The sequence below is a fragment of the Leiobunum rupestre genome, chromosome 3 (genome assembly GCF_980474605.1).
Source record: "Leiobunum rupestre chromosome 3, qqLeiRupe1.1.hap1, whole genome shotgun sequence".
In the NCBI taxonomy this organism is placed as follows: domain Eukaryota; kingdom Metazoa; phylum Arthropoda; class Arachnida; order Opiliones; family Sclerosomatidae; genus Leiobunum; species Leiobunum rupestre.
The window spans coordinates 36,808,203-36,865,223 of NC_143386.1; the positions used below are offsets into that span (position 1 = coordinate 36,808,203).

General features: G+C 33.6%; 1 protein-coding gene across 2 annotated transcripts; it reads right to left on the bottom strand.

Moving 5' to 3' along the window:
• Nucleotides 1–6,067: 6,067 nt before the first annotated feature.
• LOC149951623 (U2 snRNP-associated SURP motif-containing protein) lies at nucleotides 6,068–33,008 on the bottom strand. Of its 2 annotated transcripts, XR_016479864.1 has the most exons (25): nucleotides 32,841–33,008; nucleotides 31,493–31,579; nucleotides 31,222–31,336; nucleotides 29,393–29,514; nucleotides 23,220–23,287; nucleotides 23,010–23,152; nucleotides 22,825–22,913; nucleotides 21,288–21,453; nucleotides 19,639–19,862; nucleotides 16,838–16,881; nucleotides 12,914–13,018; nucleotides 12,506–12,572; nucleotides 11,680–11,867; nucleotides 11,456–11,618; nucleotides 11,183–11,262; nucleotides 11,020–11,107; nucleotides 10,433–10,534; nucleotides 10,162–10,312; nucleotides 9,913–10,017; nucleotides 9,772–9,850; nucleotides 9,180–9,336; nucleotides 8,227–8,337; nucleotides 7,833–8,146; nucleotides 6,947–7,021; nucleotides 6,722–6,862 (listed from the first exon to the last, which is right to left on the bottom strand). XR_016479864.1 is itself a non-coding variant. In XM_090168110.1 (24 exons), exons 1-24 carry the CDS (start codon nucleotides 32,850–32,852, stop codon nucleotides 6,745–6,747), a joined length of 2,898 nt encoding a protein of 965 aa, XP_090024236.1. In that variant the 5' UTR covers nucleotides 32,853–33,004; the 3' UTR covers nucleotides 6,068–6,744. The 2 variants fall into 2 exon arrangements, 1 of the variants encoding a protein (XP_090024236.1); XM_090168110.1 differs by lacking the exon at nucleotides 6,947–7,021 and having other exon boundaries at nucleotides 6,068–6,862; nucleotides 32,841–33,004.
• Between the last annotated feature and the right edge of the window lie 24,013 nt (nucleotides 33,009–57,021).

The window sequence follows — 57,021 nt, forward strand, 5'->3', positions numbered from 1 at the left end:
TTCAGAGCGTAGTTTTAGTACACTTAATAGACTCAAATCATTTTTAAGAACAACAATGTCTGAAAATCGATTAACAAATTTAGCCTTGCTCTCTATAAATAGAGATTTATCTAATAGGTTAAGAGACAATCCTTTGTTGGTTGTTGACGAGTTTAGTAAAAAAAAGAGAAGAGTGCAATTTATACTTTGAGTTAAATTTTCAAATTTTTAAATATGTAGAAGCTATAAGAGACATATTGGAGGGCAAGCCACAGCTGCCACCAAATTATAAGGGGTAACTAAAATGGTAAGGGCCACAAAATATTTAGCAAACCCGTGAAAAAACCTTAGCGCCGCTACTGGTTTTATGTGGTAAGCTGTAGCTTCATTCGTTGGTGGAAGAGATTTAATCTTCGGTGGGTCTTTCCTCCTACTAAAAATTAGGAATCGTAACGTGGTCATCTCAGTCCATTAGCTTCCACCGTACAAACTTACCATGAAAGCTTTACCCGCTTTTGTGTAATTTTATTCCGAGGCCATCTCGTTGTGCATTGGGTAAAGATCTAGTTTCGACCTAAAAAAAAGATTTTAAGGCACCAACCTTCCCTTTTCAAAAACGGGTAAGAAATGGAATCGCACCCGGTCAAAGCCTGGAAGAGCAAAATAGAGCCTCTTATATCTCGCAATTTTGAAACGGTCTTCTTTATATCAATAATTCGCCCGTTAAACATCTTCGTCGACACTGTGAAGCTTATTTTGTATTTCCAAACCAAATAAATGAACAGAAGGAAAATACCGGTATCCTCCGATTTAACTTGAAAATGAGTTCCTCGTTCGTTGTTGAGTTTAAGAAGATAGCTTATAATTGTGACTTCGGCCTCTTCGTGTTGGAATAAACATTGTCCCTTCCAATAAGGCAAACTTTAGTTTCGTTGTAAGAATTAAAGATGGCTCTAATTAACTAGCTGAACTTCTTCCATGGTATTACCCCGCTGAGAGAAACGGAGGTCCTACGAAGCTCTCTCAGTCTCCGTTACTCCAACTATCGTTCGCGCTGGTTCGAAGCTCACTTGGCGGGGTGAACTCACCCCCTATACGTGAAACGGACTTCGTAGTGCGAATTGGGTCTTGGATCGAAGCGTACGATGGTGGGAAAACGGTTGATGTGATTTACTTATCTCCAAAGCATTTACTCTGTCACACACATTCGTCTTTTGAGGAAGCTTTCTAATTACTTCATTCGTAACAACAGTCTACGCTGGATTGCTTCGTTCCTTAAAGACCGTAGTCAACGCGTTGGTGTCGATAAGGTACTAAGTGGTCATTTTCCAGTTGTTAGCGGGGTTCTGACCTCCGTCTTTACGCGGATAACAAGCTTTTAAACGTCATCGAACCATATAACGATGTTCTTTTCCTCCAAGAGGATCTTCGTACCCTTGAGAACTGGTCAGTCAATAATGGTCTTAAATTTAATGAATATAAATCGGTGCTGTTATCTATTAGCCGTTGTCAATACGATACTAACTCTTTCTACACCGTACTATCTATTCAATGCGAACGTAATGAAAAGTTACGGAGTATAGAGACCTTGGCATTATTATGTCATCTAACTTGAAATTTCATAAATGTAGTCATATTGTTAAACACTGTTCGCGTCCAAATGTTTAACAAACTTTACTCCGTACTAATTTTTCGGGTGTTCCTGCTGATATCATTACCCGGCTATATGTATAACCTTTACGTTCGCCCTTGATTCGAATATGCTAGTTAGGTGAGGAAACCCCATCCGAAATTGGATACGATTCGGTTAGATGGTGTTCAGGCTCGAGCTTCAAAAATTATTTTTCCAATTGCGAAATATCCCCAAAGCGGATAGACTGGCCACTCTTAATTGGCCTTCTTGGGCCAACCGCTGTTCCTTTCTCGACTTGATTAATCTATATAAGATCCTGAAAAACCCCAACCAGGCCATTTTTCAGTAGGCTACCTTTGACCAGGAAGATTACCCTTGGTCAATGCAAAACGGATGTTAAAAAGTTATCGTTCTTTTGTCGCACTGCAGACTTTCGAAACTCGATACCTGACTGGTGCCACTAGTGTATCCCAATTTAAAAGTCTCCTTAAGAACAACATATGTCTGTATGATTGATCATTTTAAACCCGGGATTTGTTGGCGACAATTCGTTAATAAGCCTTGGTTCAAATAAGAATTACGTTTTGGCGCGTGACACTACTTCTACATTATGAAGTAATAAATATAGAGGCCAACTTCGCTTAAAACGTGTTAAATTATTCTAGAACTTCAGCGATAACAAATCCATTTTGTAATATGTTTATTTTCAGATCGAATGTGGTTCCATTTCTTTCCTATGCGAGTTCCAGTCAATGAATTTGACAATAGGTTTTACGTCGTACATTCGAAGTAGTTTGCCTCCCATAATCTGCATAGTGGCAATTATGTCTTAAACATTTCAAGTGTGTTACAATTATCTGGTTATATTTATTTCGTGTCCTGAGTGGAAGAAAAGGTTATTCGAATGGCCTTTAATATGCATCTATGAAAAATGTTTCCCTTTCCAGTAAGCGAAATAATCTAAGCAGGACTGTAACTAATAGGTAGAAGCCATTTTTTAACTAAGCCTTCCTTCCCACCCACAGAACCTATTTAGTCAGGTCGGAAAATGTAAAATTTTGACGAAATCCTGAGTTTTGTGATAAAAGCATGAAAATTTGTATACTTACATTTGTTCATATTCTCAATCGATTTAAGACGGGAGGCCATCCGTAACTATTACGTAACGGCCGTTAAAAGCGATTAAAACGCGCCGTAAAGTGCAATCGGCCTACTCTAATGACCCCCCGAAAAAGCGCCTGTTCACGTGACTCATTCGTATGAGAAGTGGAGGAGTTTGTTTAAGGGGCATCCGTAAAATCAATTTCTTACATTTTCTCCATTTGATCGGTTTTTAGTATAAAACACGTAAAGTTAAACGTAAATTTATAATACTATTTTTCAAATCGGAAATAAAACAAAATTGCAAAGAAGAATATATATTCTTAAATTATCGAACCTTTATACATTATTTATCGAGGTTAGAAATTTCTCAAATATAACACTTATTACTTAATTTACGTTACATATTTGAATTCCAGATTTGTATATATGCTACATATAAATCAAAAAAATATCTTTAGTGTGCTCGATTTGCTCTGACCGGGCTTTTTTTTATCAAAAACTATTTGAGATATAATTTTGGAATTTGCAGGGTATGCTTTGAATTGTAAATTACAGAAAACTCGAATTAGTTTTCAGGTTTTATTTTTATTTATTTTTGACCGCTAGGTGCTAGGGAACAATTTTCAGCAAGGAAGTTGTAGAGCATACTTGAAAATCTACAAATAACGTTTGTTCGAGCACAAACGTAAAATTTTTCACATAGATAATGAGGTCAGCAAAAACACAAGTTCGCCAAAGCAGGCCTAAGGGTTCTTTTACAAAGCTTAGTTAAATTAATTGTTTTTGAAAACAACATGTCAATAAACGATAAGTTAACCATTTATTTGGTACAAACAAGTGAGAGAAAAATAAACAAGTACTTTCCAATCAAACTAAGAAAAAAATTTAAATCGAAGAAATGAAAGGGTTACGAAATTACAGGTATGGTTCGATAGTTCCTCCGACTACCGCGATACATGTTTCTGCGCGATGAAACATACTTTGGAATACACGCGGGATCGTGTCGAGAGTGACCAATCAAAAAGCACCGATTGCAAAGCTAACGTAATTCGTCCAGGCTCGTAACAGGCGTCGCATAGACATGATCTTTGATGAAACCCCACAAGAAGAAGTCCATCGATGTGAGGGGGTCAGGCGACCTTGGAGGCCATTGGACTGGTCCGTTTCGTCCTAACCATCGTTGTTGAAATTCGAGGTTGATGTGGAGGCGCACCGTCATGTTGGTACCGGAGTCGTCCGTAGTTGGCAAAAGGAATGTCATCTAATGCGCCCGCGACTTCATTCTGTAACAAAGCTAATTAACTCTGCCCATTTAGACGGTTTGGCAGAAAACAATGGGCCGATGGAATGTTGCCCAATAAGGATGGAAGTTGTGCTCGTGAAGGATACTCCAAATGCGGATTCTGGGCAAACACAACTTGACGTTTGCACTTCAAGTGCTTGCTTGAAGATGTGCCGCGAAGTACGCTAAAAGTAGCTCTTCTTCGTCGATGTTTGACGACCAGCTCCTCGGTATCTTGGATTGACATCTCCATGGTTATAGAAATATCGAACAGCTCCGAGAACAAAGTTGTGACTGGGAAATCTGTCAGGATACCGCATACTGAAAAGTTGACATACCGACGAGCGCGTTGGTCAGCGGAATAGACAGGCATTGTTGAACCTTGCATACTTGCAAGATTCAGAATGAGCTGCATTTTGGGTTATTATGGTTTAAATACTATAACTAAATTTAACCTTTGTACAAATCAACTAAGAAAAATAATGTTTTGTAAATATAGTAGATCTTTCTCTCACTTATTTGTTGACATATTATTCTCAAAAACCATTCAACTAAGTTTTGTAAAAGAACCTTTTGTCCTGCTATGGCGAACTTGTTTTTTGCTGACCTCATTATCAAAGTGAAAAATTGTTCGTTCGTGATTGAACAAACGTTATTTGCAGGTTTTCAAGTATGCTCTACAACTTTCTTGTTGAAAATTGTTCCCTAGCACCTAGCGGTCAAAAATAAATAAAAATAAAACCTGAAAACGTATTCGAGTTTTCTGCAATTTACAATTCAAAGCATACCCTGCAAATTCCAAAATTATATCTCAAATAGTTTTTGATAAAAAAAAGCCTGGTCAGAGCAAATCGAACACCCTAAAGATATTTTTTTAGATTAATATGTAGCATATACAAATACCTGGAATTCAAATATGTAACGTAAATTAAGTAATAACTGTTATATTTGAGAAATTTCTAACCTCGATGAATAATGTATAAAGTTTCGATAATTTAAGAATATATATTCTTCTTTGCAATTTTGTTTTATTTCCGATTTGGAAAATAGTATTTTAAATTTACGTTTAACTTTACTTGTTTTATACTAAAAACCTACCAAATGGAGAAAATGTAAGAAATTGCTTTTACGGGTGCCCCGTTAAACAAACTCCTCCACTTCTCATACGAATGAGTCACGTGAACAGGCGCTTTTTCGGGCGGGGGGGGTCATTAGAGTAGGCTGATCGCTTTTAACGGCCGTTACGCAATAGTTACGGTGGCCTCCCATCTTAAATCATTTGAGCATATAAAAAGATGTATGGATACATTTTCATGCTTTTATCACAAAACGCACGATTTTTTCAACATGCGAACTGACTAAATGTTTTACATACAGGTGCAGGGGCCAACCAACAAAATAATTTTTTAACTATTATCAGGAATCCATACTTCTACTTGGAATGCTTATCCTGCCGTATCGCGCATGGTAAGATCACTCTGACGCCTTTGGCCCCGCCTACGGGAGTAAATATCCCCTTTGCGCGCGCTCCCCTCTCACGTTGTTGTTTGTTAAGTTAACATAGTGACGTCAAAAAAACCGTCAGCCACATCGAGACGAAAATCTGCCGCGATAAGCATTCCAAGTAAAGGTATGGATTCCTGCTGTTGTACATGGTTTGCATCCCTACGCAATCAATGACGTAGAAATAATATGTAAGGCCGCCATTTTGCTGGTGTAGATTTCTAAGTTAAACGTAAGCGGTAACAGTTTCAATCGTCTGTTTGCCGATTTTAATTATTTTCAAATGATTAAGAATTTAGTTGAAGTTGCTAACTGCCTTGTGAGGGTAGCCACAAAATTTTCAGATTCAAATTTCCTTACTATTCCCTGTTTTCATGACCATTTTAAGAGATTTTCCCTGACTTTTTGAGGCCAAAATTTTTATTTTATACTTTACTTTTATCAGAAGTTAATAAATATGAAAATGATTTATATTTCGGTAAAAAGGTTATTGCAATGTTAAAAAAATTTGCGAAACTTTCAAGGAAATAAATGAAAATAATAGAATTTGTCATAGATATAATAGTAAAATAACCTACAAAAAGTGTCAAGATAAAATTTAATTCCCAGACTTTTTAGGCCCATTTCCAAAACTTAGCCAACTTTATTTCGTGGATATTCCAGTCGTCATTTGCTATTTTATTTAAATAACATGGGTTCAAAATCTAATCTGGTTTTTTAGGGCCGATAACGATATTAATTTAAAAAATTTAAAGCATAAATCTAATTTTTGTACGTTTTGTCACTTTGATGAGATTACCAACAAAATGGCTACTTATTTAGTAGCTTCGCGCGAAATGGTTTGAATATTTGTTATCCATTTCTGGTTTCCATGGAGACCATAGGCCACCCTCCCTTAGGTGGAAACTATGTATTGTTCATATAAATCAGAGTTTTTGGGGATTTCCAAATCATTCTGTCTTGGTAATTACTCCAAGGAAAAATTGTTGTGCCTAAACACTATGCAGTGTGGGCAATATTGCCTTTCCTTCTCACAATTCTTCACATGGGCATAAATATTCAAAACTGAATTTACAGTATACAGGTAAATCTTTAATTTTAAGATGGTGCCTTAAAATTAAAATTACAGACTATGTCTAATTAAGTTCATTGGAAAGTTTGTACAGATTTTTTAGAAGTCCATGAAGTTGATGGATGGATATGGTGGTGATGAAATAACAAGAGTTCATATATATTTAAAAACCTAATGCCTCTTCTTCTTATGTTTTCTAGTTGGACTATTTGAGGATAGCCTGTGTTTATGGCTTGGGGACCTAGAATGGGAATGAATGGAGGACCTTTTGGGGCTTCGGCTCCTGGACCTGAAAATAGTAACAAAAATATTTTTAAATTACAAACATGGACTAAACAACAATGCCTAACATTTACTTTAACGAGAAACTTACAAGCTTAATCAGTTACCCCATGGATTTAAATTCATATACAAATAAACAATCAAATATAACGTCCAGTTTCAATATCTTGAACAATAAACAAAAAATTTACTAAAAGTTATAAGTTATTATTTTCAAACTATAAATTCAAAAACGTTTTCTAGTTATCTTTCACTGCTAGGGAAAAAATGCCTAAACCTGAATTGAAATAAAATGTTTTAACATCCAATTTTCAGCTTTATATGCAGAAATAATAATTTCACTTCCTTCTTGTAATACTAAACCACACTTAAAACTTTTTTAAATAATTAAGTTGGAAGATTTTTCAATCACTCTACAGAACTGATTTTTAGAGCCCCAAGATGATAGAATTTAAAACTTTGCACTTTTCATGTATTAATGGGAATTAGTGATAAATTTTTCAAAAAATTTTGTGATTAAGTTCTCAAGCTAGTGAGTGTTTCGAATTTAGGTGGCAAAATATGTTTTTTTTTTCAAAATACCCGGGTACTATAAAACATGAATTTGAGCAAAATTAGAGACATGACTTTCCAAGTAGACAGTGCGAGAAACCAAGAAATGTTTTGGGAAGGTTATAGGAAACAGGGCTGTAGCTAGAAAAAATTGCGCCCAGGGCAAGTGAAAATTTGGTGCCCTAATAGGTTTAAAACGCTTTAGAGAAAAATGATGTTTTTCTGCCCCTAGACCCAAACGCGCCTCTGCTTAGCTACGGCCCTGATAGGAAATAGTAATTTTAAAATTTTATCCCATATCCCATTCTGGAAACCAGTTAGCTGAAATTAGTCCCAATTCTTTTTATAATACTTAAATTTCTGTTATATCAAAATTTAAGCTAGCCCTGGTTTATTTATTTAAAATCAAACAAAGTCTTATTAACCTTCTTGATTTTCTTGGAGAACGAGCATGATTAGATGACTTCCGATGGGGACTTCTGGAACCTGGTCTCTTTCGATGTTCCCCTAATGTGCTACTTAAAAACCGAGGACTACTGGTACTTTTCTTCTTCTCATCTAATCTCTGATGATAAGAACCATTGCTACTCTCTCTCTCACCACCTAATCTTCCTTGTATGCTTGAAGGGCTTGGACTGCGACTAAAGCTTTGATCAGAAGTTGGAGACTGAGATCTACTCTCTGAACGAGAGGCATTCTCCATTTCTTTTCTGTGTTCTTCCTCAAGTTTTTCACGCTCCTTATTGGAATAAATTTTTTATTGACGCATTTTGTTAAAGAAAAATTACTTTTCTAAATAATTACAATTAATTAACATACTTTTCTTATAAGTTTCTGTCGATACTGCTCCACTTGATCTGAAATACTTCCTTTGGACTTTCCAGCCCTCTTCCCAGATTCTAATTCATCTTGAAACTTCATAACTTTTAACTAAACATTGAGGAGTAACTCAGAATCACTGTAATACTACTACAATCATCATAATTCAGTTTAAAGACTACAAAACAATAAAAACTATCATAGTTACACATGCTTATATAAGACTAAAATAAGTGTGCATCACTTTGCAAGAACTTTGTCTTAACAAAATTTACTACTTTTACCCTTAAATAATACATCTCAACTTCAATAACAGAATAGCCTGCCAGATGATATGGTCACGCAAAAATTTTACCCTGTTTTTAAAAATTTGTTACGGACCTACCTAGCTGAGTAAACCAAGTGTCTCCCTATCTGTATTAGTGTATTTCGTAGTATTTTTATTTTTGTCTTTGTATTCTAGTAATTTTTGTATCTCTCTTTTGTAGTGTAATTATATTATTGTTGGTTTTGTTTCTACTCCCTGTATTCTGATGCTTGGGCATAAGCCCCTGAGGCTTTCCAAGTAAATAAATAACCTTTCCAGCAACGACACATTTTATGAGGTTAAAAATGAAATTAAGATTTCCCATACAAAATTGATCTTTCGAACTTTTTTGCATTGTTTAATGTTCTATCACTTTACCTGACTTGATCAGAGCTAATAAACTATTTATTTGGTTAAAAGGTGTTTATCACTCTTTTCATGTATTGTTCTAACAGTGTGTTTCTCTAAAATTTTCAAGATTGAGCTTCAAAAAAAAGATCTAATAGCTAGGGATAGACTTGTTGAAAAATTATAAGCAAGGTGTGGTCTACCCCCATAAAGTCTTTAAACTCAATTAAAAATGATTTTTTCAGATACTATAACAGTGTTACGTGCAATTCTCGATGGATCAGTTCCAGAAACCTACCTCAATTTCCCTTAATCTAGCTCTTCTCTCTTCAGAAACATCATGCTTAAGACTTTCAAGGAAAGCAGCTGCTGCATCTGAACTGTCTCTGTCTCTCCTTTCTTCAGATGACATACGATGATAATGATGCCTAGATTTATACCTTCCATCTATTGGTCTGAAAATGAGTTAAGAAACTTAAATATTATTCTTTTCGAACATTATAAAACTAAAGAACTAGAGTATAAATAAATTATAGGGTCAATGTTTTAAAAAATTTTACTATAATTCAGTTTCTAAAATCAAACCAAAATGTTTCAGTTTAGAGTTAAGTATTTGGTTTATTGGTTTAAAACATTAAATCCTGCTGAAAGATATAATCTAGATAAACCTTATTTCAACATGTAAAAGTTATTAAATTTTTATTTGCAAAACGGTGTAGAAGGTTTTTATCTAGGTGTCGTGCACTATGCATAGAACAGTTAAATTTGAAGATTTTAAGTTTAAAATAAAGGATTTAATAGAAAGAATGAATTTTAGTAGTAAGAATAGTGACAACTTTTCAGTAATCTGAAAATATTATTTTTACTAATAAAAATTAAAGTACACTCACCTGCCATCTAAATCTCTTTGGTTACTTGGGTGATCAGGATCTTGATGTTCTAGTAATTCCCACTTAGAAGTAGTAATTGCTAATTTAAAAAAATTACCATTAGGAAAAATAAATTATCGTAGAAAAAATAGGGCATATTACCTTGAGCTTCAACTGTTTCAGGATCAATTGCTTCCCACTTAGAAGGAATGAATTTCATTTTTGGTGAGTTTTCATCCATAGGCATTCCATCTATGTCATCAGATACTGCAATATTACAATTTCCATTCAGTATCATGATAACTTATTTAATAAAATTATCTATCATATAGAGTCAATAAGAAAACATTTCATAGAGGGAGTAGAATATCCCAATATTCAACATTAAATTTATTTTCAGCTACTACGTACATGGAACACCGTCTATATCATCTGAATCATGTGGTAAAGGAAAGCCATCTATATCAACATCACCACCAAGCGGAACACCATCAATATCTTCTGAGTATGGTACTATTTCTGGTAATGGTAGGGATCTTTCATCTATTAACTCCTCATTTTTCTAGAAAAATAAATATTCGTAAATGGTTTTAATACTTGTATAAAAAATTAAAAAATAATTATTTCTATGGTTCAAGAGTTGATGGTCATTCATCAGATTAATAACAATGGCAAAACTTACATTAGGAACAAGGCCCAAGAAAATATTTTGGAGTTTAATGAGGAACTCATTTGGATAAATGGCCCACTCTTCCCATGCTCTGAATACACTCATAACCCTTTGCTAAAAAAAATAAGTCATTAAGTCAGTGCTCAAACTTCCCGAAATGTTTTCATCAATACATAATTTATATAAGACTTTTACCCTAGTTTGTACATATGATTTCACTTACAAAAATAATAGTTCATCAGATCAGTAATATTTAAGAAACAACATCTATCAAATAAGGTTTTTGGCGTGTTTGAATTTTCAATTTGAAATCTACAAAGTAGCCCTCATAAAAATACTAAATGATGTTTAAGTGAATGGAATAAGATATTTAGACCTAATGGGCAATATCGTGGCTGTCAGAGATATCATTCTCACTTACAACTTTTTTGACAATGAATTAGTGCCAGGCTTAACCCCAATACAAAGAAATTATTTAAGAGACAGAGAATATACATGTTGACCCAAGACAACAATTTGGGAAAATTATAACTGATCCAATAACTATGATTCCGTAACAAAAATCGGTAATTAACACCTTATAAACATGTAAAAATTACTTTAAAATGTTCAGCTTTAAGTCTTCCTTCTATGTTCTTAAAACAGTCATGAACATCTTTAAAAACGGCAGGAAGTTTAGACTGAAGCCTGAATGAAATAAAAGCATTACTAACATATCTAACGCTAATATATAAAGTTAAGAATATAAGAGTAAATATTTACCCTTTTCGATAAAATGAAGCATTGGCAACCTTAACACTGCAATTATGCAAAACGTCTGATACTAAAAATAATCTTGCAATCTAAAAATGTGGAGAAGACGAATATTTGCACTTTAACCACTTTTTGTTTAGAGAAAAAAATTTGAATGCTTCAAAAATATATTAAAGAAAGATACTATAGGCCTAATTTGAATATATTCCGTTAAAAAGGGTTAAGAACAATATTGTAATAAGTTTGATTGCATTTTTTAAACAGTAAGTGGAATGAACGCACCTTTTTATGCAAAGCTGTTTGAAGTATGGAAAGTGATTCAGCTATACAGTCAATGATTTCTTCAGCTGCTTCTGCATGCTCTATACAATAAATCATAGCTTCGGCTATTTTAGGTTTTTCGGGAGTCAAGTTACGTAAAAGATCTTCAAGCCTATCTCTTTGTCTGAAAGAATAATGTGTGCTAAATCAATTTTTCCGTCGAATGAAATTTAAATGAAACTTACGCATCACTTAAAGATCCTTTTTTGGGATCTTCAAGTTTAATAGGTAGTGGTGGAGGTGGCGGTGTAGACCTTTCTATGAGCTCTTCTGGCATCCCTTGCAGATAAGGATTTATAGGTGGTGGTTTCCAAATGGAACCATTTTTAAACATTTGAAAAGGTTCTGTACGCCATTTGCTAGGATGATCTCCCTATTAACAAAAAAAACATGAAAACTTTACATAAATTTATTTTTTATAGCGTTATGTTATTTACTATAATTTTTGCTTCAGATTTTTTTCAGCGACATGTCAAATTTATTGCGAAACATGTCTATGAATTTAGTTTCCTTCACACACCACAAAATTACGAACTTAAATTATAGGCCACCCTATTGTATATGTACGATGATGATAGACCAGAGACAATGTCATTCTACTACCCATTCCATGATAGATTTGATAGTGAAATATTTTAAATCTTTAATTATTGTGAACACATTTATCATGCGTTTTACCAGAAGTTTATAGTATATTTCTTAGAGGTACAAGTTTCATCTTTACCTCCTGAAAACTAATGTATATATAAACTTCTGGTTTTATTAATGTTTATAAAAATATGGTTGGAGCATTTTTTTAAATCTAAAGACTTGCTAAGTTTCTGTAGTAGTTAGCTAATAAAAGCTCTAGTCAAGGTATACTTTAATTATATTAAATATTTAAGATTATGATAAATTAACTACTGCAATTATGTATTTCATTGCTCAATACCTTATAAACTTAAAATAGCAAATTAGCCTAGCAAATATACGAGCAATTATATCCTAAAAAATTGTTTAATGGACACTTACTTGCAAAACAGAAAAAAGCCTCCATCGATAATAAACATGAGCTGGGCTTTGATTATCAAATAGAAATCTACAGTAAAAGGAGTAGGATAATGTTACAGAAAAGTAAAAATTAAAAATTAAAAACTGATAAAATGGAATCTATCCACAAATTAAGAAAATAAAAAGGAAAGGTGAAAAATTTATTAATATCACATAATTCCATTTAATATCAGTTTATCTACTGTTGCCATATCTTCATCATTGCACATAACGGATAAAATTTAACTTAAGAAAAACTTTTGAAAATTTGCTATCTTATTAAAGCAAATATAAGCTGTATTAAGAACCAAGTACATTAAATATTAAAATGCATTTTATCAGCTCTGGGCTAAAATGAAAATGAGGCTTAATGGTAAAGAAATATTCTACCTGAACATAGGATTGTTAATTTCACTATTCATAATCATTGCTTCAAACATGGGCCCCTCTCGAACGACAAATTCAATCATACGATGGATCAGACAAAGTAGACTCCTGAAAACAAGGTTCTAGTTATGGCAACAAAAACCCTACTCAAACTCAATCAAGAGCTACTTGTTTTAATTTCAGTGTAACCACAAAATATAACCATACACTGCTAAAAATTAATAATGGGTAGAATTATTTTAATTATTATATTTACCGCAAAATATTCACAATATTTGGAATAATTTGGTGGTAAATTTCATTACGGAGATAATAGAACCTTAATTTACTTTCGTAAATTTTATCAATTATTTCAAACTTAAAGAGCCACAAAGCTTTTGGTTTTTTTACTGTTGAAGCAAACTTGACTTTCATTCACTGCATTGAACTTCGTTAGTCTTAGTATGAAAAGGGGAGCCGTTTTACTGTATTTTAGTACGAATATCCTAACTTTGAAATGTGGAGCTACCTTACGGTATTTAAGTCAGGATTAAATTTATGAATTCATTATCATATTACAGGTTATATAAATAATCCAGCTGAAAACTGACAATTAAATGAAAGTGTATTTGTAATGAACATTTCCACTATTTGCCCAGGGTTAAACCTGCACATTGATCTGCCTTCAAGATATTAGAACTTCTGGTCATAGTGAGGAGGATTACTTCCCCCTTTCCAATATCAATATTGATTACTTCAGTAACTTTTTAAAGTGACATCTTAAATATATTTTACAATATTAAATTTAAAAAAAATCTTTCATGAAATTATAGCTTTCATTTTAAAAATGGGGTTCTAGTAAAACCTGAAAAGAAACATTAAATAAATTTTTTCCTCATAGCATACCATTTTAAAGAAATTAAATTGATAAACAAAATTTTGAATTTATAAACTTCTCTTGGCAATTAATAATTTTTGACCCGTAAACGAGTTTTATTTCTTCTTGCTTAAATCAAAACTATCATTTGGACATACTCCTAATTTAACCACAAAACACTTTCTACGCAAAATTTAATTTTAAGTAAGGACATATAGTATCAATAATTATTTGATGTAAACAAAAACTTTACTAGACAATGAAAACAAAACCTTTAACTAAAAATTATTTAGTTCGTAATTTTCTTCTAGTATCAATAGCACGAACATACTAAATACTATACAAATATTTATCCCCAAAATGGGCTTAAGCTATAGAATGATCTACTGTATAGTTATTTACATTTAATGCTTTATATATTTAGACTTAATTCTATGAGCGGAAGCGTAAATAACGTAATTGAATATTTTTATACTGATCAAGATCAGTTGATAATAGTTTGATGCCAAGTGCTTCCATAATAAGAATTTTAGTTACAGCTGCTCTTCATTATAGTAGAATCATTGTCTGGTTAATTTTATGGCTTTAAATATTATAAAAAGGGGCCTAATTTGAATGTTCTGATTCAATATCAGAGGATATAGGTCGTATGCCATGAATTAAAGCTGGTACTTATCAGGCAACAATTGTTAATTTATTTAAAGGGATTATGAAAAGACTATAGTACTTATACTCTACTGATTTCTAATAATTTGTTATCAATTAAACTCAAATTTTAGTTAAAAATTTAAAGCCATGGTCATTTAAGATAATTCCTAGCTACCTATCTCCAATTTGGCCATCTTGGGGATGCTAAGAGCAGCCTTAGGATAGGCCCTAACTAACGAGGGGGAGATGCATTTGCTGCCCACTTGAAATATATCACTTGCACTTACAAGGAGATGACCCGAGGTGTTACACACTGATTTCGTTCAAACTCGAGGGATTGGTAGACCTTCATGTAACTTGAAAAATCCTACAGGGAATTTATTCAATGGGTAACGGTTTTGCCATGGCAACGAAAAATGTTTTTGACAACATAAAATTGAAATTTTTCCTATTTAAGCCATATCGGTTCATTTTCACCCATATGGTTCAAATTGATCAAAATGTGATCATTTTTTTTTATAATTTTGGTATTTTAAAATTTTTAAATTTTTTTAAAATCTTTCTTGGAATCGGTCCAAATCCCATGTTATTTTCAATGGGAAAATTGCCATTTTAAGTTGTCAAAAACATTTTTCGTTGCCATGGCAAAACCGTTGCCCATTGAATAAATTCCCTTTAGGATTTTTCAAGTTACATGAAGGTCTACCAATCCCCCGAGTTTGAACAAAATCGGTGTGTAACACCTCGGGTCCTCTCCTTGTTAGTGTCCCTAATGGTAAAAATCACATAGCATGAAGCAATATTAAATTATTAAGGCCATGAATAAAGTCTAAATAAAATTTATAGTAATTATAGTAATAACTGAGTTAAGGCAACATAATTCTCCAACGGATAAAATTACTCCCAGTTCATAAACTGAATATTTGCCAATTTAAAACATGCCTTAGGAATTTCGAGTATTTTACACCCTAGAGACCTGCACAATCCAAGTGATAATTATAAAGTCGTATGAATCTACATTTTTGCTCAATATATAGGTTATGTTTGTAAACATAAAACAAGTCGCCTTTTCATTCTCATGCGAGATTTTGCAGGTTAACCAGGAAAAAAATTCCTTAAATGTAGTTCTTTAAGAGTTATAGTGTGCTCATGTGGAATCTTTCAAGGCATTTAACGAAAGTAACTCATTGTTTTACAAAAATGATGGCTCAATTAGTTTGTTAAATTTATGAGACGGCATGTTAGAGTCTCGTTCAATTTAAATTGATGCAAGTCAACTTATTGAACCAACTGGACTTGACAACTTAACAATAGTTGGACAGTCATTTAATTTGATTTTCGATAAGGGGATGTTTGTAAGAATTTGTTGCTTTCACAAGGCAAATCAATCTTAAAATAAAAAAAAGTTGACGAAGGGAAAAAAATCCTTTCCCAAAATGATGACAGCGTTAAGTGGTTCCAACAATCAAACTATTCTCTTACTACTTAATATTCCTTTCTGATTAACATTTTGAATTTTTCTTCAAATTTCACTACTTACAAAAATTGATTTTGAATTTTCCAACGGTTTATAAAATGAAGAAAATATTTGAATAGATGAAATTCAAAAACCCTGTGCTGTGCACAAAATCTTAAAATGATGTGACTAAGCTTAGGAAAATAGCAAAGACTACAGCCAATAAGGAAAACATGCAAACTTATGAATAAAAAACCAAAGAGGCTTATCATCTTCAATAATCTTCTTTCCAAACTGCTCAACTAGCTGTTTTAGAAAACTCCACGTAAATGTTGCCAGAAATCTTCAATGTGCCTTGGACTTTTTGGGAGAGGGTGTTTGATCATAGCCAACACAGCCATATGATTTAAAATAACTTTTCTGACAAAAATTTTACTAAAATTTCATAATAACCAGCTGGTTGCTCTCATTCTTTAAAATTAAAATGCATCTGTCAAGTTGATAATTCCAAAATGAACTCAAGAAATAAATGAAATATGTGTTGGATTGTTGAATTAAGAATCTCAACTAAAAGCAGATCACTAAGCTTTGTGAATATTTCATTAATTAACAAAGCTAAATAATTGGCTGTACATGATGGTAGAAGTGAATATATTTTAATGATTTTTATAACATTTAAATTCAATGAACGTTTAACTGATTAAGAAAAAAATAACTGATAATAAAAATTCCATACATTACCCAAGTAATTAGTACATCGCTTAAGCATTTTTAAATGTAAAACATAAAGTTTGGAAAGGATGGAAGAAGAGACAATAAGATATTATACTATATTACTATGAGTAAAGATAGAATCCCTTTCCCAAAAAAAAAGTTTGACCAACCAGCTGAAGAACAATTTACCTTAATACTGTTAACCAAATTCTAGCAGTATTTATGAAGAAAACAAAAAAAGTTAAGGCAGTACCTTTCTGTTGGGATAACCACTTTGACAACTGCATTGGCTAAAATCTGCAGGATTGTGATGGACACCAGAGAATGAACAAGATGCACACACGTCATTAAAATTTTACTTTAACTTACTTAAAAATTAAATAATACAAGTTTCTAATGAATCATGTATTATTGTTGATAAGCTTAGGCATAAAAACAAACAAAACATTCTTTATAATTCATCTTATCCACTTTGAATTAAATTTACCAAATATTGGTGCAGTAGAATTACTTGATCATATGATGAATAAAATCATATTAAGTTCATTAAGAATGTAGTACATAACTTTCAATTCAACAAAATTTAATACCCTTTTGACACAATCTTTTTGAGGCAAACAAGTTCCTAATACCATATGTAACATAATTACTCATAAGTATGCCACTAGTTCTATTTCTTTAACGGTTTGTTTCACAGATATTGCGTCATCCGTACCCTACGTAATATTTGACGTCATGGAATCTCAAATGCCGATTATGCCGTCGTTCAATTTGCTCTACTTCTGATAAATCATTTTTGTTTTCCCCCTTTTGGACATGAAAAGACTAGGGTTTTGCCAGATTTTCCTCATAGAACTTCACTGGCTCAAGGAAACTCCGGCCAAACCCTCGTCTTTTCATACTCAACAGGGGGAAAACACTCGTATAGGAATCTAAAGAACGGTTTATTATTCTTAGGCACGAAGAAACAATACAATACCTATTTAAGTTTTTCACGGATCTACGGAAACAATATTATCTATTTATCTTTTAATGTTTAAATGTAACCATCATAAAATAAGGTTATGTGGGCCTCTCCCTCCCAGAACACTGGTGTACTGCTATTAGAACACTTTTACAGGGGCCAGTAGGTTAAAAATAGGCCACACCAAACTCTCTAAAAGCTGCGACTTTGATCACTTCTAGCGGTTGAACGGTAGATGCTGGAATGTTGAGTCCCATTGAAACATTGATCAGTATCACTTAGAGAATATCATATCCAAATTTGGTGAGAATTAGCCAAGAACACTTCCCCACGTTAAATGTGCGGGGTTCTTTGCATTGGCAAATAAAAGAAGCAGGTTTATTGCAAAAATAATTGAAATTCAGGTTGAGCTTTTCTGGGGCATCTACAAGGTTGGAGTCTTGCAGATTCTTTTGAGCCTATGACTAACTCCTCTAGGCTTGGTATGGGTTTTAAAAACGCTGGTGGATTATCCCACTTCGACGACTTGTTCCATTTTCGGAAAGTGATCTCTGAACCGAACCATATTGGTCATTTTCCAAAACCTTTTATTTTTGTAAACTACTCATTATTTAACTTCATCCACACAAACCGAGCGAGTTTATAAATTTCAATAAAGTTACATGGGGCTGACTAAAATTCCAAAGCAAAAATTACTTCTCAATTTAGAGGTTTTCGATTGGCTTAAATAAATATGTTAGTAGCCAATAGTGTGACTCCCAAAATTACTAGGATGAATAAAAAGGTTAAAATCTAACGTAATCCACCTTTTTACTGGTAGTGAAGATTTTTGAATGGAATAAAAGTACAGTGGCATACTTATGAGAAATTATGTTACATATGCTAATACAGTAATACTATTTTAAAACAACTTTATAGTACCTCAAAAATTGTGTGCTTGGTGTTATTATAGACTACGTAATTAATAGCACTATCATATTAACTTTAATTTATTTATACGTCTACCAACTATTGAAATTCAAACCCTGTTTTGCTAAGTATTCTTAGCAAGCAATGCAACGATAAATTTAATTTCTTTAAATTATATACAGATGTTATTTTTTTAACTTGTTCTTTAATTTATAGCCAATAACTGGGAAGTTGATGATGTGGAGCAGGTAATGCTTCAAAGAACAGTTACTGTAGAATAAATTACTATACTTGAGCATATAAGACCAATGACTATGAAGTCCAACCCATAGAATAAAATGAACAAATTTCCAGGGCCTTACTGCTTTTGTAATTTAAATTAGGGTAGTATACTACATATTGAAATATGGGAATTGGGTAATGAATGAAAACATTTTCATTTTAGCTGTCATAGTAGATGAGCTTGAAAACCATTTGGTGTGTCTTGACACAACAAATTAACCAACTGAATTCCATACTTTTAAGGATTTATTTTAGAGGAATAGGTCTACTGGGAACTAACAGATAAAGAGTTTTAGTGGACCACTTTATTATACTGCTTATAGCTTATTCATTCGGCTTCATTTCAGTAAACTATAAATTAAATTTTATTCCAGTACCTCTATCTGGTGCAGGAATTTGATCCAGAATTAACTAGTTATGGTAATCGTTTCTTACCAAGTTCATTGAAAAGTATTATTCCTAAATTTTGATGTTGAGCATGTAATTTTGCACAATGCCCTTAGAATAAACTGAATATTTGTCAATTTTTTTAAAGACTTAAGTTTGTTTATAACCTTTTCTTAAATGAAATTCATGGAAGTGGTTTTGATATCTGCTACGGTAAAGAAGATTTAATGAGCAGATGCTTTCTAAGTACTTTTTTTAAGAAAACTAAAATTTGCAAATAAAAGGTACCATTTAATGATAGACGTTTTAATTAAGATAGATATGGGGTGCTTAATGATTTAAGTTTCTTTATAATTAATTTCCTTTCTTAGATGCATACAAGTTAGAGGTAAATCATATGATAGTTCAAAATGACTAAGTAAAATCTAAAAACTTAATGTAAAATGAGGAAGCAGAAAAGATTTACAAGAATGTTTTGTTATTTGCAAGTAGGCTTTGTCACCAAATTTTACCTTGTCAAATTCTTCTTTTGCAGGCCCACTGGTAGGTAATGGCTGCCCAGGTGGCGGTAGTTTCTCCCTATCTTTTTTGACGGGTTGAGCATTGAATGGCAAACCAGAAGGCGGTGGAGGCAACGTCAATTCTACCATGGCTGGTGGAATGTAAACTGGGTGTGGCGGAATGGGTATTGCTTTACCCCATCCTAACTTCATTTCAAAGGACATTATATCTTTGCCTGATATAACAATTATGGTGCCATCATGAATAAGCATTCAAATATTAAAAATGTATCAGTAATTAAACATCCACATATCAATATAAGAAATATTTCAAATATATAAAATCTAAACAATTGTCATAGACAAAAATTATGTTCCATAAGTGTATCAGTTACAATATTATGTAATAATAACAGTGTGGAATCAATTCTATGAATAAAAGAGTCACTTTGCTCTGTAGTGGTTGTAGTTATTCATATTATTTAACAAGTTTAATGTGTCTATAACAAAATTAATGAATGACTAGCTATTAAAATATTCCCAATAAAGGTTACTAGAATGTGTTGCAGAAAATTTTTATTTTCTTGCAGCTCTAGATTAAAAACCGTGATAGGGGAGCTACATTAAAACAAGAAAGCCACATTAATTAACAGGGCCTATAACCCAACCCTGACTATACAAAACAGATAGTGACATATAGCTCGTAGAAAACTTTGAAAGGGAAGAGAAATTCTGATGCGTACACACCAATTTATCCATTTAGAAATCAAGAACAATTTTTGGGGCAATTGTGAAGAAATTATTTTAGAAAATAAAAAAATTTCAATAACAAAAACTCTCCGTATATATTCTTGGCCAAACCGACAAAAACCAACAAAATTGTATTACACTACCAAAACTTTCATAACAATTATCTAAATTATATCCCTAAATTTAAAGAATTACGGGTAGATTCACGATTCATTTTGTCATCTGAATAAAGAATTTAAAGCTGTTTTTGGCCAATGAACATAAAAATTGATCTTGATTGCATTGAAAATAAGAGGCATTTTTAATAGTTTATAAACTGGTCAAAACCATTAGCATTTTGCACAAATTCTAGCAATCGGTTTTTGGATTAGAATTTTATAATGAATTTTTCTAATTTATCAGTTTAACTGATTTTTTTAAATTATTAGAGTTTTTAATTATTTGGTATCTTATCATTTATTTGGTCCATATTCTCCTTGCCCCCTGAAAAACCATTGTAGCAAAATTTTTAAATATTCAAACTGCGTGATTTCCTGCTATTTTGCCTCAACTGTCAAATGCATGAGGCTCAAAACAAAGTACAATTCCAAAATATGCCCATGTTGAAGACTTTCCCCTACTTACTGTGATATCAGGCATTATTCCGAATTGGACTAAAAAGCATAAAATTCCTATCATGAGTTTTAATGTGCATTTTTTAATATTGCTATATTGGCAGCTGTTTTCCGTATTTCTTTATCATAGATATTTTTAGCACTCATTATTATCATTTTGTTTAATAATGATTTTATTCCATTCCCTATTTTCTAGTGGTGTTGTCCTAAAAACTGTTTTGGGGACACTACCTAGGATTTTTGAGTTAAAAAAAGGAAAGTTTTCGGTTTTAAAATGGCTGCAATGGTTAAACTCACCATTTAAGTGTTTCATAGCACGTTCACCATCTTTGCGATTCATAAAAGCAACAAAGCCACAATTTCGACCTCTCGCTCTTTCTTCTTCTGAACGTGGCCACATAATTTTTACACTAGCAAGTGGTCCATATTTACCAAAAATCTCACAAAGTTGTTGTTCAGTCATCTACAAATGGTTGAAAACATAAATATTCCATTCTATGAAAATTCTTGTTCCCACAAATTTTAATTTTTAAGAAGTTAATACATCTTTACAGTTTTTAACTCGGCAAATATTTATACCTGAAATTAAAACTAAATCCATGAGAAATTGAAGACTTCTAATATTAATAAAACTAATATAGGAAATTCCAAGCATAAGGGGAAAACAACCTTAAAAGTTTTGTAGTTCTACAAACTCCAGATTTATTCCCCGAGGGTTTTGTTTTACTTACATTAGAACAGAACCAAATTAAAAAAATTCAGAATGCATTCGCTGTTAGACAATTGATCTTACAAAACCATTAATATACGTTTATATTAAGGATCATCATATTTAGATATTGTAAATTTGGAAAATCACTAGTTTCACACTTTCTTTACCAAATTGTTCAATTATTGATAACTTCCATTATTAAGGGATTTGCATCACAATAGTTCTTTTTATAAAGTAACATGGCCTTATTGTTTTAATGTGGCTCTTACGTCGCAGTCTCTTACTTTTACAAGTCTACAAGCACTCAATACAGTCGCCAGAGGAATATAGGTTTTTCAAGAAAGAATATACTAATAAAACTGCGTGTTGTGACTTAGGAACAACATTTTCTACTTTTACTTTTTATTCATATTATTTTATAAAAAAAACTATTTAAAAAGATACCCAACGCGATTTTTGGCTATGCACTTTTTTTCTAAATTCTTCCATTTATTTCACAGTACTTTTCAGCCCAACTTTTGCACGCGTTAGACAAATTTCAAGTCCTGCAACAACCGGCCTGGGTACAGCTACAGTAATTTGGTAAAAATAGGTTAGGCATTTTCTGCCAAACTTAAGCGCCTACCAGTTAACTTGAATGTAGAAAATTTATTTTGGATTATTTCTCTGAATTTAATGAGAGAAGTTATGATGGCACTGGTATTTTTTACTATGATTGCTATTAGATAGTTAAAATTTACGTAATTATTAAAAATCAAATTAAAGCTCACAGAGGTAATAATAATAATAATAATAATAATAATAAAAATGCTTTTATTGGGTTTCACCTTCAGTAAAAGCATTTTTATCATTATTATTATTATTGCAAATGTAAAACTTATTTGTATATAAACAGATGAATAATCAAGGGATAAATTAAGGAATGGCAGTTAATATAACTTGGGAAATTATATGTATTATTCATTACAAAAAAACACTTTGTAAAGCTGGTACATTAATATCTTGTTACCCATTGTCTGCATCACATCACACATTACAACATCAGGAAATGAAAATAAAATTCTTTTTAAATCTGGGGACCTGAAAAAAGCTGTTAAATAACATATAGATTAAATATCATACCTTTGGATTTACATTTCCTAAGTAGAGATTAGTAGTATTTGGATCACCCGTATCATAAGATCCAAATCCAGGAATGCGATAATCATCAGCTAAATTGCAAAATTTCTTAAGAAGCTCGCACTCAAATTTAAAGAGAAACACAACAAAAGTTTACATGAATGATAAGGAATAATTTCCAAATTTACCAAGTTTAATCTGATTATCAGATACCACTTCTACTCCTTTGCTTGGTGTTACTGCGCTGCTACTACTAGAGCTACTGGAACGAAAAACCTCATTTTTAAGGGAAGATTTTAAACGGTGCCTTTCTTCACGCTCTTCTTGAATACTGGAAAATAACAACAGTGGTAAATGACAATAATTACAAGTCATCTTTGGCACTGCAAAATAAGTACATTTTAAGCTCCTCTTTGAAGAGTTCCAGGTTACTCTTCTTCTTCTCTTTCTCTTTATTCCTCCGGTTCTAAATTTTCAAAACAAATATTGTAGTGTTGGCTGATATCGATTATTACCGATACCAATATCTAACCGATAATTACAATTTTCACCGAAACCAATATTTTCCAATAAATTACCCAAAGGTCAAGGTTAGTAGCACCATCTGCCTTGTTTTTGAGAGTATCGGTATCAAGTAAAATCGTTAATTTAGATGCAAACCTAACAATTGACAAAATCGCAATATCATGTTGGAGCACTCTCGTCAGTCTGAACTGCTATTTCTAAGACTTAAACCTGTACCTTCACCAAGGCCTTAAATATAGGGGTGACGGTTTGAGGGAGCTCAATAAATTATTTTTAAAGTTGGCAAATAAATTAATAGTTTAAAATAATTTTCATACAAATTTAATTTTTGATAAACTTTGTTCAATTAGTAATTAGTAAAAAAATTACTGAATTTCTTTAGTTAAATGGCTAAGGGATAAATTAACAACTTGAATAACCCAAAACACAGGACTAACACACCCTATCAAAAATGAAAAGGGAGTTGATAAGCGGTAGCTAAGCCATACACTATTCAAAATGTTCCCTGTTGACATGAAAGAAGAAGGTGAGGAGGGGAAATTACGGCTCCTACTTAACTCCCTATCTGTTAAGTCACCCTCCCACAGGTAAGAGGAGGTAGGGGGAGTCAAAATGGGGAATCCTGGGACAAAATTATAACGCGTCAAGTTCGAGCTGACTATTTGGCGCCCTCTATCCAAACACGGAGGAAGTTCCTCCATGATCCAAACCAAGCTCCGTCCAGAAAAATACGCTATATCCAAACAACATAAAGAGCTCCACGTTTTACTTTTGTTTCGTGACTGTCGTGATATTATTTTCGTAAACATTATGAATGATCACAGTTATTTTAAAAATAAGTATAGAAGGCATACAAAAGTGAAAAAAATTAATAAAAATATAGGTAAGAAATAAATGTTTTTATTAAGACATTGACTGAGAAGTTTCAAGTCAATTTCTGATTTACTTTCCAGGTATTGGGTTTAATAAGCAATTTCTAATTGTAAATTTACCAACTATACTACTTAATGCTTGTAACTTATATAAGGTCACTTATGTCGGAAGACCTAAAGTGATGATTGTAAGTATAATAATAAGCCACACTGGAGGATTACAAAAGTTCCAGTTCTTTTCAGCGTGTTCAAATTAAATATAAGTCCCAACGTTTTAAGGTTTTCTTCTAGTACTTAATTTCTAATGTTTAAAATTTGTAATAGGATGCTTTAGACGAAATAAAAAGCAATAAAATAAATAAATTAACTGAAGATGCTGTAGAGTATTTATCAGTTTTCACTGATGATAAAACAGGGTCATTAGACAAGAAAAACTTTACAGCTAAAAGGCATGCTCTACTACTTAATTGAGAATTTAAAAATGAAATAAAGGAATCTTTAGCAGCAAAGAAAACATTTCAAGGCCTGCCACGCAGCAGACAAGATCTTGCGGGAACAATTTTCTCACAACGCCTTTTTAATGAAATACACTAACTATTTGGATAAAGAAGCAATCACAGCTACCCCCAAGATTGTAAAAGAAAGAAAAAACCAGCTAAGTGCAAATGAGACCAAAAATAAAGAGCTTAAAACTATTCACCAAGTAGCGACTATGCCATTAATCAATTAATTGGATTATATTAGTGTCCCATATTTGGGAGGAACTGTCTATTGAAAAAAATTGATGCCTTTGCCTTTTTTGAGAAGGTATGTAGTGTGATACTGCCATTTGTAAAACCAGATCTTCCTCTAAAGGGTAATGAAACAAGATTTTTTTTTATAATTAATGCCTTAGAGAAAGAAACTGTGATAACAGAAATGTGGCACAAACTGTGGGGAACTGAAACTGAAAATTCTGAAATTGGGAAAACTAAAGTGTTATAGTATTCTAATCAATTTAAAGGAAGGTTAAAAACTCATTTCAAACTGCTAAAAATGATACGCTAACTAGTAGTGGTGTTCGGAAAGAACTCAAAGTCTTAACTCAAACAAAAACAAACAATAGCAAGTAAAAGTTACAAAAAATGTTAAATTTAGGATGAATTTAACCAATCTCGAATGGCTTTCCTCCTTTTAATCCTCTTGTGTTCGGTAATAGAACAATTACCAGTTTTCACTTTTGTTATTTAAGATTTCATCAGTTTAAGTCTCTTTGTTGATTGCCCATATTGATTTATTGTCGCGTTTAAGATCAATTTTTGGTTTTTCTTAAATAATCTAATGGGTATCACAGTACAATTTTTTCGTTTCTTAATTTTTCCACTGTTATTTAGTCCATTCTTTGCTGACATACAGTACCACCTAGAGCAAAGTGCACTAAGCGAGAGTGGCTCTTTATTGTTGAATGGATTTGTTGTATGGTATCCAACTTTTTGATTGCTCTGTTTTTTATCAGTTTCTGTACAAATTTTTATAAGCTTCTGATTTGAATTAGTTTTGTCACAAACTACTGCAAGAATTTTAAAACCAGCAGTTTGCAAGTTTTCAACTGCTTCCCAAATTATTGAATACAGATCTTACAAGCGTGTAAATTGCCGCAAGGAAAAAAAGCATATGGGCATTTAAAATTCGTAGTGAGTCCTCTGATCATCAGCTGCAGAGCTAAATTTACATTTTTACAATCAGCTGAGCCATTAATAAGGTCTTCCATTTCCGTTACTTTATTTCTAAATGAGTTTAGATTGGTAGCTTCAATCAGTTCCCCTGTGCTACTTTTAAAAACCGAATCTTGCTTAATTTGAATTTCATCAATAATTAAACTAAAGTGTTTCTGGTGATCTTCTACCCTTACCAAAAAATAAGTTGGATTTCAGTTTGTATTTTGTTTGTATACACATTATTAGTTGATATTGAGTTGGTATTAAGTAGGCTCAAGTTGTCAGCATATTTCAAGTTACTATTAAAGGGGTAATAAGTTGTTATTCAGTTGGTAGGAAAATACTGCTTTTGCTAAGTTTATAATTAGTTGGTTTTTAGTAGTCAGGAAGTTACATAATATTTTTAAGTTGGATTTTAGATGTTTCCCAAGTAGGATTTAAGTTGCTTTTAAGTAGTTAAATGTAAATGTTGATTCTGGTTTAGTTGGAAATAAGTTGATTATTTAAGAGGATTTAAGTTATTTTTAAGTAGGCATTTGTCCCAAATACAAACTGAAAACCAAGTTGAAAAACAAGTTGTCGTAAGTGGTTTTTAGCCAACTTATTTTTTGGTAAGGTTAAGTTATCTATGTCAATTTTTTGCCTCATTTCCAAGAGAACTTTGTCATTAAACCCACTTTTGGTGTTTAAATCAACAGAGTAATTAAAAAGGGTTCTCTGTGAAGGCAATGCAAATGCCTGGCGCATGGCTTCGTAAGCGCTGGAAGATTTAGCTTAAATTGAAATGCACCACTGGATTATCGCTGGATGCCATTTCCTTGGTCATGATTTTTTATTCTTTATTAGCTTCAATTGTTCGCGCAACAAGAGTTTCAAAAATATTGACTGACTTTCAAATTGATTTTTTTAAATTATTTCTTCGGTCTGTACTCTCATCTTCAGTCATGAAAAAACCATGGTTTTTAAAGCTTTTCGTAACTTTCGATTTTAATATTTTTACCCTCTTATTTTAAGCTTGGTTTTTTTTGTTGACAAAAACTAATTTATCTTTAGCCTGTTCTGTGGTCATGTAGCGCAGATTAGTTTTTTTGGGAAAGCCTTTTTTATCTCTTCTTTTTCTGTTTTGCAATACTTTTTTAGTTGTTTGACAAGAATGGCAAAGGGTTGTATATTTCTTAAGAATCAATTATTGGCAATTTTCTGACCGGATTGATTGGCTTGCTACACAAATGTACGCACATTTTAAATATTTATCCTTAAAATGTGAAAACAATTCACCTTGTACACCATAGGTTTGCCAAGATTCAATCTCAAAAAGGAAGTGGTTTAAGTCCTCTATAGACAAAATTAAGGTATTAATATCTGCAGTGTTTGACAAAAACAAATCGTGACCAGGAGAAACAATAGAATTGCAGAAATAAACAGTTGGTTTTAAAAACTATGATATTTCAATCCTTAAGTAATTATTACCACATTTTTTAAAACTCAAGACATTTTAAAACACGCACATTGTTTGTAGAATCTTGGATTAATTCAACAGAGCAATCACATGTATCTAAATGATCTAATCTGTGTTCTAAAAACTCTTTCGCTAATTTTTTGAGAGGATGTACTAAAGCAGTGGTTACTGAAACAGAAGCCTGGAGTGAAATTATAGCCAGTGGTCTTTCCAAAGCTGAGTTAACCATGGGTTGTAAAGTCAAAGGCTGGAGTTCTTTGTTGGTTTCGATAATCACTGGTGGTGAAGCTCAAGTCTCAGGCTTTTCTGCAGTGGAGATAACTTTGGCTTGTAAAGCCGAAGCCTGGGGTCTTGCTGAAGATGAGTAAATAGTGGGTTGTAAAGTCAAAGACTGGATATTCGTACCACTGGTGGTGAAGCTAAACTCTCGGCCTTTTCTTCAGTGGAGATAACTTTGGCTTGTAAAGCCGAAGCCTGTGGTCTTGCTGAAGATCAGTAAAATGTGGGTTGTAAAGTCAAAGACTGGAGTTCTTCATTATTTAATCACTGGTGGTGAAGCTAATCTCTAGGGCTTCTGTAAAATTGAGTTAATGATTGAAGCTGTACCCATTGCTGTTTGTTCAGCATTTTTGTCTTTCACCACTTGCATATAAGAATGGTCCAAATAAATAGGATTCTATTTGTAAAATGGTACAGGTTTATTTGCTGTCACATAATGAATATATAATATATATGGGTAAATCCATGTCAAATCACCCGATTTCAAGAAAAGTTCCCACGGCACCATTTTCGATTTCGTTTAAACATTAACCACTTATACTATAGACCTTTTGAGCAGGAAATCCAAATTTTCAGCCCCGAAATCTAAGTATTTTTGAAGATAGGATTTTTTAAATAACCTTGCAAGTAGTTTTGCCCAATCTTGCCAACAAAATGATCAGAGCACACATAAAGGTGTGGTTTTACATCATAATGGGTCTTTATTCCTTACCAAAATATAAGTTGGCTAAAAACCACTTACAACAACTTGTATTTCAACTTGGTTTTCAGTTTGTATTTGGGACAAATGCCTACTAAAAAATAACTTAAATCGTCTTTATTAATCAACTTATTTCCAACTAAACCAGAATCAACATTTACATTTAACTACTTAAAAGCAACTTAAAAATTATATGTAACTTCCTGACTACTAAAAACCAACTTAAAAATAATATGAAACTTCCTGACTACTAAAAACCAACTAATTACAAACTTAGAAAAAGAAGTATTTTCCTACCAACTGAATAACAACTTATTAACCCTTCAACTAGTAACTTGAAATATGCTGACAACTTGAGCCTACTTAATACCAAGTTAATATCAACTAATAATGTGTATACAAACTAAATATAAACTGAAATCCAACTTATTTTTTGGTAAGGGATAGATCATCTCGATTAATTGCGGATAGCCATATAATACATTTTCCCAGATTTTTCGTGGGTTTTGGTACTGGATAATATTCAACTTTTTGAGGGCTCAATTTATTTGATTTATTGTGGTTTTTGCAATTACGGTAAACACAATATTTTCCCATTTTTAGAAAATTTCCCTTCTGCAGGCTACTTACTGTCCAGCTGTTTAATTTTTAAATTTATAGTACAACCGAGAGTCCGCGACTTAACCACTTACAGCATTATTTTAATAAGCCTCGACAGATTTATTTGAATTATTCCAGGCGATCCGTTGGTTCATAAATCTAGTCGTGGCTTGATATGGCGCGAGGTAGCTATTTTCTTTACGTCACAACTTTTTACCAGGATGCGTCCCCTATTCTTTTCATCCCCCAATCCACCCAGTTGAGGGAGTATGGCATCAAAAGCCGGTTCGAATATCCAAAATCATTTCCCCTTCTCACCTTCTTCCTCCATGCTGTTGACAAAATGTGGAAATTGGTATCTCATAGGTACATTTCCGTGTTGACAACAAACGAGATAAACCATACCAATGTTACATAAATAGCATTCATTAATACATACTTTGTCACGAGAAGATTCATACTGGGATACTGAAGAAATAGGTTCTTCTTTTATTTTCTTAGAAACTTCAGCGATTTTCTGAGGTTTATATAACTTTCCAGTTTGTGTGGTTGGTTTTTCTTCTGAAATGGAAAAGTTTACTATTACCATAAGTAACATAAGTATGACACTGAGCAATTTCGGATAATGATAGTCTGTCATAGAATGGTTGCGTAATCGGAAGTTGCTTAACCGGAAACTCTCCTCTTATTTATCTCTTTGCTGGCGAAAATACTCCCAAATTATTTTATGGCTAAGACTCCAATTTGGAAATAACTAATGTAAAGTCAACAGTCATTGAGTTTTAAGTCCTTAGCCCCTTCATTTATTTATATGGTCATGGGCAAAACAGACTATCATTAAAGAACAGCATTGTGAGAATACAAAGCATCATACTTATGTTACTTATGATATTACTAATAACACATTTAGAGCAAAAAGATATAAAATATATATATGATAAAGGAATAAACAAATACAAAACATTTTACTCCTAGTAAATTTCGACATGTCTGATTTTTTTATTTATCTTTATTTAGATACTTTAGACGATTCTGAACATTCCTGTTTAAATAAAAATTTGCTGAGATAATAATATTTGAAAATTAACTTTTGTTAAGCTTTTCTATGGAAAATTATCCTTTTCTATGGAAAATTAACTTATACTATGGAAAATTAACTTATACTATGGAAAATTAACTTATACTATGGAAAATTAACATTTTCTAGAGCTACTTTTCCGTTTGTGGTGTAGTAGGATAGACAAAATTTTCCGTTTGTGGAATATTAGGTGGAGACAAAGTATATTTATGTCTATTAGACGGCCCATCGCGATTAGAAAGCATGGGGTTGGGGTGGCCCGGCGCGGCGCGCCCCCAGCACGAGAGCAAAGCGAACCTGCGGAGCCATTAGGCGTCAACACTTAGTTCATAATTAAATTTGACATATAAATGTTCAGTATCGTCTAACGTATCCAAAAAACTTTGAAAAAACTGACATGCGCTGGTGTGTTGGTATTTTGCCAACATAGCGGGTGCTACTTCACTTAAACAATTGTAACTAGCAACTAATTTTACTTAGGTAATAAATTAGCAAAATTATGTTTAAATCAAAAACCCTTTTAATATCTCACCAAAATTTACTGGTCTCGAGGGTGGCCTTCTTGTTAAGGACATTTTAAATTAACTGCTCCACCACGAACTTCCAACTATCCAATCACCTCAGTCTCCCTCTCTAATCTCTCTAAAATTAGGCCGACTCCTTGTTATTTATCTACTAATTGGGTTACACTGTAGCGCCACTCGCGCTGGTAGAGGTGGTATTTGGACTGAGGCCAAATCTGGTCTTACACAATTAAACAGGCTGAAATTTTGCGCAAAGTAACGCTAAAAAACGTTAACTTTATAAAATTAATATCTACTCATAATTTCATTTCCGCAAAATAATTTTGACACCGAAATGTTTAGTAGCGTCTAGAGTATCAAAAAAAAATTATTTGTTATTTTCTATAGGGAAAAATTTGGCACAAAACTGACTCTGGTTCAAAACACAGTGGAAAAAACTACCCAGTATGTGGGTTATCCATAGTTAAATTCACCACATGTTTAAAAAAAGCTCGTAAGAACTAAGCATTATGTCAAGTTTGGTGTTGTTTTGGCTTGAGGAAGCATTTTCACTAACAACACATTATTCCCATAAAAACTAAACTGACATTTGGGGACAAACGTTTACTGCATAAGAAATTCATTTCAAATTGTTATAGCACCATTATTTGTCAAAAAAAAACATACCACCAGACCCAGCATTAATCACAGTGCCACGGACAAAAAGCTTTCCATGTTTTGAAGGTTCTTCAAATGCTGCAACAAATTCCTCATACGCTTCCGCAGCAGCTTTCTCTTCTTCCTTAAAAATATAAGACAACCCTTACATTAACCTTGATATATTTTTACTCTACATGATACCTGGCTTGGCTATTAACAAGGCTCTATACCAATTATTTCGAGGCATTGGATGTTATAATATCTAACGACAACTCTTCATTGTATATCTGCCACTTACCTCTTTCTTTTGTTTCTCTTGTTCTTTTTTGGAAGCAGGTTTTTTACCAATTGCTCCAATATTGAAAGCTTTCACTTTGGAGCCAAGCTACAGCAGAACAGAAAAAACGGAAAAAAAATTAATTTAACACTTTTATTCCAACAATAATGATATTAATAAGAACAACTTCAGTTACATGGTTTAATGTTGCATAATGTTAACAAACCATCATTGACATATGAAACTTTCATTATCAATTTCCACAGAAAATGATTTTTTACTTCAAAATTTTACCATGGATAATTTTTAACTCAAAACTAATTTACAAAAAACACTCCAAAAAGTGGTTTTTGGTTTTTCTTTCAGTAAATTTGATAAGCTAAAATATTCATTTGCTTCAAATACCAGAAGCAAATTTGAGTTTTACCCATTTCCCACTCTACAGACAGCACTTTAAATTTTGACACTTTCAAACAAGTATCCACTTTGTGACCCTTTTTGTGTGAAAATTTTTCTTGATAGAGGGAAGCTAATAAAGGTTTTCTGCATTTGCTAGGATAGTTCAAATGGCAATGAGACATTACTGAATAAAGTACAATAATTAGTTCGTTGGTTTGTTTAACAGTATTAATTTTAAAGAAAAATGTACTTAACAATGTAGATTTCATAAAACTAAAATCTAAATTTGAATTAACTATATTTCATACTTATATAGTATTTGACAAATAAAATGTTAAGCTTTTTAAGTCCTAAATTAAATGAAGAGAAGCTTTTGAAAATATCAAAAATAAAAAGGTTTTACTTCTTTACAAAACTGTGATCCGAGAAATTAAATATCAAAGCTCTAGTTTTGTTTAATCTGAAATTCGGGCATTTGTGCAAAGGGAAACTAAGCATAATAGCAAAAGATAGAGATTCGTAGAGATTGTTTTAATCTCTCTCTCTCTCTCTCTCTCTCTGCAAAAAAGCACACAGCCCCTGGTTTTTTGCCCCAACTTTCTTATTGTAGGTCGCTGTTGAACTTTATTTCTGGCTTTTATAGTAGCCCCCTTCTTGTTTATATCCCAAACCAAATCAAAGATCACATGCATAGTCCATAGAAATGTACATTCATCTTGATTAACTGATTTCAGTCAAATAAACCATTGCTAAGATTGGGAAAGCCTGAGTTTTAAAAATTATCCACATAAATCCTCTGGGAATTAATGTCATTTGAGAAAAACTTAGTTAATTTATTATTGGAAAGGAGTTCTTAACTTTCACTCATCATAAATGTAGGCAAGAGGCATGGAGCTGCATAAAGCAGTGAACAAACAAAATGTCAAAAAAACATTCAGGAATTTAACAAGAACTTATAGAGATACCTCACCTGTCCACTCATTTTAGACACTGTTTAGAAGAAATAGATGAACTTTTATAAAAATTTCATTCTTGAGTAAAAAGTAATGTATGTAGTACTTATTAAGAACCCGTTCATAGGCTTAGGTCAGTTTTAAAAATTTCTTTTTTTTTTATAAACTCCGTCTGAAATTCTGAATACAGCGGTAAGCGATTACAGAGGGGCAGAAACTAGGAGATACATTAGCTGCGCTGCCAGATCCTTAATCGAAAATAGATTTTGGTGTCAGCTCCAGGCATAGAAATCTCATAGGTAACTAGAATGCTGCCGCCTACGGCCGAGCTTGACGCCAGTTCGCCTTGAACCTTCAGCCAATGAGAGGTGGTAGAGTGGTTCCGCCAAGGAGGATAATATCCTCCTTGGATCCACTACTATAGCGGGAGATAGGAGACGTCATTCTCTCTGGTGACATTAAAAACTTGGCAGAACCACTCTTTGAGCTCTGATTGGCTGAGATCTGGCTATCGTCTGTTACACGGCAGCATTCTAGTTACCTATGAGATTTCTATGGCTCCAGGTCTCAGACACCGAAGAATGAGATATTCGCGACTGAAACGAGGCTAGGTGGCGTAACAGTGCTAGCTTCTCCGAGGTTGTGCCCATAGAAATAGAAATGAGACTAGAACCACGATCGGATTGGATGGAGATGTACCAGCTAGAATCCCTTTCTATTGCTCTCTCTTTCCTACTGTACTTGATAATTTATCGCTCCTTCTCCGAATGTAAACTTCCCTTGTCCTGGAAAGAGGCCAACATAACCCCAGTCCACAAATCGGGCTCCCGGGCTGACCGCACCAAATACCGCCCAATAAGTAACCTTAACCAAACCCCCAAATTGAACGAACAATTGGTCCATAGCCGAACTACCACCCACCTAACCGCCACCAACTTTTTCTCTCGTTACCAGCACGGTTTTCTCGCCCGGAGATCCTGTCTGACTAACCTACTAGAAGCAACGAATTTGTGGTCCCAGTGGCTGGACGAGGGGTACAGTGTAGATGTAATTTACCTAGATTTGGCCAAGGCGTTTGACTCGATACCCCACTCCTGTCTCCTTGTTTCACTAGAAGCTGCGGGCATTGTTGGCGATGCTCTCGCCTGGATTGAGGACTATTTGCGCGGTAGGAAGCAAAGGGTGGTGCTCAATGGAGTGGCGTCCGGCTGGGGTGATATTGGTAGGGGCGTTCCCCAGGGCTCTGTCCTAGGACCCCTTCTCTTCAATGTTCTCATCAATTCTTTGCCCGACGCCATACTCGTTGCGCTTATACTCCTCTTTGCCGACGACCCTAAGATCTTTCACCGTCTCAAAACTCTCTCAGATTGTCATGATCTTCAATCTGACTTGGATAGGGCTGCACACTGGGCTAAATCGCGCGGTCTGTCCTTTAATGAATCAAAGTGCTCTGTCTTCCACCTGGGCCACAAACACTACAATTTTGTTTACACTTTAAATGGTACGCCCCTCAAAACTACTCTCTCGGAGCGAGATCTGGGTGTACAACTTGACCATGGACATTTTATAAAATGTCCATGACTTGACCCCTCCTTGAAGTTATCTAGCCACACCAACAAGGTTGCCAAACGAGTTCGCGCGGTCACTGGTCTAGTGCGGAGGAATCTCTACTTCCGGTCGCCTCTGTTGGTCAAATCGCTTTACAACTCTCTGATCCTTCCTATTTTTGAATACTGCTCACCAATTTGGACCCCACACGCGATGACAGACCAACAGGCACTCGAAAAAGCTCAGAACCAGTTTACAAAACTTGCTTCCAAATTTTCAGTACGGCCCGCTCCTGCCCGGCTAAAAGCCTTAAAAATAGAACCTGTAATGATGCGCCATAAACTCAATAACCTGTGCTTACTCCACAAATTTTTTAGTAACAAATTAGATCTGGGTTTTTCTGACTATTTTGCCCTAGACTCGGGGAACCGAACTAGGGGCCACACCCTTAAGCTCAGCAAACCACGTGCCAACACGGCACTGAGGCTCAATTCTTTTTCCCATACTGTTATTAACGATTAGAATAAACTTCCGGCGTCTATTGTTTTAATAAAGGACTATCATAAATTCCACTCCTCTCTAACTGACCACTTAATTGTCACCCCGTAATTCCTGCACTGTGCTGTTCTTTCCCCTTAAATATTCTTCCCTCTTCAACGGTATGTCAATGTTTTGTTTTGTATTATCATTAATATCATTTCTTTTGTACTTTGTATATTCGCTTCATGCGAGTGATTCTTTTCTGTAAGTGCCTGCGCAAAAGCCGTTTCGGCGCCAAGTTCCTATTAGTGAAATAAATAAATAAATAAATAAATAAATAAAAGGCCGCCATTAGAGTGGAACCCCCATAATTATCAGCGCCATTTAATAAAAAAATTTAAACTATATATGATCACGTGGCATAACGTCGCAAGCAACGTCATCTGGTTGGCTCGTTTGCTTACGCTCTTCAATCGGGTTTCATCATTGCTTGTAAAAAATGACAATTTATTATTTCAACGACATTATATAAGTTATTTAAACAACTATGAAAATCATAACGTTCGCAATAATCTACATTACCGTAAATTACAGTTTTATAGACGTTTTAAATTTACTGGCTTTGAAATAAAAGAAAGTTAGAAAGCTCAGACACCGTCTATCTAGATAGACGGTCTCTGGAAGGCTTAATGTGTCTCATATTTCCCGCTCTACCAAACCCAAAAGGCCACTCGTCGTTGTTGAGAATTCGGATGGAGAGGTCATCCGGGACCCAGATGAAATAGTATCAGCTCTAAATAATTTTTTCAATCAGTGCTGTTGGGAGACTTTTTTTCGTCTATTGAACGCAATCCGGCCTCCTACGAGATTTCTTGCTCCACCGACTTTGGTCTTTCTTATGCGACGGTGAAACGTTATCTCAATCGGTTGTCCATTTCTAAATCCCCGGGGCCGGATGATCTTCATCCACGTCTTCTCAAAGAGGGTGCTGCCATTCTTGCCTCCCCACTATTGTCTATTTTTACCCACTCTATTGAGTCCGGCCATTTGCCGTCTATTTGGAAACAGGCAAATATCACTGCCATCAAAAAGTCCCCCAATTCCTGTTCGGTTGACAACTTCCGTGGCATTAGTTTGACATGTCTCCCCAGTAAGGAGCTCGAAAGGCACGTTCGTGACGCTCTTGTATCCTTCCTCATGAAAAGTTATTTCATTTCCAATGACCAGCATGGCTTCCTCCTCAGACGTTCCTGCTTCACAGTAAGGAGCTCGAAACGCACGTTCGTGACGCTCTTGTATCCTTCCTCATGAAAAGTTATTTATTTTCCAATGACCAGCATGGCTTCCTCCTCAGACGTTCCTGCTTCACAAACCTTCTGTCTACAATGGAGGAGGTCACGCGCTGTCTTGACAATGGAAACTCTGTTGACCTTATATACCTCGATCTGCTAAAAGCGTTTGACACTGTCCCCCACTCCCTACTCATTCGCAAACTGGGGCTCTTAGAGGTTCCCCACATTATTGTTAACTGGATTGCGGATTTCCTGAGCAATAGGTCTCAGCGTGTTGTTCTCAATGGTGTAGCCTCATCCTAGTGCGAGGTTACTACTGGTGTCCCCCAGGGGTCGGTGTTAGGACCCACACTTTTTGTCATCTTTATTAATGATCTCCACCTCGTGATCAAGGAGTCGTTTTTGAAACTTTTCGCCGATGACAGCAAGGTTGGACGGGGTGTTTCCTCAACGGCCGACGCCTTGCTCCTTCAATCAGATGTAAATGCTTTCGACCTTTGGGTCTGCTCTAACGGTATGAGCTTTAATTCGGCAAAATCATCAGTCCTGCAGTGCGGGAGTAATAATCCCCAATTCCAATATCGTCTTGGTGGCCGAATTATTGAGTCCAAGCATATCATTCGTGATTTAGGGGTAATGCTCTCGGGCCGCATGTTGGGGGACACTCACTGCAGAGCTGCTTCTGCCCGGGGAATGGGAGCCCTGTACCTATTAAAGCGCTCCTTTTCTTTTTTCAGTGCTAAATCTTTTAAGATATTATATAGTACCTACGTCCATCCCCGCCTTGATTACTGCTCAAGTATTTGGTCCCCTCACCTAGTTAAAGATGTTGAAAGACTCGAGCGGGTACAGCGGAAAGCTACAAAACTTGTCTCGGGTTTACGTACCCTCCCCTACACTGATCGACTTAAACGCCTGGGCCTCTTGTCCCTTTCTGAACGTCGACTTCGCACTGACTTAATCGAGACCTTTAAAATAGTTCATGGCCTTTACTATGTGGAAGCCGACCAACTTTTTACGATTAAGTTGACTGGCCGTAAAGCTCCAACTCTGTTCAAAACCAGATGCAAAAGTCTAACCAAAAGGGTCTTTTTCACGCAACGTGTGACTAATAACTAGAACGAGCTTCCCTCTATTGTAAAAGCTAAATCCTCGGTCTGTGTCTTTAAATACCGTCTGGACAAGTTTCGTGGCTTGACTTTTTAGTCTACTCCGTCTTTTTTATAATACTTCTGTATACAGGGTGTCTCAATTTGCTCGACCAGGCCATTTTTCTCAAAATGTATTTATGCTAGGGTTCTGAAATTTGTAGGGTTTATTTGTTAAGTATGGAAGTCTCTGGTTATTAAATTTCAGAAAAATCGAACGATTTTGTGCCGTTTTGGAAAATTTATTTTTTCACCGGTAGGTGTCACGCAAAATGTTTCAATAGAAAAGTTGTAGGGCATAGTCGAAAGTGTAAAAATAATTTTGGTTCGGTTGAAAAAGACCTATTTTTCACTGTATTTTGGAGGTCGGGGGAAAAACAAGTGGTACTAGCAGGCAATAGCCTTTAACGAATTGTAGGTAACATGCATTTCAGTTATAAGATTTCGAAAAATAAACAAATAATAATTAGCCCAAGTGACAAATGTTTTTTAATGACTTCTACAAAATGTTTTCAAAAATGCCACCTTCTGATGCAATGCACAAATATGCACGATGTTGCATATTGCGAAATGCTCCCCGAACCATTTCTGGAGTCACCCGGCGACATGCTTCGATGATTCTTTGTCGTAAATCTTCAACGCTCGTCACAGGTGTTTGGTATACGTAGTCCTTTACGAATCCCCAAAGAAAAAAGTCGAGTGGTGTTAGATCAGGGGATCTTGCAGGCCAACGAACAGGACCAGTTCTTCCGATCCATCTTCCAGGAAACTCGTCGTTTAGATATGCAACCACGTCACGATATTGGTGAGGTGGCGCTCCATCTTGCTGGAACCAGATGCGTCTGTACTCGGCCAGAGGAATGTCGTCCAACACGTTGGATATTTCATTTTGAAGGAACTCCAAGTAGTTTTGACCGTTCAGACGATTTGGCAGGAAGAACGGGCCAATAATTCTGTCACTTAACAGACCAGCCAACACATTTAAGCGAAACTGCACTTGGTGGCGGTGAGGAAATCCCCAGTGTGGATTCTCGTAGTCCCACATATGTTGCTTTTGACGGTTGAAAGGCCCTTCTCTTCCGAATGAACATTCGTCGGACATCAGTAGTTGATCGTGAAAATCCTGGTGTGCGTCAGCCATGAGGCAAAACCAATTGCAGAAGTCGAGTCGGCGCTGTCTATCACCGTCATGCAGTGCTTGGTGAAGTGTCGCTCGATAAGGATGAAAAAGGTGCCTTTTGAGTGTTCTCCAAACGTAGTTTCGATCCAACCCTAAGTGAAAGCTGGCAGTCCTGACGCTCGCTCGAGGATAGGCGACGAAGTAGGCAAGTATGGTGTTTTCCATGTCGATGTCCTGGAGACCACGACCACGAAATCTCGGATTGATATTACCCCAGTTGTCGAAGTCGCGGACCACTCTAAGAACCGTCGTATGACTTGGTCTGCAATTGGGAAATCTTCGTCTAAATAACTGACTTACTAGAGTAGCATTACGACGACCTTCTCCGTAAAATAATTCTAGCATATGAGCGTGCTGATCTCGAGTGTAAAGAGGCATACTGGACAACAATCGGCCAAGCTGAGATAATGTTTTAACTTTGAAATGTAAACGCTTGAAATACTACTCGGACAATTGATATTTCACGTTAAAAAACAACAAAAGAAAAATAAGCGTAATTTTTGGTCTACAAATCTTGGTTTGATGATCTTACTCGTAACCACGTCGAAATGGAAGACGCGGTCTTTGTCTACTTTGGTGTTGAACGTAATAATTTTCTTTAACAATAACTTTTTGCAGATCTGATTATTAACTACACAGCTGAAAGCATAAGTTCCCTAAAATAAATGTACATGTGTGTTGTGATTATGTACGATTGTTTACGTTAAAGGCTATTGCCTGCTAGTACAACTTGTTTTTCCCCGACCTCCAAACTCAGTGAAAAATAGGTCTTTTTCAACCGAACCAAAATTATTTTTACACTTTCGACTATGCCCTACAACGTTTCTATTGAAACATTTTGCGTGACACCTACCGGTGAAAAAATAAATTTTACAAAACAGCACAAAATCGTTCGATTTTTCTGACATTTAGTAACCAAAGCCTTCCATACCTAACAAATAAACCCTGAAAATTTCAGAACCCTAGCATAAATACATTTTGAGAAAAATGGCCTGATTGAGCAATTTGAGACACCCTGTATATTTTTTGGTTACCACCATCCACTCTTTGTAAATACCCTTGCGTGTCACTTTTAAATTAATTAACTTTGCATAGTGTGTGTGTAAATTATCCCTTAAGTCTCCCTATTTGTATTTTTGTTTGTATTACTACTTTCCTATAGACTACCTGTTGTTCGTTACTAAGTGCGTACTCAGGAGCCCAATAAGTGTATCCCACTTTCTAAATCCTGAAATTAAGTATATTATTATAATAAATCATCCTCTCAGGAAATCGCCAAGAAGTAATATTTCCGAGAGCCAGGACGTGCAAGCCACTGTTTATATAGTGCTTGTTAAAATAAAGGAAATTTTTCACCTTTACGGCAGCAACAAGCGTTTCCCATGGCGTTCCCTTTTAACCAGATGGCGTTTTCGACATATTAAGGCTTGGCAAAAACACGATTTATTTTTTATTTCCACAAGTACTATATAAACAATCAATTGCGGTTCCTGGCTCTCGGAAATATTACTTCTTGGCGATTTCCTGGGAGGATGGCTTTTGTCTCTGTAAATTTGTTCAGGCGAACTTTGGCATATAAAATAATTAGATTTATGGCGATGATGGTCCATCCCCAACTAAACGTCAAACATATGGTCTTGAAGCTCGCTGAAAATGAAATACATTTATATTCCGAGATTAGTATAAAGTAATTCCTATAATATTACATACTTGTGATGAGCATTTTATTTATTTCCGAAATCGGTAAGTACAGAGCAAAAAAGCTAATTTTTACCATTTTTAATTTTCCGTGGTTATGCCGCGAAAAACGCAAACACGAAAGTACCGCATGACGTTATGCGCAGTCACTGTGGTTCGCCAACTTACAAAATTTCCGCCGTAACCATGGCGACAATGTTTAATGCGCTTGTCGCATTGGCTAGCGTACGACAGTAACGCCATCTCTGCCTCGTCAAACTAAAAACTATCTAGCCAAAAATACCAATGGCGTAAGCTAGATACATTTTATTGCAACTCGGTAACGAGGCTTTATTTATATTTTGAAACGCGGTTTTTTATTAAAAGTTGAGCAATGGTTTTAAACTGTGTTATTAAATCTTGTAAGACTAATTACTCAAACATAAAATGTATGTTTTCACAGGGTAGTGTTAGAAATTCCAAATAAAATAATTTCACTAAAACTGTATTAGTGTGGTAGACCTAGGCCTAACGGATAGTATTAGCGTAGCATACCTAGGCATAACGGAAAGTATTAGCATAGCCGCAAGCATCGTAACTATACGCTATAGAGGACGGATTTACAATGGACACCGTAAATTCCAGATTCTTAATAATTTTAAATGTTCACATTCAAGAACAAGTTGGCAAACCAAAATATACCTTTCCTCGGAAGAATTGTCCCTAGTGGTATTAATTTCTCGAGATAACCCTTAAAGATATATCTCCGCAATTTAGAGTTATTTGTTAAAAATGTTATCCCAGTTCTATCCCGCCCGTATAAAATTTAATTATAATTAGAATAATTGAGACGAAACGACCAATTTTAATTTATTCAGAATATCATAAGTTAGTAGTTACAACAGTGAGTTAGACGTACTATAACAATGCACAATTGAATTAAACCCTTTTTACAGTACAAGTTTGTCAGTTGAATATAATACAAAGCAAATTTTAATGAAAGAAATAGCTAAAGATGGTATTATAACGACCGATTTTAATTAAACGATAGTTTATCGAAATTTTGTTAAAATAATATTCCCTAAGGCAGCGCGATAAATTTACGAGAATAATTTCCAGTCGCCGTTATATCGCAAATTTAGTTGTTTCGGGATTTCCAGAAATTTAATGTCGTTGGCGAGTGATTAGAAATAAAATGACAACCAGAATTATGCAAAATTATAAATGTTTATTTTTATTCAGAACAGTCTACGGAACGTTCTAGATTTAACTTTCATCAATAACCCAACAATATATATCCCTCCTACGTAATTGTGCAGAACTTGTACTCAAGTGTCCAAGACTAGATTTGTCTTAGTTCATGGTGATTGAAAAATAAACCAAAACACACTTACACATAAGTAATTTTAACTAAATTCAAACTACCTTACTATAAACTCCTGTCTTAATTAACAGCTGAGAGCTGTTCGCTACTAATATCTTCCAATCTACTTAATTAGCCTCACAGGTTGAGTTGATAATTTCAAGGGTATAATTAGGTTATTCCAATTCAAAAAAACAAAACAATCAATTTTATCTTACAGCTGACTTGAGTTAGTTCACAATTACTTTAACACTTTCAGTCTTAAACACGCATTGTTCATACACTTAAGTCCGTTCGCTCACGTTCCAAACGCGAAACACAATTTAACTCTTTTCTTGACCGAAGACCCAACATACTAATTAAAACCGCAAAGTTACCTCATAACTTTCGACCGACACCAGGACCCCGTTCTGTAGTAGTAGAACTAAGAAAGAGTAATCTTCCAGATTGACGGCAACGGCTTTATAAACGTTTATTTCAGGTTTTTTAGACCCGTCAAGATTTGACTAAAGTTCGAAAAATTGAAGAGATTATATTTTTTACCCGGTTTGATTGATAGTTCTCCACACGGTGGCGCTATATTATTACTTTTATATAGTTTCCGCGGGAGTTTTGAATAATTAACCTTTTTCTAAGCGTTATTAAAAGGTAAAAAACCTGCTTTATCATAATGGTTTCTTTACTTTTTATGTGCCTAAAGGAAGTCAATGGCTTGGCGGTAAACTATCTGCATTGTAAGGATGCGACCCGAGTTCAATTCCCGAACACGATCAAATGAAGTAAAATACTCAGATATTTAATTAAATATAATATTAATATAATTTATAAATATAATATTAATATAATTTATAAATATAATATTAATATAATTTATAAATATAATATTAATATAATTTATAAATATAATATTAATATAATTTATAAATATAATATTAATATAATTTATAAATATAATATTAATATAATTTATAAATATAATATTAATATAATTTATAAATATAATATTAATATATTTTATAAATATAATATTAATATAATTTATAAATATAATATTAATATAATTTATAAATATTTAATTAAATATAAGATTAATATAATTTATAAATATTTAGTTAAATATAAGATTAATATAATTTATAAATATTTAATTAAATATATGATTAATATAATTTATAAATATTTAATTAAATATAAGATTAATATAATTTATAAATATTTAATTAAATATAAGATTAATATAATTTATAAATATTTAGTTAAATATAAGATTAATTTAATTTATAAATATTTAATTAAATATAAGATTAATATAATTTATAAATATTTAATTAAATATAAGATTAATATAATTTATAAATATTTAATTAAATATAAGATTAATATAATTTATAAATATTTAATTAAATATAAGATTAATATAATTTATAAATATTTAAAATGATGTAGAATAAATTATAGTACCTAACGTTATAACTTTGTAAATGACAATCGCCAAAGCTGTTTTTTAGAAAAACACCGTAACTTAACAAGCGTTGGTGGCTGAGTGGTTAGAGTAAATCTCTTGCACAAGGCAGACCCGGGTTCGATTCCCGACCGGTGCTATTAAATCGCAAATTGATACTAAGACGAATCCCGTGGACAATTGGTGGAAACCCTGCCATTGGACGTTGAGAAGTAGCATTACACTCAGGCCCGTCCCAAAGTCATTAAGAAGAAGTTGGAGAGAAAACGCCTATACAAACTCAACAGTCACAACACGAACTCAACATTTACGACCTACAACATAACACTAACGAAATGTCCGGTGAGCGTTGACGAAAAAAGACCAACCAAACCAAACCCAACCGCAAATCAATCCGTTAACGCTCACCGTCACACGGTGGTTTTGCCAACCCTTCGAGAAACTGCGAACGCAGAAATTTCGAGAAATTGCGAACGCAATGATTAACCTTTGCACGAATAATGCGAACGGGTTCGCAGGACAGACACACAGACGGACAGACACGGTGTTTGTATAACCCCCCCCCCCCCCTCGGAGAGTTAAAAATATATATAAAAACCACCCAATCAGACTTCAGAGCAAAAATAATTCATAGAAAAATTTATAATAATAACCCAATCAATAAGACTTCAGAGCAAAAATAACCAATAGAAAAATATAAAATAACTCAATCGATCAGGCTTCAAGGCAAAAATAACCTATAAAAATATTTAATATTAACCCAATCGATCATCCTTCAAAACAAAAATACTTAATAGAAAATATATAATATTAACTCCATCGATCAGGCTTCAAAAAAAATAACCGGAAGAAAAATATAACCCAATCAAGCAACAAATTCCTTCAAAAATTTAGAAACCAAACAATAGAAAAATTTTTTTAAATATTTATAAATTATATTAATCTTATATTTAATTAAATATTTATAAATTATATTAATCTTATATTTAATTAAATATTTATAAATTATATTAATCTTATATTTAATTAAATATTTATAAATTATATTAATCTTATATTTAATTAAATATTTATAAATTATATTAATCTTATATTTAATTAAATATTTATAAATTATATTAATCTTATATTTAATTAAATATTTATAAATTATATTAATCTTATATTTAATTAAATATTTATAAATTATATTAATCTTATATTTAATTAAATATTTATAAATTATATTAATCTTATATTTAATTAAATATTTATAAATTATATTAATCTTATATTTAATTAAATATTTATAAATTATATTAATCTTATATTTAATTAAATATTTATAAATTATATTAATCTTATATTTAATTAAATATTTATAAATTATATTAATCTTATATTTAATTAAATATTTATAAATTATATTAATCTTATATTTAATTAAATATTTATAAATTATATTAATCTTATATTTAATTAAATATTTATAAATTATATTAATCTTATATTTAATTAAATATTTATAAATTATATTAATCTTATATTTAATTAAATATTTATAAATTATATTAATCTTATATTTAATTAAATATTTATAAATTATATTAATCTTATATTTAATTAAATATTTATAAATTATATTAATCTTATATTTAATTAAATATTTATAAATTATATTAATCTTATATTTAATTAAATACTTATAAATTATATTAATCTTATATTTAATTAAATATTTATAAATTATATTAATCTTATATTTAATTAAATATTTATAAATTATATTAATCTTATATTTAATTAAATATTTATAAATTATATTAATCTTATATTTAATTAAATATTTATAAATTATATTAATCTTATATTTAATTAAATATTTATATATTATATTAATCTTATATTTAATTAAATACTTATAAATTATATTAATCTTATATTTAATTAAATATTTATAAATTATATTAATCTTATATTTAATTAAATATTTATAAATTATATTAATCTTATATTTAATTAAATATTTATAAATTATATTAATCTTAAATTTAATTAAATATTTATAAATTATATTAATCTTATATTTCAATAAATATTTATAAATTATAATAATCTTATATTTCATTAAATATTTATAAATTATACTAATCTTATATTTCATTAAATATTTATAAATTATATTAATCTTATATTTCATTAAATATTTATAAATTATATTAATCTTATATTTCATTAAATATTTATAAATTATATTAATCTTATATTTAATTAAATATTTATAAATTATATTAATCTTATATTTAATTAAATATTTATAAATTATATTAATCTTATATTTAATTAAATATTTATAAATTATATTAATCTTATATTTAATTAAATATTTATAAAATAATATTAATCTTACATTTAATTAAATATTTATAAATTATATTAATCTTATATTTAATTAAATATTTATAAATTATATTAATCTTATATTTAATTAAATATTTATAAATTATATTAATCTTATATTTCATTAAATATTTATAAATTATATTAATCTTATATTTAATTAAATATTTATAAATTATATTAATCTTATATTTAATTAAATATTTATAAATTATATTAATCTTATATTTAATTAAATATTTATAAAATAATATTAATCTTATATTTAATTAAATATTTATAAATTATATTAATCTTATATTTAATTAAATATTTATAAATTATATTAATCTTATATTTAATTAAATATTTATAAATTATATTAATCTTATATTTAATTAAATATTTATAAATTATATTAATCTTATATTTAATTAAATATTTATAAATTATATTAATCTTATATTTAATTAAATATTTATAATTAATATATTAATCTTATATTTAATTAAATATTTATAAATTATATTAATCTTATATTTAATTAAATATTTATAAATTATATTAATCTTATATTTAATTAAATATTTATAATTTTATATCAATCTTATATTTAATTCAATATTTATAATTTTATATCAATCTTATATTTAATTCAATATTTATAAATTATATTAATCTTATATTTAATTAAATATTTAAAAATTATATTAATCTTATATTTAATTAAATATTTATAAATTATATTAATCTTATATTTAATTAAATATTTATAAATTATATTAATCTTATATTTAATTAAATATTTAAAAATTATATTAATCTTATATTTAATTAAATATTTAAAAATTATATTAATCTTATATTTAATTAAATATTTATAAATTATATTAATCTTATATTTAATTAAATATTTATAAATTATATTAATCTTATATTTAATTAAATATTTATAAATTATATTAATCTTATATTTAATTAAATATTTATAAATTATATTAATCTTATATTTAATTAAATATTTATAAATTATATTAATCTTATATTTAATTAAATATTTATAAATTATATTAATCTTATATTTAATTAAATATTTATAAATTATATTAATCTTATATTTAATTAAATATTTATAAATTATATTAATCTTATATTTAATTAAATATTTATAAATTATATTAATCTTATATTTAATTAAATATTTATAAATTATATTAATCTTATATTTAATTAAATATTTATAAATTATATTAATCTTATATTTAATTAAATATTTATAAATTATATTAATCTTATATTTAATTAAATATTTATAAATTATATTAATCTTATATTTAATTAAATATTTATAAATTATATTAATCTTAAATTTAATTAAATATTTATAAATTATATTAATCTTATATTTCAATAAATATTTATAAATTATAATAATCTTATATTTCATTAAATATTTATAAATTATATTAATCTTATATTTCATTAAATATTTATAAATTATATTAATCTTATATTTAATTAAATATTTATAAATTATATTAATCTTATATTTCATTAAATATTTATAAATTATATTAATCTTATATTTCATTAAATATTTATAAATTATATTAATCTTATATTTAATTAAATATTTAAGTACTTTAATGTAAAATTTGTTCGTGATCAGGAATTGAACTCGGGTCGCATTGTTACCATGCGGATAGTTCACCGCCGAGCCATGGACTTCCTGAGGGTAAATATTAAAGTAAAGGAACCATTATGAAAAGGCGGGTTTTTTTTTACTAAACGGATGAATACAATATCTGTGGACATGGTTTATTGAACTTCGTTTTTTAATTTTTGTGAACTGGTTAAAGTCTAACTTTTTTACGAATGAAAATTTAAAGATCAAGTCTTGTTTTAGCACAGTCAGCAGATAGGATGGTTAAAGGGTAGAACCCGTTAGTTTGTCAGTCTTTGTTTTATCTATTGTGTGTTTAGCGTATTAGTTTTCAAGGGTAATAGTTCATTTGTGAAGAAAATATCGAGCTGTTTACATAGTGGTCTGGGTTTTTAACTGGGTCGTCATTACTTCGTAATTTATTTTAAACGTTTTCTCGTCTGATTAAGATGTTTAATGCAGTTCATCAATTGGGTTCGTTTGTTTTATTTATAAAGAGCCCTAACTATTCCGTCAACGATAGTTTATTGATATACGAGCTGTCGTTTAGTCAAGGGGCTTTCTGTGCTTTGTGAATGGTAAGTTTTTCGCTTCTTGTTAATTCATTTTTATTGGTGTGGATATTTGGACATCTACGATTCCTAATGCAGTCATTGATTTCCTGGGTGTGCGAGTCATTATTTGATATTGAAAATTGGACGGTATTGGTCTTTTTCATGCGGTATGTGTCACAACGTCAACAGGAAGTCTACGAGTCGTCCACTATCAGATGTCGAATATAGCTATTCTACGGTATCTTCATCAAGGGCGAGTGTTGAAATAATATAAGCTTTAAAGATGCGGCAAGTATTTCGTAAGCGAGAAAAATACAAATACCCTCTGTAGTATTTCTTTCATTAAAATGTGCTTCGTATTATATTTAACCAAGAACTAATTGACGCCTCTAAGAACTTTGAGCCGTAGCTTTGGCGTGTGCTAGCATCCTCGACGACTTTATACATGAACCGTCGTCTGCTTACTTATTGGTTCCGCCCCCAAAACGAGTATAGCGCGCCATCTCATTATTAAAATTAAAAATAAATTATTCGGAAAGAAATGGCGCGTGAAATTTCACAATAAAATTCAATTATCACAGTTACAATTTAGTCAAGAAAAATTAACTTTTTAGGAAATATTAAACTTAACCCTTTAGAAGTTGAAGGTGGTAAAATGTGGTTTCTACTTCGTACTTTTTTGGTTGTCGAATTTGGAGTTTTGGAGCAGCTTTTTACCTCTATATTACACTTTGGGCCTTTTACTATTTGTTTCTTGGTTTGGGATATTGGGCTTAAATTTATAACATTTGTAAAGGTAACATTTGAGCTAGATTTAACTTTTTGAGATTCATTATTTCTGGTAGTTTTCGAATTTTTAATATTTGAACAAGATTTCACTACTTTGGTTTTAGGTTTGGACTTAACGTTATTAAGACTAGTTTTAGGATTTAAATAAGCTTTTGGGGTAATGTTTGGGTTTTGAGGTTTCGACTTCTTGACAGGAGCAGCTCTTAGTTTTGTTTTTGCAATCAGTCCTAGTTTGTCTCGCAGCAGAAATCCTCCCTTTGGAACTTTTTCAGAATATGATGCAAATATAAAATCGTTGAACCTTGCATTCACCATTTTTGATATGAGCATTTGGTAGAATGATAAGCAGTAAGGATTTCCATGACTCAAATCTTTAGCTATGTTAATAAATATCTTTTCCAGTTCCTTGTCTTTCTTTATTCTTGGACATAAAATCTATAAATTTTATTTAACAATTAATATTAAATTACATCAGTGGGGTTTAGGCCCATTTACAGCAGCTATTTTTGGTCCTAGTTCTCTCAGGGTCTCCTTTCGCATTTCTTCTTTAATTCTTTTATCGGCCATTATCAAAAATGGATCAAAATTCTACTTCAGAAAAAACAGAAATACCTTGTCTTTTAACTGTAGACTGCGGGGAAGGAATTCTTTCTTTTCCGATTGACTCATAGATAGGCAACGAACTAGTAAATGGTTTCTGGCCTCATTAAGGCGATTAGACTTCTTTAGCCTTAACACATTTTTCACTACAGAATGTATCCTTTTTAGAGAAGCGCCTCCCAACTGTAACATGCGAGAATCCACAATATTGTCAGCAGCATTAGAAAACTCAGGTTGACTAGGTGCAATTTTAGGCTGGGTTTTTTTACGTCATCTGTCCAAAGCCTTGATATAAGAGCAGAAAGAACTCCCTTGGCAATTGTGATAATTAACGTGGAGAATATATTCAGTTTGTTCTATAAATTATAAATAAAAACAGTTAATTATGTTTGTATTTAAGTAGGATAAAAATATATATATTTACCATAGATAATCCCTTATTTTCTATTTCCAAAGAATGTAGCCACATATCACTCATCAATGACTGCCTTTCAAATATTTCTGAGCCTACGTTAACTATATCTTCACACTTTTTCTCGTGTAAATACTATTATCAGTTCCCTCCATGAATCCCTAAGATTTAAGTTATTAACTTCAGAACCCTTTTTTTCGTTGTAACTCTGTCCAAATAGTGAAATGCATTCTCGCCATAAGGAAAAAGCAATAGAATTGAAAAACGTTTCAGGTACAATATCACCATCACAGCTAAGCCTTCACGTTTCACGCCAACTTATCAAAATATCTTTATAACCATTTAAATCTAGAAACTTTTCTTCAACTAAAAACTCATTTAACTGACTTAGTATATCTTGTTCTTTAATTTCTCGAAGCTGTCTCACGGTATTTTCAATAATATCTTTAGATTTATTCTTTTTCTTCACGAACCGACCATTTCCATCATAGAGACCCTCCATTTTTAAAATCACCAATAATTAAATCGCATGAATGACCGTTAGATGGCGAGCGCTAGTGTGCTTAAAGTTAGCCACGCCTTTCAAAAGCTAGGAAGTCGTCGAAGACGTTGAGAGAATTCACCTCCATCAAAGTTCTTAGAGGCGTCAATTAGTTCTTGATTTAACTTATAGACTTGTTCTGTAAATAGAGTTAAATTCAATTGTGCATTGTTTTAGTACGTCTAACCTTGGATAAATTCTTAATCCAAGGTCTAACTCGCTGTTGTAACTACTTAAAATATAATATTCTGAATAAATTAAACTAGGTTGTTTCGTCTCAATTATTTTAATTATAATTAAAATTTTATACCGGGCGGGATGGAACCGGGATTAGGTTTTAAGAAAATAACTCTGAATTGCGGAGATATATCTTTAAGGATCATCTCGTGAAATTAATACCACTAGGAACAATACTTCCGAGGAGAGGTATATTTTGGCTTGCCAACTTGTTTTTTCTTCAAATGCCACAAGTACAAATTTTACTGAATTACAAAAATAAAATTACAAAATGATCACCAGGGGCAAACGCAAATCATTCTTAAACCCGTTCGAAGATTCGAGGCGTGTTACGAATTTGCGACCGAAAACTATGGTTGCGCCCCCTAACGGCGCCGGGAGGAACTACTCGTCGGAGGTCAAATTTAATGCACTGTGGAAGCTAGCAAGTTAGAAACTTAAGCAGACGCTTGACGTAATTAGACCCTAGTAGTTCTGCACCGTTGCGTCATCTAGACACGTTTCGGTCACGAATATGTAGTTTCACAGGGATCAATAATGCGTTGTCGTAAGTCGTCAATGTTGCGGACTTCAGTCTTGTGTACCATTTTTTCAATATGTCCCCAGAACCAAAAGTCGGGTATAATTAGAAATTCGTATTCTTCGAGTAACAAGGAGGAAAAAAGTCTTATGAGATAAGCTTCTGCTAGAAGAAATTTTTATTGACTTATTAAGCGTCCGCATCTAGAAGTAATGTATGCTATCGTTACGATTTAAAATAATGACAAGATGATTTAAATTACCAAGACACATTAAAAAGTTCATTTATTTGTCTTATAGTTTCTCAGAGGTTACATGTACTGTTACCTAACTACATTACATTGATTATTGTATTTACAAAAGTTGTTCGAAATGGCCCCCATTGGCGTGTAGGCATGCCTGGACCCGTCTTGGGAAAGATTCTCATACACGACGAAAGATTTCTGGCGTGTTTCGGATTGTATCGCAGGCGTCAATTATTCGTTGACGTAGGTCTTCAACGTCTCGAGCTTCAGTCTTGTATACCAAAAATAGAATGGATTAAAATCAGGAGATCTGGCAGCTCTGGCTGGCTTTGTAACAGTTCCGTCTCGACCTATTCCCCTCTGAGGAAACTCGGCATCAAGATGAGCTCTAACCCGAAGGCTAAAATGAGGGCGTCGTGCATAAGCCACATTCGTTGTCTTACTGCTAGCGGTACGTCTTCAAGAAGCTCTGGTAAAGTGTCCTGTAGAAAAGTTAAGTACGACTCACCAATTAGTCTGGATGGTAGAAAATAAGGTCCAATTAAATGATAGCCAACAATACCGCACCAGACGTTGATACTAAACTGCACTTGATGTGACCTAACGGTAGTCGCGTGCGGATATTCTTACTGCCACTCATGACGGTTATGTAAATTGAAGATTCCGTCACGGGATGAATTAGCCTCGTCAGAAATTAGGAGCATACTTAACCAATTGACGTCGTTAGTCTGCTCCTGAAACGACTTACAAAATTCGACATGTCTTGGATAATCAACCTCATATAAAGATTGAACCTATTGTAAATGGAATGGGTGGTACAGGTGTCCTGGAAGAATACATGGTTGACTCGCAATTGACGTTCAAATTGCCTCGTTCTTGTCGTAGGATCATCGTTGAAGACTAAGTACTTCTTCTGCCGTGGGTTGTATTTCTCCAGTTCCTCTTAAACGTCTGTCAACCACGGTGAACCTTTGTCGATTTGGAAGCTGTCTTTGAGGAAAGTGCTCATTATACAAGTACCGCGCTTCCACCGCATTTCCATTTATAAGATGCATATCGGCATATTCTGCATTCGTGAAGTACGTCATAGCATAGCAGGTTTAAGATACGAAATGTTAATTAATTATTGAGGCTCCTCAATTTATTGCAAATTTGAGCCTCATACCTGTCCAAAAAAACTATTAGACTAAAACTGTAGACTAAACACATTTTTTTTGTGGGTGACTATTTAATGAGACCGTTATATAGCTAACTATGTTCAGTGTACTAGCATTACGGTTCAAAATGTCTCACACTGTGTTAAATTTGTACTTATTCTTATTATTAGTATTAGTAAAGTTGGGTGGTTGGGTTAAACCCAACCTAGCACTTCAACCAGAGGTCCATTGTGCAGCCCCAGCCAATTAAACATGGAAAAGCCCAGTCTTAGAAACGAAGCGCAAGATATGCTTCGCCGGGATGTTGGAAATATCGCTCGTTTCCAACCTATGCATACCAAGGTACTCAAACCTTTGAGTCGCGTAAGAATCACAGACACAAAGGACATGAGAGGAAGTTTCCTCCTCTGCAAGGCATGCCCTGCACAAAGGACTCTCACTGATACCAATCAGATGCAGATGTCTATTAAGCTGGCAGTGACCTAAAAGTAGGCCCGTAACCACCCTTATACTACTCTTAGAGAGCGAAAGCAACTCAGTTGCTCTATTCATAGAAGGCCCAGGAATAAATTCCTTGGCCTGCCTCTGACCCTCCGTCTCTAGCCAAAGCCTGACCTGCCTCTCAGTCATAGCGTCATGCACATGACTGCGAACCAGGCCATTGGGTATTGGAATAGCAGGTTCAGCACCTAAGAACCTAGCCTCCGCACCCTCATTGGCCAGAATGTAGGCCATCTCATTGCCATGATGTCCCTTATGACCAGGCACCCAATATATTTCAACCCTATTATGGGTGCCCAGTTCCGAAAGGAGATCCAAACAGCTAAGAACGAGCTTAGAAGTAATACTAAACTGATTAAGAGCCTTAAGGGCAGCCTGACTGTCCGAGAAAATCTGAATAGTCTTGCCCCGATACTTCTTTTTAAGACAGAAGTCTACACAGAAGCAGATGGCTGCAATCTCAGCCTGAAAAACCGTAGCAAAAACGCCAAGGCTCTCAGAGAAGCCAAACTTCTTAGTCTGACAGTAAACTCCGGCACCCACCCCTGAGTGAGTCTTGGAGCCATCCGTGAACCAAACAATTTCGCCCTTGGTTCCAAACACTGTGTCGCCAGACCAGTTGGAAAGTAAACACTAAACTGCTTTTCAAAGAGTATCTTTGTAGCCATGTTTTCAGATCCCATCAATAAGATCGGTAAGTGACTAGAATATTGCCGAAACAATTTGATGTGGCTGAATTCCCAATTAGCAGGCCTCCACCAACCATTATGCAGTAACCGATAGGCACTCATAATTGCAACTTCCTCTATATAAAGATGAAGCGGTAGAATATTCAGGAGCACCTCCAGAGAAACGCTTGGGGCCGTTCTCATAGCTCCTGTAATGCTGACACAGGCCAGCCTTTGCACAGTGCGTAGTTCAGACTGAACTGACTTAAGCACTACCCTCAGCCACCAAACCACTGCTGCATACGTCAGCATAGGCCTGATTATCATGGTATAGATCCAATACACAACCTTTGGGCTAAGACCCCAAGACTTGCTTATGGTACCCCTTACTCTCCAGAATAACATTTTTGCCTTCCTGATACTGAGGTCAAGATGTGGCTTCCATGTTAGTCTACTTTCAAAAATAACACCGAGGTATTTTACCTCAGTCGATTTGACCAGGATGGTCCCAAAGAAAGAAATATCATTGAACAAGTCCTGCACCTTCCTTCGAGTGAAAGGAATCAGGCTTGTTGTGTCAGGATTGACGGTGAGGCCAACATCCCTACACCAGCATTCCACAGAGATGAGAGCTTTTCTCATCATAGTCGAAATGGTTCCTGGGAACTTCCCAGTAATTATCACTGCGACATCGTCAGCATAACCAAAGCCGCGACAGCCATCCCGGTTTAGTCTCACCAAGAGCTCGTCCACAACCAGGCACCACAGCAGGGGTGAATGAACACCCCCCTGAGGGCAGCCCCGGCTGGTGGTGACCCTTAGCGATTCTCCAAGCAGGGAAGCCGTCGCGACCCGATCAGTTAACATAGAGTCGATCCAAAGACACAATGTGTCAGTGATACCAAAACGTTTAGCAGCCTTAAGAATGACAGCCTTAGAGACTTTATCAAAAGCCCCCTCGATGTCCAGAAAAACAGCTAGCGCTATTTCTTTGAACTCAATTGCACGTTCAAGGCAATTAATTATGCCATGAAGGGTAGTCTCAGTAGATTTGCCCTTTTGATAGGCATACTGAGCATTCGAGAGGGGTGTAACACTAAGAACCTCCTCTCTAATATATCTATCAACTAATTTCTCCAAAACCTTTAGGAGAAGTTAGACTGATTGGACGATTGGTCTAAATGCCTTAGCCTCGAGATAACTAGCTTTCCCGGGCTTAGGAATAAAGATAACCTTTGAATGCTTCCAGGAGCTCGGTACGTGCCCAAGAGCAATACAGGACCTGTAGATTCTGCACAATACAGGAGAGATAATATCTATTCCCTCCTGCAACAAGATGGGTGATATCCCATCCGGAACAGAGGCCTTGTAGGGCTTAAATGACTTAATAGCCCACATGAGCTTGGAGTGAGTGACAACTTGTTTTGCCACATCCCAATCTACCTTTTTAGTTCTTTTGAACCGAAGAGGAAGATCATAAGAGTCATCTTTGTCAGTGTCTTTAGAGTCCGGAAAGTGAACCTCCAACATATGTGTCAGTGTTTCCTTTCCAGAACTGGAGTAACTACCATCCTTCAACTTAATAGTATCTAGATGTTTTGTATTGTCATGTGCCATTATTTTCATTAATTTGGCTGTAGTGGGAATATCAGAGATACTCTCACAAAAATCCCTCCAGGAAGCCTGTTTGGCTTCTCGGATGGCCTTATGATAGGAAGTGAGGGTCTGCTTATAGGCTGACCAATCACCCGTCCTCTTAGCTCTATTAAAAAGCTTACGAGTAGTTTTGCGTAGTCTACCAATCTCATTGTTCCACCAAGGAACTAACCTTGGTTGGTCAGTAGATTTTGCAGGACAGTTTTGGTGGTAGGAGTCGACTATCAACAGCCATTTCGAGCTCCAGCACCGAGGAGAGCCTAGAGCCACATCCCCGTAAGTGAAGATCAAGGTCTGCCCTATACCTAGGCCAATTAGTTGATCTAGGATTGCGTATTTCGGTACCTACCTGGGCAGGTTGGACCCAAACAGAAAAACATATTTGCCTATGATCCGAAAGTGATGGTTCATTAGACACATGCCATTGTGTCACAGAGTGTAATACATTTTCAGTGCACAGAGTTAAGTCAATAACCTCACTCCTGTTACTTGTAACAAAAGTTGGTATATTGTGTTTATTAAGAATATGAAGTTTAGTACTAACCAGATATTCCATTAAGTCATCACCGCGTTGGTTGCAGTCGCTGCTGCCCCATGCAACGTGGTGAGCATTGGCATCGCACCCAATGACAAGCTTCTTGCCCAGTCTCTTACAGTGGTTCACCAGATTGGCAGCCTCCTGTGATGGAGGGGACAAGGCATCATAGGGAAAATAGCCAGAAGCCATCATTAATTTGTCTTCTCCATCAGCTGATGAAGAGAAGATTTTTATGGTGGCAGTGTCCCTAGATTGGTATAATGAAAGATGAAGAGCGTGAATACCCTTTCGTATCAAAATACATGCTCTAGGATTAGCAGATTTGTAGTCATAATAAACAGTACCTGCATTTTTTAGCCCTAGGATCCTTCCATTATGGATCCAAGGCTCCTGTATGAGGGCCACGTCTAGGCCCTCCACAACAAACCTGCGACACAGAACTGCCGAGGCTGCCTTACAGTGATGCAGATTAATCTGTATCACCTTCATGTCCAACCACAGTTGCCGGTGTTGGTGCTTGGCTACTCGCCGGCTATGGGGGTGGGTACAGGACTGACCCTACCTCCATCACCAGCTGAACCACTCGCATCTTACCTATTGCCCCTGTGGGTTGGACAGACCCTTTTGCGCCGGTGGAGGTTTTCTCTACCACCGTGATGTCGGAAATGTCCGACATGGAGCCCAGAGTGATATCACCCAGTTCTCCTGCCAGATCAAAGTCCGACATCTCAGTAGCAGAGTCCACTGCCACCGCTTCAGGCTGCGCTGGGGTGTTAGAATTTTTAAGGACTTTAAAAGTCCCCCTATCCGCCCCTGTGTAGGCAGTAGATCCTGCCTCCTTTAAAACTGCGACAGAATCTTCATCCATCTGGAAAATCCACCGAACGAAGTTCTTGTCACTGACAGAGGTGACCACTTTCCAACGGCTCGTAATGAGCTTGTTGTTATAGAGGTGCCGCCTCTTAAGAAGGACTTCTGGATTCTTCGTCCAGACATCCTTAGTCCTGAAGGCGACCTTGACCGGTTTCGGTAGTTCACTAGCCTTTATTACTAAAATGATAAAATACGCGGTGGTTTCTTCTAACTTTATTACTAAAAGTTTCGTTCCCTCCAAAACACAGTCATTCTGGTCAAAGGCCTTCCTTAACCACTCCCCGGTTGGGGCATCCCCACAGAGATATGTGATGGCACCTCCGACCAGCTGGAAATTCCTGATGAGAGGAAGAGGTTCGCCCGAAGGTGTCCCATCAACTTTCTCCAGAATCCCACACTGGACGGCGCCCATCTCCTCCTCTGTGATAGGGTTGTTCGGAAAGCCATCTTTTACAATGGCCATCTTAGGCAACTCTACTGCGTCACTATAGGACATAGGAGTTCGACGCTCCTTAGCCTTTTTGGCCGCAGATTGAGAAGACCAGGCGAGGGATTGGAATCCTCCGACCTGAGCCTCTTAAGTGAAGGGGTTACTTTGTCACCCGAGGATGACTGAACCTCCTTCTTAGCGATCTTTGCAGCCTTGCGGCGTGCATTGCGTATCGACGTTTTTGAGAGTCGGGTAACAACCGAAGATAACCCAGACCCTCCATCAGGCTGGGTGCTGCTGGAAGCAG

Bases quoted from the DNA above. Each gene is read 5' to 3' on its own strand.
- LOC149951623 (XM_090168110.1), bottom strand. The intron at 10,535-11,019 runs GTAATTTTTACA...TATTTTTTTTAG, and splicing joins TTAAAGCTGAACATTTTAAA to CAAAGGGTTATGAGTGTATT. The intron at 8,338-9,179 runs GTAGGTTTCTGG...CTCAATGTTTAG, and splicing joins CTAGATTAAGGGAAATTGAG to TTAAAAGTTATGAAGTTTCA.